The sequence below is a fragment of the Capra hircus genome (genome assembly GCF_001704415.2).
Source record: "Capra hircus breed San Clemente chromosome X unlocalized genomic scaffold, ASM170441v1, whole genome shotgun sequence".
NCBI classification, from domain to species: Eukaryota; Metazoa; Chordata; class Mammalia; order Artiodactyla; family Bovidae; genus Capra; species Capra hircus.
In genome coordinates this window covers 10,605,506-10,666,453 of record NW_017189517.1, presented here as the reverse complement: position 1 = coordinate 10,666,453, position 60,948 = coordinate 10,605,506, and the positions used below count along the sequence as shown (strand labels likewise).

At 39.6% G+C, this 60,948-nt stretch overlaps 2 protein-coding genes and 2 non-coding genes across 4 annotated transcripts in view; 2 read left to right on the top strand and 2 right to left on the bottom strand.

Moving 5' to 3' along the window:
* Positions 1–3,853: 3,853 nt before the first annotated feature.
* MOSPD1 (motile sperm domain containing 1) lies at positions 3,854–27,764 on the bottom strand. The gene is made up of 6 exons (XM_005700302.3): positions 27,622–27,764; positions 14,642–14,897; positions 14,456–14,531; positions 12,818–13,035; positions 8,062–8,223; positions 3,854–5,620 (listed from the first exon to the last, which is right to left on the bottom strand). The coding sequence occupies exons 2-6, from the start codon at positions 14,793–14,795 to the stop codon at positions 5,589–5,591; spliced, it is 642 nt and encodes a 213-aa protein (XP_005700359.1). The 5' UTR covers positions 14,796–14,897; positions 27,622–27,764; the 3' UTR covers positions 3,854–5,588.
* Positions 27,765–37,254: 9,490 nt separating this feature from the next.
* MAP7D3 (MAP7 domain containing 3) overlaps positions 37,255–60,948 on the bottom strand; it is a gene marked incomplete at its 3' end in the record, with an annotated part of 33,183 nt that continues 9,489 nt past the window's right edge. The window contains 13 exon segments of the mRNA XM_018044250.1: positions 37,255–37,526; positions 38,649–38,838; positions 40,150–40,252; positions 41,748–41,801; positions 42,806–42,910; positions 43,826–43,961; positions 45,548–45,677; positions 47,558–47,766; positions 48,025–48,155; positions 48,701–50,211; positions 55,417–55,512; positions 59,420–59,518; positions 60,064–60,175. Coding sequence (XP_017899739.1) covers positions 37,255–37,526; positions 38,649–38,838; positions 40,150–40,252; positions 41,748–41,801; positions 42,806–42,910; positions 43,826–43,961; positions 45,548–45,677; positions 47,558–47,766; positions 48,025–48,155; positions 48,701–50,211; positions 55,417–55,512; positions 59,420–59,518; positions 60,064–60,175 — 3,148 coding nt within the window.
* TRNAW-CCA lies at positions 39,837–39,908 on the top strand. The gene has a single exon. It is a non-coding gene; the product is annotated as a tRNA-Trp (tRNA).
* On the top strand, positions 54,843–54,915 carry TRNAW-CCA. The gene has a single exon. It is a non-coding gene; the product is annotated as a tRNA-Trp (tRNA).

Here is a 60,948-nt window from a genome sequence, read left to right as displayed (position 1 = left end):
CTCAGGGCAGGTACCACTTTAGATTTTTAGACATGTTTTGATAACCAGGTGACAGGGACAAATTAGAAACTAAATGAACAAAATAAAGGAACCAGCCAGCTTGAGTTTAGTCTATTTGCATTTCTTTGTCCTCTTAGTCACATGAAGCCTCTCCAAACCAGTGTCCTAATTGAATCTTCTTTTTTCTGCCTATGGCTTACTTAAAGGGTCTTTGATGTGGTAACTGGACAAGGTGTCATCCCAATGGCCCGAAGCTGAGTCAGTTCTTTGTTATTTTTGTTTGGTATTTAATCCTGGAGAGTAATGTTCTGCTCTGCTGTTTATCACTTCAAGATTATAGGTGTAGCAAATATTTTCCTAATGAAATAATCACTAACTTGACATTCTGGTGCTGGGACAATACGGTGAGTTTCCCTGCATTTGAATCTTCTCCATGCATGCAAGTATAGCTACGAGCTTCCCAGGTGGTGCTAGTAGTAAAGAACCCACCTGCCAATGCAGGAGACATAAGTGACGCCGGTTCTATCCCTGGGTCATGAAGATCCCCTGGAGAAGGAAATGGCAACCCACTCCAGTATTCTTGCCTGGAGAATTCATGTGCATGGTCTCAAGCCTGCCCTCAACTCCAATTTCCTTTAGGTCTATTTTAAATTGTTCCTTTTAGGCCTGTTCTCTCAAATGTCGGGGTTTTAGGTGCTACTTGAAAGTTTCTATAGCCTTCATAATAGCAAAACTTTGAAACCTCAGAGTTGTTTCCATGTTCTTGTCAAAACCCTGTAGGTGTCTCCTTGGCAGCTGTTATGTAGTCTTTTTAACTTAACTGTTCGTTGAATGAAAATATCAAGGAGATGCTCGTTTCCAGAATCCCTTCTTGAAACCTGGAGCTTTTCATGCTGACTTTGTATCGCTCCTTCTGAAGTGAATTCAGGTGGCAGAATTGTGAAGGCCTAACCATTTCAAGGTGGAAAACACCTACGGTGACAGATAATTACAACTATTGCCATGCTTCTTGCTGTGCATTTCCTGTTTGCTAACTGCCTTCATGATGAATCATACTCATTTTCACGATGACAACTTCTTTACCTTGTTCCTGATTAAAATTTGTAATTCCAGTGGCTCCTTGGCAAGCTTGGGTCTTTCCTCTCTAGTCTGTGATCAGCCTCTTTAATCACAGCAGAGAAAAAAGTTTTCTTCATAATAGACAGGAAGCAATGATACACACATCACAGTCTCAAATATCTCCATGGAAATTGTTTCAAAACAACTCGCCCCATCTCATGGCACACTCATCATTACCTTTTCTGGTGAACCCAAGCCCTTCTGTGCATCAATCAAGCCCATCATTTAAGGTCAGTTCAGGCCTCCTCAGCTCCGGCGGCATTTGTCGGGTATGCCATGCATTTCAGCACCCAATTTGATCAAAGGCTATTTGAGGCCCATTTTCTTTTCTACCCTTCCTCCCATGCCACCACACACTCAAATATGGACTGTAAATCCAGACAGTGCAGACACGCAGTGTATGATCACTTGCCAGTCACCCAGTTTTTGTTAATTACAGCCTGTCAAAATGCAGCAGATTTGAATTAAAAGGGAGAACTTAAGTGAGTTGAATCAAGTAATCTCTAAAAGGGAAAAATCCAAGTATTTTTATGATTCTGAGGATCTAACATTGAAAACTAGTTTAGGGGGGATGCTTGTACAAAACTGGGAAATTACACACTGAAGAGGGGAGGATAAATAACTACTGTCAAGGAGTGACATTGATCACCAATTTAGTCTTTGATATGAAATATTGTTACTGAATCATCAAGAATTAACCCATTCTGAGTCTAGGCAAGAATGGATATGTGTATATGTATGAGTCCCTCTGCTGTCCACCTGAAACTATCACATTATTAATTGGCTATACTCCAATATAAAATAAAAAGTTTAAAAAATAATAATTAACCCCTTCCAAGATTATAAAGAAATTAATTCTCCATACTGTTGCCTAGCACCTTGATGGTTTCATCTTTTTACATTTAAATTTTTTATTCATTTGGAGTTCATCCTGTTGGAATGCATCAATCCAATTTCATTTCTTTTTTCTAGATGGCTATCCAGTTCTCATGCCATTTATTGGCCAGTATATTATTTTCTCCACTGTTTGGAGATGACACCTAAATTCCTGGGTATATTTGGGTGTATTTCTGTACTTCCAGTTCTTTTCCTTTGGTCTGTTCAAGGACCAATGGCACATTATTGCAATTACTAGAGTTATATAAAAGCTTTAATTTCTGGAAAAATTTCTTCCTTTACTCAAGATTTCCTAGTTATGAGCATTTCTTCATATGAACTCTAGAATTAACCCATCTAGGTGGAAAAAAAAACACCAACACTTTGTGGTATTCTTTTTGGGATCATGTTAGATTTACACAACTTAGAAAGATAGGAAATGTTTATGATGTTAATACTACAATTTCAATTTGTTCAGGTCTAGTTTTGTGTTTCCCTGGATTGTTTTCTTTTCCCTTATAAAGGTTTTGGGACTTTAAGTTTAAACCTAGGTGGTTTTTTTTTTCCTGATATACTTAATTGAAGCATAATTACTATACAATATTGTGTTGGTTTCTGCCATACATCAACGTGAATCAGCCACAGGTATACATATGCCCCTTCCCTCTTGAACCTCCTGCCCACCCTTCTAAAACCTAGAGTTTTAAATTTTTTTGCTATTGTAAATGGATTCTTCATTATATATTCTAACTGCTGCTTGTATGCATGTGTATCTATGATTTGTTACCTTGGTGTGGGGTAGTGTTTTCTATGATTCAAAATCCAGAAGTCATAACAGATTCATAAATGCAACTAAGCCAGAATAAGTTTTGCATGGTAAGGACACCATAAGCAAAGTCAAAGAAAAATGATAAACTGAAAGGAAATATTTGCAACTCATATCACAAACAGCTCCTACAAGCCAATAAGGAAAAGAAACCCACCCACTCACCAGAAAGCAGGGGATGGCAAACCAAAAAGGTAAATAAATAGCTCTATGAAAAGATGGTCAATCTCACTTTTAAGTTAATAAAATTAATAAGAATGAGGATACTCTTTAACTACTGATATAGAAAGTTCTTCTGGGATATAGCATTAAGTGGAAAAATAGCTGGGTGCAGCATAGTATTGGGTTGGCCAAAAAGTTTATTTGGGTTTTTCTGTAACAGCTTATGGAAAACCTGAACGACCTTTTTGGCCAACCCAATATATAGCCCATGTTACCATTTATATATAAAGCACTAAAATAAGAATCTGTATTTGGAGAAACAAAGTATATTTAAACTAATAAAAGTGGTCACTTGTACAGGGCTGAGTGGATAGGCAATGGGGTGGGCAGGGATGGTGAGCAGGAAGTTTTCACTGTATACCTTTTTAGGTTTTTATTTTTGAAGCATGTAACTGTTACTTATTCCAAAATTTTAATAACAAATTAACTCCCTTGGTAAATTTAAAAACTTAAGACATTTTACTTTTACACTTTACATTTACATATTTCACTTCTCATTTTTGCTTATTTAACTCACAGAAACAGGACACACCTTTAGGATACAGGGCTTCCCCAATAGCTCAAGCAGTAAAGAATCTGCCTGCCAATGCAAGAGACACAGGAGACCTGGGTTCGATCCCTGGGTTGGGAAAATCCCCTGGAGAAGGAAATGGCTACCCACTCCAGTATTCTTGCCTGGAGAATCCCATGGATAGACAAGTCTGGCAGGCTATAGTCCATAGAGTTGCAAACAATTGAAAACGGAGGCAAAAATTTTGAATTCCTTAGAGACATACCCAAACAAAATGTGTAAATCAATGTGAAACTTCAGGTCTCCATTTTCTTTTATTTTTTAAAGTAATTTCTGTTCTTTACAATGTGTGATCACACGCACACAGGCACTCACACACATACACATGATTTGAGATGGACAGAGAAACAAGGATAACCTTCAAACACAGACTTCCCTGGTGGCTCAGATGGTAAAGTGTCTGCCTACAATGCGGGAGACCTGGGTTCAATCCCTGGGTTGGGAAGATCCCCTGGAGAAGGAAAATGGTAACCCACTCCAGTATTCTTGCCTGGGAGATCCCAGGGACAGAGGAGCCTGGCAGGCTACAGTCCATGGGGAAGCAAAGAGTCAGACACAACTGAGCGACTTCACTTCAAACACAAGGGTGATTTTTTTTTCTTACAAAGTTCAAAATAGATTACATTTATGTGCTTTTCAGTCATTACACAATGTACAGACATGATCCATTTAGTCATTTATGCTCCCCAAATGGTTAAACAATGAAGATTTTCTATGAAAAAGTATACATAAAAGCTTTGACTTTAGAAGCAAAGTACTGTTTCTTGCAAAAACCAACATCAGGCATATATCTTGTGTTTATCCTTGAGAATACTACAGTAGCAGTGCATAAATTCATTCTGTAAAAAGATCTGGAACATGATTTTCAAGAGACTCAATGCATTGTGCTCTCAGGTAAAAATCCTAAGTCAAAAGATCAATTACTACAACACTAACAGTTAAAACTGCATATATATGTTAGAGATCAGAAGAGGCTATAAAGAAATGTAAATAGTTGTGCTTTAGGGGACTTTTTTGGTAAAGTTGTTTTAATAATAAATACAAACTTATAAATACAACTTAAAAAATGTCTCAGTGACTGGTATAAAATAGACAGATATCAAGGATTTTTTATGTTGATACTTGGCTTAGAGTTTAAAGGTGAAAAATCATCTCCACATAAACCACCTGGCATTGGTAGCCCCAATCTGGGCTAGTACCTTACAGTCAGGCAGAGGGCTATGGAGAAAAGACAAGTGATTTTCCTCCCATTACCATAAAGCATTGTCCAGAGGTAAAGCTAGGGTGTACCAAGTAACTAAACAAATGTCTACCTTCCTTTAGAATTCTTAGACCAAATGGAATGGTCACCCTACTTGATGGCTGGACCACAACCTATTCTGCAGTTCATCAAATGAATTAAATATGTCTTCTGTAAGAGACTAAGATAAGCATGATCCCTCAGTACTTTATGCTTTTTATTACTCTCTACATATTAACTGTAAAACTCATATTTTAGAAACACCATGGCAACTGTTTATAATGATAGAGGACAAGGCATAGTTTACATAGGAACATTGATGTTCGTACCTAGGAAGTAAATGTACTTTTACTTTTAGGCTGGTCAGTTTGCTCTTTTAGGCCTTTAACTTTGAAGGACACATGACTGCAACAATAAAAGTGAATTAGAAAAAGGATGAGAAAATAACAAATGTCTTAATTAAGTCTTTTGCATGGGTGGCTTAGATGTAAAAAGAATTTCTTCAAACAATTTCCTAAGTGTCACTCAGAAGCCTCCTTGCTATCTGTAACATAATGTGCTGGAGTCCTTGGAATAAAATTATAGAGTAATTTAAAATATATATTATACATTTGAAATGATTGTAAATCATTCAATAGTTTGTAGCATGTTAATGGGGTGAAATAGAGATAAAAGGCAGTCCACATTCATATTTTCAAGATAAATGTACTTCAGAAGTCAACTGAGCTCCTTGTTCATGTTCTAAATATAGCCATTGTGATAAGACCTGAAAGAAAAAATTGGAGCACAGTTAAAGACATGCATTATACAAAATCTTTACAGCACAAAGCCAGGCACTCTACCAAGAACTCAAAATAAATTTGAATTTTGATACTATACAGATACTATAACGGAAGATATCCAATATATAGTATTGGCAGTCATTGGATAGATTTAAATAAATCACTAATGTCTGGCCATAGCTAATTTTTTAACCATTAAATATATCCATTTTCCAGTCACATCAGCTATAATAATAGCAGACATGGCAGTTTAAAGTGTCAGTAAACGCAGCCAACTTTATCAACAGAACAATGTTAAGCCTATTTGTATTCCAGTGTCCTAGAGCCACAAAGAGTCAAAAGCACAGTATTTCTGCTTAGCGTGTTTCTTTGGAAGAGACTCCATACATAGGAATTTTAATAATATAAGAATATACTTGGTCCTAAATGGTTCTTAAAAAGTGAGTGATAAAGTACAGAGAAGGAAAATAATCACATAGGACTTGGGGCAAAGATGCCCCAAAAGGTTAAGCTGAAGTAAGCCTAAAAGATGAACAGGAAAGACAGAAAACAGTAAGATGGGCAGGCATTTCAGGTGAGTGAATGGCAAGAACAAGGGCATGGAAGTAGGGCTCGGGCTCCAGATGAGCTTCGGGAGATCAATAGGGCTCTAACCAAGGATTTACATAGGGAAGTAGCTAGACAAGATTGACTCAGAGAGGACTCAGAGCATAGAGAGTCTTCAGTGTCAAACTATGGAGTTATACTTCATTCAATGGCTTATGGGCAATCATTGAAGGTTGTTGAGTAGAGAGTGGTGGTGGTGAAACCAACCCAGAATTGAAATCAACCTGACAGTAATGTGATGGATGATTTTGGTTGAGGGGGAAATAACGGGGATAAAAGGGGGAGGAATAGGAAGAGAAGGGACACAGAAGTTAGGGAGACAACTCAGAAGACAATTTTGAAGTTTAAAAAAAGTGAGCACACCAAGGAACTGAAAAGAGTTGGCATCTCCAAAGAGGTGAGAGGAGACAATGAGGAAAGAGTCATGCATCACCAGAATCCTAATCTTTGACACATGGTAGGTATTGAATAAATGTTTGCTCAGTTGAACTAATTAACTGTAAGATTTCAAGCCAGGATGACTGAAAGAAATGATTCAATAGCAGCCAAGGGAACTAGTTTAAAGAGAAAGGATCACAATATTAAACAAGGCTGCCTTGTTCATCTTTATCACTGTACGTGCTGTGTGTTTCCCTAAGGTCAATTCCTAGAAGTGGAAATGCTGTATAATGGAATGTATGCAGTTCACATTTTATACATGTTTTGTATGCATGCTAAATCACTTCAGCTGTATCTGAGTTTTTGTGACCCCATGGACTGTAGCCCACCAGGCTCTGCTGTCCATGGGATTTCCCAGGCAAGAACACTGGAGTGGGTGACCATTTCCTTCTCCAGGGGATTTTCCAGACCTAGGGATGAACCTGTGTCTCTTGAGTCTCCTGCATGGGCAGGGGGGTTCTTTACCACTAGCACCACCTGGGAATCCCATACAGTTGTAAATCAGCAAAAGGACAATAATGGAATAAATATAGTATTTGGTACTAGATAAATAAGTTCAAAAGAACCAAATGTAAGCCAATAATTAAATCTTAAAATACATTTTACCTCAACATGCTTCTGAAGCAATTTTTTGTTTGTTTTTCTTAAAAAAAAAATCAAGCCACCATCATCACCCCATATACACATAAACCACCACTACCATCTCCAGGCCATAAAAATTGCCTACATAGGGAGGGGCAACATAGGGGTAGAGGACTAGGAAGTACAAACTGTTGGGTATGAGGCTCAAGGATGTATTGTATAACACAGGGAATGTAGTCAATATTTGTAATAACTGTAAGTGGAAAGTAATCTTTAAAATTGTGTTAAAATTTTAAAAAATTAAAAAGAATCAATTATAATCAATAGACCTTAGGCGAGCCATTTAAAAATTCTGGGCCTTGATTCATGTTAGGAATGCTTGGTTTAGGTTTAATATTGAAGTGAAGTGAAGTCGCTCAGTCGTGTCCGACTCTTTGCGACCCCATAGACTGTAGCCTACCAGGCTCCTCTGTCCATGGGATTTTCCAGGCAATAGAACTGGAGTGGATTGCCATTTCTTTCTCCAGCGGATCTTCCCGACCCAGGGATCGAACCTAGGTCTCCCACATTGTAGACAGACGCTTTTACCGTCTGAGCCATGAGGGAAGGTTTAATATTAGTGTTTCTATAACTTTCATGTTTCTACAATGTATAGTTTAAGTGTTTAGGATACAATTTAGTCCAGAATAGATTTTTTTTTTAAGAAATAATGGGATAAATAAAGGAATAACGCATTATTCTTTTCAAGAAAAAAAAAAACTGCCTATGCTATGCGCCAATGCATCTTTAAAACACTTACCTAAGATATAAGCAGCCACTAATTTTTGATTCACACTTAAGTGGAGGTAGAGAGGCACCAGCGATTCCACATCCCCCAGCGTGGGAAGCATCAGAGCTGTAATACACACCACTGCCAGGAAGACAGTCAGTAAACTAGGTCCTGAGGAGACAGTTCTGTTTTCTGTAAAAAGACAAGAATCCTTGAGATTCTTTCTAAAAACAACTTAGATAAAAGTTCATTCATATAGACTGGCCACCACTCACCAGGATTCTCGTTTTGTCTAACTTCTCTGATACTTTCTCCATCATTCCCATCCCATGGGACCTTATCTGTTGGACTTATCTGGGAGCCCATTACAGGATGGAATGTTCTAGTGGCCATCATCCTTTCCCCACCACCCCACTGGAATTTGTAGAAAGTGTTTGAGCATGTATCATCTGCGTATGTTTACAAATTACAGGCATAAGTACTGTACTATTATATTTAATATAAAATATGCAAATAGAATTTTAATAGAATGGGCTAAAAACAGATAGAAATTGAAGTTCTAGCATTGTCTTCCTGTACCCCTCATGCACTACTTGTGTATACTCCACCTTGGAGCCCACTGCAGTAGAGCTACACGACCTTCTGGGAGTTTCTTTGGTAGACCTTGAGACAGGTTTGGTCCTAATAACTGCAGCATCCTGCTACCATTTTGGAAAATGTTAAGGCAGCAGACAAGGTTCAACTTTAATGTTATTAAAACTGCCTATGAAAATTCTTGCCCTCCACTCTACCTGCATTTATAGTATAGAAGAAAACAGCAGAGACAATATCCAACAAATAGTCTGCTAAATGAAATAACTCAGTCAGAAAAGGATAAATTCTACACGATTCCATTTGTATGAGAAATCTAAAATAGACAAACTCATAGAATCAGAGAGTAGAATGTTGGCTGCCAGGGGCCAGGATGCTAATCAATGAGCATAAAAATCTCAGTTATGCAAGATAAGTAAGTTCTAGAGATCTGCTGTACAGCATTGTACCTACAGTCCATGATACTATATTGTATACAAAAAGTAGTCAAAACAGTAAATATCATGTTGTGTTCTTACTATAATAATATAAAATTTAAAAACATTTATTATCAGGTCTGCCCTTCTACAGATCTAGCTGTACAGAACTATATAGTATTCATACCCATATTTTTAAGAAACCCACCAGCATTTTCTGTCTTACAGCTTTTCCCACTACCTTTCTTTTCATTAAAAGAAATAGCCAACAGCAACACAATCTTTGTGTTTTATTAATGAAAAACACTGTTTATTTTATTATTAGATGCAGCTTTTCTAAATTATTAATACCTTAGCTATTGTGTGAAGCTTAATTGAGCCTCACCAAAGCCAGATAGCTGAAAATAAATTAAAAGTTTAGTTTGCTTGAGATGGAACAATAGCATAAATGCCTAAAAACAAGTCTGTCTTTTGCTAATGAATATAGTACTTTTTGTACTTGTTGCAAAGGTAAGTTTTCAAGGCAAATATTTCTGACAACTACACTGCTCAATGCAAACCCACAGTAAAGATAATTTCAAGGAATTTTTACTGTTTAGAGAATTTCAAAAACATTCACATAGATGCTTGACATTTTTCAAAGTGGTGAGTTTTTCTGATACTACAGGGTTGTAAAAATTTTACAGATACAGAAAAAAATAAGAGTTCTTCTGTAATCCCATCCTCTTAAGAGATAACACTGTTAATAGCTTGGTATATAGATCCTTGCAGATTTTATAAATGCCCATATAAACATGTAAAATGATTTTTTACTTAAATGAGACCATATTATACATACTGTTCTTAAATTTTTCCTCTCACTTGGAAAAATATTTGAATCTCTTTTTATGTCAATATAGGACCATCTACCATTCTATTGTGTTGTTGTTTAGTCACTAAGTTGTGTCCAATTCTTTGCAACCCGATGGACTGAACCCCGCCAGGCTCCTCTGTCCATGGGATTTCCCAGGCAAGAATACTGGAATGGGTTGCCATTTCCTTTTCCACAGGATCTTCCCCACACTGAGCCACCAGGGAAGCCCATTCTACTAAATCCTTGTAAATGTCTGCATGACATTCCATCTTTTGAATATTTATAATTTAATCAATCCCCAATTTATTAACTTTTAGGTCATTTTCAATTCTTTATTATTATAATCAGTAATGAAGTAGTTTTCTTAAGCCAAAGAGCACTAGCTCAAACCTGGCATCAGACATAGCAGTTTTTTAGTAATGTAATTAAGATAAACCCACTAAGATTCAGATGAATCCTTTTAAAACACCTTTTTAATGACCTGGGCTTTGGTATTTTGTGAAAGTATGCTTTGTGGGTTTCTCTTCAATTTCTGTTAAATGAAATATATATATATACACACATATATAATTATACATACATATATACATATAATTATATTTATGCTCATAGACAAGGTCTAGAAAGTAACATGGAACACATAAAGGCAGATTTGTTAAGTGTGTGGGATTATAGGTATTGTTTCCTTCCTTTAATTTATTACTAAGATATCTTTTATACAATACATAAACTTGAGAAGAATTTCTCATTTTTACTGCCTTTCACTACATTTTAAGATCCAAATGTCGAGACATAGCCTCTAACCACTTTTCCAGCAAAACTCAAAGAGAGACCCTCACAATATTGTTGTGCCTATAACATACCTAATACAGCTAAAGACACGCAAAAATAATGACTCCCATAAAACAATCGCAATTTCTTTCAACATTTTGATTCAGAGAAACATAATGAAAAACCTAGAATTCCATATACTGGAAACCACACATAATTTACTATTAATTTAATAAACAAGAGAAGCTAAAAATATCACTTTGTGAGCCTAGATTGAATAAGTTACTGTTACACTCTATTACTTACTCAATTTCCTGCCATATTATTAGAAGCACTGGGGTAACTACCCACAAATGGGACTTGCTGGCCAAGACTGTGGGGAGTGAGGAGCTCTACTGTGGTATTGACCTTGCTCTACAAAGTAGCAGGAGCCTTGGAAACTTTGTAAGATAAAGAAAAACAATCTAACAGACAACCAGGTGAGAGGTCCAGCCTTTCTACTGAGGCCCATGCACATATTTCCTGTATAACTACTCTGTGCCGGGCACTGTGCTAGGTGCCAAGGACATAATGATGAATCAGACAAATAAGGTGCCTGCCTTCTTGAGCTTCCTGACAAGGATGGCTTAGAGTGGTGTTTTCCCCCCCAAAACAGAGACTACCATGTACTATGCCAATATCACCTATTCTATTCATCTACTTACTCCAATTTTACATTAGAACAATTCTCTAATGTGCCTGAGATACAAAGGTTTGTTATAAACATAAAATAAGAATAAAATGTTCAATTAATACGCATTTGTATTTTAGGATGATTTTCACTTGAATTCTAACAAATTTAAAAATAAAAGAAAAAAATATGTAAAACACTAAACCCTCTTGGGCATCACACAGTCTGTTAAACTGATCTCCAATGACCACTTTACTTTAAATTACAAAATTAACACCCAAAACCAAACACTCAGATGGCCTTTCTTCTTCTATAGGAGGCATTTTAAAAGAGGAATCTTGCATTTCACATCTATTTTAAGTCAACTTCACAGTACTGATTGGACATCAAAGTGTCCATTTGACATCATCAAATGTCATCAAAGTGACATTTGACAGAGATTCTCTTTCAGCTTCAAAACATGAAAAACTAGTTCTGTCAGTTAATAACAGTTGCTGAGAAGAAAACAATCTACTAACTACTACCTAATTCCTTGTCTTGGTATCACCAGCGAACCTGGGCACTCCCTGCATGGAATGAGAAGACACTTGCCTCCAGCGAATGCCTGTCTTGTCAAAATAAACATTCTAAGATGAACAAACTGATAGGGATTTATGAAGTAATGTAATGACAAGTATATGGTTTTTATTCTCTTATATATAGTGTTGCGATTTCAAGAACAGGTGCTATCACATTCATATATCACGATCAAAAAGTTACCATGCTTTTCTATGGAAAGTTTTTTCTTCCTCCCTTTATAATAGGGTTGAAGGGAGATAATGAAAAGATCAAAGGATGGGGGAATGATGTCCAAAGAGTTGAATTTGAGGATAGTGTCGATGTTGAAAGAATATATCACAACACTCCTGAATATTTAAGCTGGAAGGAAATGAGGAATGGAGAGGGATTCAATTAACAGCCCACAGGGGAAAGGGATATTATAATCTACTTAGTTTAATTAACTTCAACTTTAATGAGTTTTTTTTTCCAAAATAATATGAAAAGTACACTAAACTTGGCCTACTGCCAAGCACAATTTCTCTCCTTCGAATTAATTCAATGAGAAAGGATATAGGAAAGTCACAGAAACAAAAGTACAGAATTGCCAAATTGTGCTAGCATTGTAAAGTACAGTGCCTGCAGTCTCAAGTTTTATAGACTGAAAAGCTCTGGCAATGACTGCCCCTGCCTTACAGCCCTGTCTAATGGAGTTATTTTCTCCCCTAAAAGGCCAGCTCGAGGTCTCTTGTTCAATTCTAGGTACCTGATCTCTACATTCATTTTTGAAGTACTCAACTAGGTTTAGAGTGGCAGGTTATTGTTCTAGTAATTATTCTTTGCTCCCTGCTTCATTTAAAGTAAGAAACATGTAAGACCTCAAAAGGACTTTAAAAACAACCCAAAGTAAAACAAAACAAAACAAAACACCAACACAACGCAAAGTACCTGGTTGAAACGACTGCTCAAAAAATAAACTTTCAGTTAAATGTTCTTTTATTCTTTTTTCCTCCTCTTCCTTTTGTTGTTCTTTTGCGGACGGGAGAAGAGTAGCCACAACCTCTTTCCTTCCTAAAGCCTTCCTCTGGCTTTGCTCGGAAACTTGGAGACGGAATTTGTCTATTACGCCATAGTGACAGGATCGGACATCTCTATGACGAATTACACTGAAACATTGACAAAGAACAAATGCAGTTTAGGTTTTAAACAGAATTCAGCAAGAGATTTCATACATATTTACTGAGTGTAACTAAATACTCAAATATAGAAACTTGTTAATGATGTTTTTTTTTTTTTTTAATCACAGTATAACCCCAAAAGAAATGGGTAATTCTTAAATATTTGATGAATAGGAGTCTAAAATAAAAGGACAGGTAAAGGAAATTCCTTTTCACAATGACATTTTTTCCTGGATATCTCTGTGTAGCAATATTCACTAAAGAGGATATATATGAAATTGTTTCTTCCCCACAAAAGTCTCAAAAATTCCTATTGCCACTTATTTATTGTTCAAATAACAAAATAACAAACCTCACCCTAGACTCTAAATTGAAGTCCATGCACAAAGGCAAAAATAAGCAATCGAATAAGTAGGTAATCTAGTAAGACCAATGCAACAGAAGGCTAACAATACACTTCTGTATTTCTCTGAAAAGAGTATAGAGCAGTGTAATTTTTATGAAAGTTATCTTCAGTGCCATTCATTTTTACGTTATTCTTAATAGAGAACACAAAACAATTAGGTCAAAGGTTACACATTTATGGGGCAAGATACTATATTTCTTTGGAATAGTCCTTATCATGTACACAATGAAAATCAAAGAAATATGCAAAAAAACATATCATCAAAGATACATCATTTTATGGCTCTGAGATGATGAAAATATATGCCAGAGAAAGAACTGCTGCTTATTCTCATGGAAGATTTAAAGCAATACAGTTTACTTGGTAGCTTAAATTAAGGGCTGGTCATTAGATCCATCTGGTCACCTCTAGTTTTAAAGTGAAAGTTAAATATGAACAGCTTGAACAAACAATCATTTATCTGACACTTGAAGACCAAATTATCTGGAAGAGCTCAGCTAACCTTTTCCAGATGAGTAGTTTTACACTTGCTTCCTGTTGTATAGACTAACTTTCAGTTTTATTACTGAATCATTTCAGATGAATTTATATACTATTTTTCTCAGAGTGTAGCATTATTAGTCCCTCAATTGTCACTATAATAGCAAGGTGTTCCAAAGAAGGCTAAATTCCCTATTACAGCTAGAAAAATGTACAGAATTAAGTTAGAACTTTAATTCCATAAATCTCTCTGCTATGACTAAGAGCACAACCATGAGGAAATGTTCATGGAAATATTAACAGACACCTTGGCTCCAACATAATGAATTATTATGTGGCCAACCTGTTTAGAAGAATTTCTTAGAACTTCTTAAAAAGAATGTTGACAGACAAACTCTCAGCAAAAATACAAAATGTAATGAGTGCCAAGGTGAAGCAGCTTTAAGAAAAGATCTCTTGCAAGTTAAACACATAAATATCAACACACTGAAAACATGTTACCAGGAAGTGATTTTGACTTACATATCCATACAACACTGAGGCTTTACTGCACCTGCAGCGTCAACGACAACATACTTATTTGGAGTAGTACACAAAACTGAAAGAAAAAGTCACAATGGCCATTAGTGATTTTTAAAAAATTAGTTTCTACAAGTCAAAAATTAGTAGGGAGTAGTTCAATCCATACAATAGACCTAGGAGACTCACCTTTGAACTTCAAGGCAAACTCATAGGGATTATAGAGTGTCAACACTTGCTTATGTGTTGACTGGTCATCTGCATAAAATATTAGCTCTGTGGGAAACACAAAGACAGGAAGATTTCCTTCCACTAACTCTGGCTGTCTTTTTTGTTGATGCATTGGCACTAAATCCCCCTCGCTGAGGCGTCGGTTTTTACAGTCTCAAATTTATTTGGGGTTTTTCTTAAAAATCAGTTAAAAACTCCAAAGCATTTTGGCAATCTGGAAAGAGAAGAGACAAAGCAAGCTGAGTGATAACTGTTTTTCATGAGCTAGCTGTGACTAGCATGGTTAGCATACATTAAAACAGTCCCCAAATCATTTAAACATGCCTTTGACTTTTCCTCTTGGCTTACTTCTACAGGTTCTGCTTAACTCTGCAAAGAAACTTACACATGCTCCTTTCACATTCAGGATATCAACCTATGATAAGTTACTTACAAACTTGAATGCAGGAATAAAGAAGGCTTCCTATTTAATCACCCTCAAAGAGGTGCGACCAAAGGGTTGTCAGTATTTTAAAACCTCAGATTTAAAAAAAAAATACATTTTGTTATAACATATTTTATGTGAGCCAATCAGAATTCTTAAAAAGAAGAAAAAAAAATAAAGTAAGCTTCCATGATTTACAGGAGAAAAACACAAGACTCACTTTTTTAACACTCATTATTCAGTCACTAAGTCATGTTTGACTCTTAGTGACACCATGAACTATAGCATGCGAGGCTTCCCTGTCACTATCTCCTGGAGTTTGCTCAAATTCATGTCCATTGAGTCAGTGATGCCATCCAACCATCTCATTCTCTTGTCACCTACTTCTCATTCTGCCCTCAATCTTTCCCAGAATCAGGGTCTTTTCCAGTGAGTTGGCTCTTTGAATCAGGTGGCCAAAACATTGGAGCTTCATCATCAGTCCTTCCAATGAATATTCAAGGTTGATTTCCTTTAGGATTGACTGGTTTGATCTCCTTGCTGTCCAAGGGACTCTCAAAAGTCTTCTCCAGCACCACAATTTGAAAGCATCAATTCTTCGGCGCTCAGCCTTCTTTATGGGCCAACTCTCACATCCATATAAGACTACTGGAAAAACCATAGCTTTGACTATATGAACCTTTGTCAGCAAAGTGATTTCTCTGCCTTTTAATACATTGTCTAGGGTTTTCACAGTTTTTCTTCCAATAAGCAAGCTCTTTTAATTTTGTGGCTGGAGTCACTGTCTGCAGTGATTTTAGAGCCCCAAAATATAAAATCTGCCACTGCTTCCACTTTTTCCCCATCTATTTGGCATGAAGTAATGGGACCGGATGCCATGATCTTAATTTTTTGAATGTTGAGTTTTAAGCCAGCTTTGTCACTCTCCTCTTTTACCTTCATCAAGAGGCTTTTTAGTTCCTCTTCCCTTTCTGCCATAAGGGTGGTGTCATCTGCATATCTGAGGCTGCTGATCTTTCTCCTGGCAATCTTGATTCCAGCTTGTGCTTCTTCCAGGCCAGCGTTTCTCATGATGTACTCTGCATATACGTTAAGTAAGCAGGGTGACAATATACAGCCTTGCTGTACTCCTTTCCCAATTTTGAACCAGTCTATTGTTCCATGTCTGGTTCTAACTGTCGCTTCTTGTTGTGCATACAGGTTTCTCAGGAGACAGGTAAAGTAGTCTGGTATTCCCATCTCTTTAAGAATTTTCCACAGTTTATTGTGATCCACACAAAGGCTTTAGCATAGTCAATGAAGCAGAAGTATATGTATTTCTGGAATTCTCTTGTTTTTTTCTATGATCCAACAGATAGCAATTTGATCTCTGGTTCCTCTACCTTTTCTAAATCCAGTTTGTACATCTGGAAGTTCTCAGTTCACATACTGGAGAACAGTTAATACCAAAGAAGTTCTCGCATTATTGCAGATGTTCTTAGATTTCCCAACCTGGGGATCCAGCAAAGGGACTGGAACTCTCCAGGGAATCTGACTTTGGAGGTCAGCGGGATTTGATTACAGAGCTTCCACAGGACTTGGGGAAACAGACTCTTGGAGGGCACAAACAAACCTTGTGCACACAGGCTGCAGGGGAGGAGCACTGACCGCACGAGAGACTGAGCCAGACATGTCCGTGAGTGTTTGAAAGTCTCCTGCAGAGGAGTGGGTTGGCAGTGGCCTATCGCAAGGACAGGGGCACTGGCAGCAGCAGTCCTGGGAGGCACATGTTGGTATAAGTCCTTCTGGAGGTCGCCTCTAGCCCTACCACAGAGCCTGTAGACTCCAGAACTGGGCCTCCCCAGGTCAAACAACTAATAGGGAGGGAGCACAGCCCCACCTATCAGCAGACAATTGGATTAAAGATTTTTTGAGTATTGGCTCTGCCCACCAAAGCAAGACCCAGTTTTCCCCATAGCTAGTGGCTCAGAGGTTAAAGCGTCTGCCTGGAATGCGGGAGACCTGGGTTCAATCCCTGGGTTGGGAAGATCCCCTGGAGAAGGAAGTGGCAACCCACTCCAGTACTCTTGCCTGGAGAATCCCATGGAGGGAGGAGCCTGGTAGGCTACAGTCCATGGGGTCACAAAGAATCGGACACGATTGAGCAATAAACTACTACTAGTCCCTCCCATCAGGAAGCTTCCACAAGCCTCTCATCCTCATCCATCAGAGGGCAGACAAAGGAGTCAAGAACTACAATCCCACAGCCTCCAGAGCAAAACCACAATCACAGAAAGCTAACCAAAATGATCACATGGATCACAGCCTTGTGTAACTCAACGAAGCTATGAGCCATGCTGCGCAGGGCCACCCAAGAAGGACAGGTCATGGTGTAGAGTTCTGACAAAATGTGGTCCACTGGAGAAGAGAATGCCAAGCCACTCCAGTATTCTTGCCTCAAGAACCCCATGAACAGCATGAAAAGGCAAAAAAAAAAAAAAAAAAAAAAAAAACATCATTACAACAATGCTTTAGTTAGTGCCTCTGGCAGCATGGGTGGGACAGTTCTCTTAATTATTTTTCTATTGAAACCCACAAACAAAAACGTCTTGAAAAGAAGGTGAATATCCAAACTTACTGAGTTTTCTATGAAAATTCAAGTCAGTAAGCAAGCCTTGACATGCAAGTGGCACCATGCCTCCCCTCCTACATCAGTACACAAGCTTTGTGAGAGCTATTTTCTTCCAACTTCAGAGACCTTTTTGGATTCCTTCTGGGCCTCTTGAATATGTTCCAGAACGTTGTAGCTGGCAGAAGTCTGCCTGTCTGATAAGTAATGTTTCTGCATTTATTTCCTAATCTAATTTTGATCAACATTCTTATTTAGTTAGCACCCCAAATATGGCTTTGTAAAATAAAATGTGAAAACAAAAACATACAATCACAGAAAATGTCTGAGTTTCACCCTGTAGATCACAGCTTTGGAATAGGACACAAACCATTTAATACTTTGCACTCAGGTTCTCATACACTCAAAGAGAAATATTAACAAATGATTACATTGTTTGGTTTCTACCAGCTATCAGGGCTGTGATTCTGACTGGGGCTTTGTCCACTTTTATCAAATAGGATACTGTATAATCATGTATGCACATTTTTATTCTTTTTTCCCAGCTGAACATTGTTGTTGTTCAGTCGCTAACTCATGTCTGACTCTTTGTGACCCCATGGGCTGTCCTTCAACATCTCCCAGAGCTTGCTCAAACTCGATGTCCATTGAGTTGGTGATCCCGTGCAACCATCTCATTCTGTCATCCCTGTCTCCTCCTGCCCTCAATCTTTTAGGTGAGGAACTATTTCAAGAGCTGCACAGAGATACAAAAATGAATAATGCACTGACCTTGCTCTCCGGAGACTCTAGTCTAACTGAAGAGACAAAACAAATATTTAAGCTACTTTTATTATAATGCATGCTGCTGTATATAAAGTGCTAGGGAATTAGAAGGCTGCCTGGATAACTCTACCTGGAAGAGAGGCCAGGAGATAATATTTGGGGTGGCCCTTAAAGAAAAGAAAGGCTTCTGTGTTGGGGGGAGTAAGCAGGGAAGTCATTCATTCCTGGGGATCAGCATAAGCAAAGACACAAGAATGTGAAAGTAAGGAAGAAGCTTGGTAAGGTCAGCATCCACAGGCTGCCCCAGACCCCACTTTCTATCTGTACACTTACAGCATGCCTATAGCTCATATGTGTTAGCTTGTTGTTACTGTTTTGACTAAGCTCAAAGCACTCGACATTTTTATTAATAATAATATTTTACATCTGTTTAATTTACAACAGATTACAAACTTCTTATTAATTATATATGCCGAATGAATTGATATATGTAAAGCCTTTAGCACTTGCTATAGGCAAGGTGCTACTCTAAGTATTCGTTGCTATTACTAAATTAGGAAAAGACCAGACAGATAAAAAAATGCCAGAAGGCCTCTCTTTGTCCAGTATTCTTTCCACTATACCAAACTAACTGTCCATTTCAATAAAAGAAAACTAAAGTTTTCTGAAAAGCATCTGATAAAATTATTTTACTTCTGAGTTTTCATTTGCCATGAATTTCATTCTTTTGTTAAGAGCTATAGACATTTCTATTTGGATAATGTACTCCTGGAAGTTTGGGATACTTTTTTGAATAGAAAATGATAAGCTCTACAATTACTTTCTTAATAAGCTTAGCTATCAGGAATAAAACAACCAAATTTGGCATCACTAAATAGTATTCAACATCTTACTCTAAAATTCAAGGTGAGAATTTAGCTTATGATAAAAGGTAGCATCTCTAATTTGTGGAACATAGTTCAGTCAAATGTTGATAAAATCAGGCATCCACCTAGAAAAAAGTTGATTTTATGCCTCACTCCTTATAAAATTCCAAAATTTAATTGTAATAAATCCCAAATGGAACAAAGCTTTAAATGTATTTAAAAAAAAATAAAAGCACTAGAAACCATGGGAAATCTGTTTTTTATATAATCTTAGGCTCTCTAACAACCAGAAACCAAAAAATAATAAATTCAACTATATAAAAATTTTTAAAGTTCTGCATGGAAAATAAATTTTATAAGTAAAGCTGAAAGAACATTTTCAATTCATAGCACAGGCAGTGTGTAATTCCCCTACTATATATATAGGACCCACAAATCATTAAAAAAAAGATAATACAATATAAAAATGAGCAAAAACTGTAATATTTTATAGAAAAGGACATACAAATTGTAAGTTACAAAAGTATGTGTAACTTCACTCACAAGAGAAATACAAACTAAATCTATACCAAAATACATGTTTTTACCTGTCAAATTGGCAAAAATAAAAATGTTTGACAGTACATAGTGGGAGCAATCAGGCATGTTCTTATATTGCTTGCAAGGATATAAATATAAATTGGCACATCCACTATACCTGCTAAAATTAAATGTACATAACCCTCAGATCTAGAGATTCTACTTCTAGGAATGTGTTGGGCATAAATATTCCCAAGCATTCCCCTTGTGTGAAATCCTGTATGAGAAAGGTACGTGGGATTTTTTTGGGGGGGGGGTGGTTTTTCTTGCAGCACTGAGTATTAATAAAGTAATTTATGTGAGGCACATAGAATGAAGCTTGGCATGCAAGAAGGGCTAGTTGTTGCAACAGCAAAAGACTGGAAACAGCCTAACTGGTCATTAATAAGAGAGTCATTAAATTAAGTATGATATAGTCATTTGTTGGGATACCAGCTATCTATCAAGAAGAAAGGGGAAGCTCTTTGGCAGGGTGCAATGCAGACTGTAGGGTATGCTACTATTGGTGTGGAAAGGGGAGATAAAAGACTATGTAAACCTATTTTCTTGGATATGGGTAAAATATCTTTGGAAGGACAGCCAGGGCTACCCCTGGAAAGACAAACTGAATGGCTGAGGACAGGGGTGAGAGGGAGTTTTCTCTGAATACTGTTTTATATCTTTTGAATTCTGAACCACATGAAGATCTAATTTAAAAGAAAAAAAAAGTTGAATCAAACAATAACTCTACTAGAGGCTAATTTGAGAAAAGTGCCAGTTTTGAAACATAAGGAATTTAGAAACCATGTGTGAAAAATCTGTTAACTGCTCTTTCCAATTTATGATCTTTTAATAACATTGAAAACCTTAACCTATGTGTTAAATAGAATGATTTTAATTATTTAAGATATGTTAATATGAAAAGAAACTCAATACAGTGAGAAAAAGTAAGATTTATTTAAGATGACTTGCAAACCTAGGAAAATGTAAAACTTTGTCACAAAGGAATATGAGGCGGTTTATAAATCTGACTGAGAAGTCAAAATTAAACACATAGAACAAGTGCTAAACTCATGTTTCTAACCTCAAGAAGTTAGTTGGCACAGGTCAGAGCAGATTATTAACTTTAAATGATGGCTTAGTAGAAATTCTTATTTTTGAATTTTGAAACTTTCTCTTTATGAGTTAAATATTTTCTCATGTATCATGAATAGGCTGTCTGACCCCTGGTCACCATTTTCAGCAGTTTACTATTTCTTTTCAGATTTCTGTTGCCATTTTTCACTTATCTTGGCTAAGATATAAATCTCCTCCCAAACTCCAACCAGTGGAGATTAGGGAGGAATTAGCACCAGGTCACCAGTGCAATATTGTAGACTCTGCCAACAAACACAATGGAGTGTGACACCTGCCTTTAATTAATGGTTTTCCGGAGACTAACACTTTTTTTTGCTCTAGTCAACATTGCAAAATGATAAAATGCAAAAATTCTGGGGACAGATTATACATTAAGCTGGCGAAACCTCACGGCAAATCAGTTAATAAGGTTGCTTTCCGAAAGTCAAGTACACACAGAATCAAAGAATGTCAGCTCCTAACCCTTCTCATTTTACCAATAAGAAAAGCAGGCCCAGAGTGGTTAAGGGTCTTACCCAAGGTTGCACAGGATATTGGTGGCAGAACTCTGGTTTTCAGACTCACACTTCCCTATACAATAATCATCTCCTCTGTGTCTCAGTTCAAAAATCCTGCTTCCCTGATGCTGATGGCCATTCATGCCCTCATCTCTAGAAAATTCCCCTGCTTTTCCATAAAAGAATTCTCAAAGGATGACCCAAAATTCAAGTCTTGATGCATGTGTTTCCTTTTCAGTTTTATCAAGGGAAAAAACACAAACAGAGAGACAATTTCACTTACTAAGTTGCACATACTTTCTTTTCCTGATTGTGAAAGCAGAACTATGGCTGTCAGTAACCAAAGTCTGAGCTTCCTTTGTGGCTCAGGTGGTAAAGAAACTGCTTGTAATGTGGGAGACCTGGGTTCAATCTCTGGGTTGGAAAGATCCCCTGGAAGAGGCCATGGCAATCCACTCCAGTATTCTTGCCTAGAGAATCCCCATGGACAGAGGAGCCTAGCACACTACAGTTCATGGGGTCTAAGTCAGACACGATTGAGCAACTAAGCACAGCACAACCAAACTTTACTTTATTCTTCCTCTCTGGACACCAATATTTTACACATTCTTCAAAGCCTACTTCAAATGTCCCCTCTTTGTTGACTTCATCTACTGCTCTAATCTACAAGGATCTCAGTAATTTTATTGCATTATTTTTTTAATGTACTTATTGCATAGAGTGAATAATTTGACATTATGACTCTCCAGATTTCAGGCATAATGCTATATTGTTTTTCTCTGGGGTTGTGTTTGTTTTGTTTTGCTGTTTTGTTTTTTGCATCTGAAGACTAGAGATCAGTGTTAGGCATTAGAAGATACTGAACTCAGCAGTTAACCTACAGGTGTCCACTAATAACTGGCTCCTCCATCAGCTCCCTTTCCCCATAGCTGAACACCCTTCATCCGCAAAAGACAGGCAACTGATCCCAATTAGAGGAACAGTAAATCTATGGTGGCTACTTGCCATGGGCTGGGATAAGAGAAGAAGGGAGACCATCAGCACTCCCAGCTGCCTCTCCCCTCCTCCCTCCTTCCCACTTCCCTCTCCTCATCATCCCTGCCTCCTTCCTCCATGCCCAACTAGGCCAGCAGGGTTTAGAAATCTGAGGCTCTAATATACCCCCGACCTTACAGAGACGATACCACTCAGAGCTCTTGGTACCGGAAACTGCCTCATCCTTTTCCTCTGTATCCAAAGCACAGAAATGCAAACATTAATGAAATTTGAAAGAAAACCTTATGTGTGCACACCACCTTGTAACCAGTTTGCAAACTACTCTCCCTCTAAAAAAAAAAAAGAGCGAGCGAGCCTCAACACACTGAAATCGGCACCTATACTTTCTACCCTCAGTTCTGGGAGGAGACTGATACTCCAAAGTGTGACCATTTTCTGTCCCTGTCACTTAGGATGGACCAGAGGAAGGGCAAGACAAGGCTCTGAGATACACAGGGACGTTTGCCCTCCCCACCACCTACCCTTTTTGCCAGGGATAGGAGGCTGCAAGAAAAATGAAAAAAGTAATTCTTGGGGATTCTTGTATCAAACTGGTTCAAAGTTTGAAACAGTTAAGCATGATTCGAAGTACAGGCTGCCCCAGAAACTAGTAACCCATCTGCATGGCTACAGTGTACCACTACTTACTACCTGTCCCTGGCTCTTGTGTCTACTGATTAGGGCATCCAGCTCCACCTTCAGGCCAGTTCCCTTTTATCTGGGCATAGGGGCTATCTCTTTCTTCCATACATGGTGCAGTCTCTGCCAGTGGCCAACTAAATAGTATATAGTGAAGAGCAATATGTTCTTTTGCTTTACTCTCACTGGTATTAAAACCTCTCTTTCCTTCCCATTTCATAAAGTCAGCCTTCCTCATCTCTGAGCTTCTAGTATTATCTGTTAGGCTTTTTAATGGCTGGTCTGTTCCTAAAATTGACTCTTTCACAAGCAATGTTCTAATGTTCACGCTGTATTAGATGGTTCACTGCTCAATATTAGGCAATTTTGTTTTTATAAACTTTCTAGTTTTTTTTTGTATAATTTGATATCTTACAAGATTGACTGCTATAAATGATATGTATTGCTAGGCTATTACATATTTAAGATGTAAAAGTTAAGTAGTGTACGTTTTAAGGTTTAAAAGAAATAAGGATGGGGAATTCCCTGGTGGTCCAGTGATGAGGCCTCTGTGCAGGGGGCATGGGTTTGCTCTCTTGTCAGGGAACTAAGATCCTGCATGCTGTGTGGCATGGCTAATAAATAAATAAATAAAAGAACTAAGGATGCCCTCCAATAATGTCTTTCTAAAAACATTTCTTTCTAACTAGTTATTTGCAACCTTTGTTTTACAAAATCCCAATATGTCTTCAGTTATTTCAAGATGTATGTACAATTCTCAAAGTCCATATTAATTAACTATATGAAATACACATGTTGCTATGTAGAGCACTCTCAGAAGTTTGAGGATCACAAATTATTTCAACAAACATTTACTGAGCACTTATTATATACCAGGCACTGTGCTAAGGAATACGGAGAAAAGATGAAATCATGGTCTCAGCCCTCCAAAAACTCAGTCTAGTACGAAAAATGGATATACACAGTAATTAGGATATGATGTGAGAAGAATTAAAATGCTGATAGATACAAAATGCTCTGGGATCATAAAGAAAGTGACAGTCTGCCTTAAATAGGGGTTTGCAGTAGGAGTGGAGGGAGATGGGGGTGAATTCCAAGGAAGAGTATTTGTGGAGGCATGAAAGGGACTCTTAAAATGAGCTTTAGCATTGCCTATGGTTAAAAAATAGCATGTGTGGGGGAGCAGCAAAAGAGAAGTCTGGAAAGGTAAGCTGGAGGCAGATGGTGAAAATCTTCTAAGTCAAGTTTGAGAGGTTTAGACTTGATCCTGGATGCCAGCATTTCTCAAAATGTGGTACCAGACCACCAGCAGCAGCTTCACCTAGGAACTTGCTAGAAATGCAAATACTTGGGTCCCACCTTAGACCTATTGAATCAGAAATTCTAGGGTTGGGGCCCAGCTCTCTGGTTTTAATAAGCCCTCCAAATGATTCTGAAGCACACAATGCTTTGAGAACCACTGCTGCAGGCCAAGGGAACCTTGGAAGGATTTAGAACAAGGAACTGACTGGATATGATCAGAAGTAGGAGACTGGTTGCCACTTACCACTCAAGCACAGGGCTTGACTCCAAAGTAGCTACCATAAAAAAAAATATTAAATGAATGTGGCATGGAGAGGTGAGGGGCTACACTAAGGCAGGAGTAATGGAGAAGAAACAGATTTTAAAGATGTTTTTCAGGCAGCTCAAGTTGAATCAGGTGACTAGGATATATCCATATAAGTGTGACCAAAATGGTTTTTATATAAAAAGCAAGCTATAATCTTGTCCACTGGTATCAATTACTGACTGTTTTAAGAAGTAAGCCACACAGACTAGAAAAAAGGGGAAGTCAAGAGCAATTTCTATGTGTTCCCACAGGGTCAAGAGCAAAGCGTGCCCTGGCATGTACATGAATCTTCTGATCTGCTTGGCCGTTCTACATCTCCCTTGAAGTTAATAAACTGGTATTCATATTAACATAGAAATCTTTTGTGAGTTTGGTTAGTATGAATCAATCCCTGAGACTGACTGATAGTTTCTGAATGTGCTGGCAAAAGGCAATTTTGAAAACCTGATACTTGTTCTGATGATCTAATCAAGGTACTGCCAAGATGAAAACCTGCTATAGCCTTTTTATTCTAATTTCATCACTGATCACATAGCCCGTTTAATTCAGGTAGAAGCTGGAATGAGTAAAAGAATCAGACTTTGTACTATGCCCTGAAGGTCAAGAAAGTCAGGTGGAACTGTTATTTCTAATTTTGGAGGCAGGATTTAGCTGAAGCAATCTTCAATTTCCTGACAGAGAGGAGGGAGAGAAAGGTACAGGTCAACCTACATGGTTAACTTACCAAATTACCTAATGAGAATTTTGCAGAATGCGATTCCTATTTCTATTAGGACTCTGGGTACTTCTTGTTATGTACTGTATGTTCCTTTTAGTTGATATCAACATCTTGGCTTATTTAACCAGCTTATTTTATCCAAGAATACTGCCCAATCAAAAACTGCCCTATTTTGTGGAATTTGGGCGCTATAAGGGGCTCTGGGAATTAAAACAAAACTTTCACATTACAGATGAAGAAATGGAGGGCCTCAAAGAATAAATCACTTAATCTGTTTATTGTAGGGCAAGGTTCTCCAGAATGCTACAAAGTGGCAAAACAAGATTCAGAACACTAATAATCTGTTTCAGACAAGATTTAAAATTTCTCTTTCATTTTAAACTTTTTAAAATCAGAAAAAAGAATGAATTACTTTATTGAGCTATTAGAGACATGGGAAGCTTTTCTTGCAGTTTCTTGTTTTCTGCTTTTCAGAAATTCGAGTTAAATGTAAAAGATCCATTAAAAAAAATTGAAAGCAAAAAATTTAGGAAGAAAATGTGCAAGAACAATTTAAGGGGAGAAAAATGCATTATGTTACAAGCTATTTGTTCTATTTCCTATCTTTGCCTATAACATGGTAATTTTGTACTGAATACTGTCCATTACATTTAAATATATTTTATAAATAAAAAGAATTGAAGAATTTCAAAGATCCTGGTATGTGAGTAAACGTCTTATTCTGAGAGTTCTAGAAATGCTTCAGAAACTAGCTTAATCTTGAATCCTGTTTGGATAAGAAGACATGAACAACTTGAAAGGAACATTTGGCCCTGTTTCCTGTTTTCCAAACTTCCCACTGCTTTATAAGCAAATATACGTGTAATCTAAAAGCTGGTGTCTATCCCCTATTCAATATCCTGTATGTGATATTTTCTCCGCAGAGATTTCCCAGCACTTAGAGGAAACAAGTGGACAAGAATTTCATCATCAAGAATGTATTACTCCCGTGTGTGCCCTGCCTGAAGAAGTAGATTTTCCCCTTCTGTCTGGAATTCACATTAACACAATGCATTCTGAAAGTACACTACTGTTTTTTAGGCAAGATCCAAAGGACCCAATTTTTCAGGTTTCTGTCCTCTTTAGCGCCCTCAAAGATTAAAAAAAAAATCCGGACTTTTTTCCCCCAAGTTAGGTCTCCTCGATTCTACTGGGACAGAAATGCTACTTCAGTCCAGAGAGGAGAGATGTCAGCTACTTTATCCAGGGGGGACACCACAGAGCATTGACGAAGGGTTGGAAGGCTGAGCAGGGAGATCAAACGGTCCATCTTAGGACTTCAGCTCCACCAGGTTGGGGCCCTGCCTTTCCAGCCCTCGTCCCCACACTGGCCGGCTCCATGTGAAACCGGTCATGTGAGCCTGTTTACAGCCGAGCAGCTGGTGCAACCATCAGGATTCGTGCGGAGGTCCAGGAAAGGAAAAGATACAGGCCACGTACCCCTTACCAACCCCCCCCCATTATTGATATTTCAAGAAGGCGTTTCCTGTCACTCTCAGCCTCTCCGCCCCACTTTCATCGCCCTCCAGCGATCCCGGGACTCCTCGCTCCAGCCCAGCCGATTTCCTTCCAATTGCTCGCCGCGGGGACGGGCTGGGCTGGGAGGAAGGGCGAGGACGATGACAGCCCGAAGAAGGTGTCGACCTCCCTCCCCTAGCCCTCCTCGAAACATCCGCTAAAGAGTTGTCCCTGGAGTCTCATCCCCGGGGCAACCGAACTCTGTCTGGCAGGCACCGGGAGGATCCCGAGCCAGCTGCCTCCGCCCGGGCAAAAGCGAAACACACACAAGCCGGCCCGACCCTGGGGCGGAGATCCGCGATCGGCGAGGCAATTGACAGTCAGAGATGGGGCAGCAAAGACTCCATCTGCCTTCCCCCCACCTCCCACCCGCGTCCCGGAGCCGCGGAGCCCGGCTGTCAGTCACAGAGCCAAGCTCCGGGTTTGGGTACGGCTCATTCTTTCCGCCGGGTCTCTCGGCAACGTAACTTCCACGTCTTCGCGAAGTCGGAGAAAGTGGGTGACGGGACGGTAGGGGACTCTCACCTCGGCAACACCGGCTCCTCGGAAAGCAGCTGCGATTGCTCCCTCCGGTCCTTTGTCAGCATCTCTAAGCTGCACTGCCTGCTGGGATACCGGAGGACTCAAATACCACCTCTCTCCGCCCTCGAGGATGAGCTGCAGTTGCGGGGTGGGTCGGAAGAAGGAGAAGAGGTGGAGTCGGGGGCGGGGCCGGATCCAGGGGCGGGGCTTCCTTGCTTGCCACCTGGTCTCTGGGTTTCTCCCTGCTCTCTCTGATCTGCCCCTCCTCTCTTTCCTGCTACCCCTTGAGGAGAATGTGAACTCTTACAGAAGACAGTCTCTCGTTGCACTTGTTAGGCAGTGATCCTTGACTTATTCCCCTACGCACACACACACACACACACTCTGAGGACAGAAGCTAGTTAATTCTACCTCTGAGGCGTCTTGTTAACTACCTCTTTCTCCAAGCTATCCTCAGTGCTATAGGCTCTGTTTCAGCCCCATGATTTTTTGCTTGAACCATTGCAGTAGCCTCCTGATTAGACTCTCTCCTTCCACTCTTGTCTTTGTCTAAACCACCTCCCAGACAGCAACCAGAGGGATTTAAGATATATATGCAACATATTACTCTTCTGCTTAAAACCTTTCTTTTTTTAATATAAATTTATTTATTTTAATTGGTGGTTAATTACTTTACAATATTGTATTGGTTTTGCCATACATCAACATGAATCTGCCACAGGTATACACGTGTTCCCCATCCTGAACCCCTCTCCCTCCTCCCTCCCCGTACCATCCCTCTGGGTCGTCTCTAAAACCCCTTAGCATTTTATATGAGGTCCTCTGCAATCCTTTTCTGATAACTCAATATTTGAGCCCATCAACTGCCATTCATGGAAGATAGTAGGGCCTGGGACAACTCAACCAGCACCGGCTGCCCCAAATATTCCCCACTGAGAGGCCACACTATCAGTAATGCTCATAGGCCCCTTTTGTTATTGTTCAGTTGCTAAGTCGTGTCCGACCCTTTGCAATCCCATGGACTGCTGCACACCAGGCTTCCCTGTCCTTTACTATCTCCTGGAGTTTGCTCAACCTCATATCCACTGAGTCAGTGATACCATCAAACCATCTCTCCTTGGAGTATCATTAAAGAGAGAATTTTCAAAATTAAATTTTAATGATGTCCATTAAGGAGAATAAGGTACAGCCACTCTGGGTCCCCTCCTTACAAGTAGAAGGCCTAAAGGATTTCTTCCAATTGTCCTATCCAAGCAATGGGCTGCCAGTAGATTTCCCTTGGGCTCAGGCTTCGGATACCTTTACTCCAAGATTCCCACAATTAAAATGCCCTTCTGTCTTTGCAGTACCTATCTATCTTTCAATACCCAGTGAAAATGTCACTTCCTCCAGTAAACCCTCCAGGATTGGCCATGATCACAATTAACTCCTGCCCCACCACCATGTAATGTTACTTATTCTGCTTTGGAATTCTTCCTGCCTTAGGTAATCACTGGTCATGTATATGTCTTCCTTTCTCTCCTGCCTAGACTAGGAATTTCTCAAACCCCACCCGTAGCTGGCAGCAGAATGCCTGATCCAGAAAAGACATGATACAATTGGATGAAATCCTTCAACTTTACTGAATCTGAAGCCCTAGGTAGGCCTAGTAAGGATCCCAGGCAAAACCTCATATAACCACCACCCTCCCTTTACTAGGATATCTCCATCTTGACCAGATCACGTGCCATTTTGCAAACACAAACTGGTTAGGCAGCAGAGCATTGCAAAAGGACCAAAGCTTATACTTCCCTTGCAGGTCAGACTGGTTTGTGGTACAATATGTAGTTGTGGAACATGTAACTGGTATAGTTCACATGACAATGCAGTGTAGAAAAACTTCATGGTGCCATAGAAAATAACCGAGTTTCCAAACACATATCTGTATCTCCTACTCTTGGGAAGCTTCAGACTCCTATCTGCTTCAGTCTACTGTTGGTTTCCATCCACATCCCTTCAGACGTTGTAAACCGTGTTACAAAGTATCCTTTTACAAAAGCAAGTATCTTACTTTGTGTTGTCCTTGCATCATTTAATGCATGTTTGTTTTCTCTCCAGTTACATTACAAGCTATACTCTGGTGTGGTTTCCTCATCCCTAAAATCGGGACAAGAATCCTTGGCCTACCCAGTTTACCAGGGTGCTAGAAGGTTCTCATGTGCTAATATTTATAGTATATGTGATAATGTAATTATGGGATGTTCTTCCAGAGTACTGTCTATTTTATTATTATGTTTTAAAACCTTTATACTCTATCACTCAGATATGTGTGTTTGATATTCCACATTAGGAATCAAAGCCTTTATTGTGAATTCCTGGAGACAATGCTTTTAATCATGGTTTCCCAAATTTGCCTAAAGAATTACCTGAAACTTTTTTTTTTAACCTGAAGCTCTTGACTTAAAGAAAAACATACAACATAAGAGTCGTGAGTTTAAATTTTATTTGTTGTCTTGCCTGAGGACTATAGTCAGGGAAACAACCATTCACTTGAGGAAAATGCTCCAAAGTGGTAGGGGTGAAACCAGTTTATCCACAACTTTCAGCTAGGAGACATGAGCAGTCAAGCATACATTCTTGGTAAAAGATTATTGTTATTCACAAAGAATGGATATCTCAAGTTAATGATTTTAAGTATGCTTTCTTATATATGAGAGATGGAAGAATCTGGAGTCATTGACATTCTTCCTGAGACATGCATCTAAATATCCACAGTGTCTGCTTGTCCGAAGCAAAGAGTGCCTCATTCTGTTCTAATCCTGATTTCATCTCAGGGTACACTGTCCATCAGCAAATGCAGTTGGTTATGACTTAACACTTGTAAAACTGAGTGGTGAGCAATGCTCTTTCTTCTACTTTGTTCACAAAGCCCTTGATAAAAAATGAATTTGCAGAGTCATACAGAAATTTCCCATTGGCTATTTTACATATGGTAGTGTATATGTTTCCATGTTACTCTCTCCATTTGTCCCACTCTCTCCTTCCTTCCCCCCCTCACCTCCCATGTCCATAAGTCTGTTATCTATGTCTGCTTCTCCATTGATGCCCTGCAAATAGGTCCTTCAATTAAAAATAAATTTTAAAAAATCTCTAGGAAAATACACACACACAAAACAAAAAAAAACCCAGACTTCCAGAATGTACCCAGACTTACTGAATAAGAATTTCCAGGTAAGATTCTGCTCCAAAAATTCTCAAGTGTGGGCTTTTCCATGCCACTGACCAATTGCCTGACACCAGCTGGGTGTCCTATAATTCAATCCCACTCTGACACTGTCTACTCACAATTCAACTCAACTCTGACACTACCCACCCAGAGATTGTGTCAGATGCCACAGGTTAAGAGATCAGTCCCATAAGACCACACTCCACTTCAGATATCAAACACAAGTCCAGGTTATCACCTGTACTTTTTACCAATTTTCTATAAAATAGAGGTTTCAATGACCCCCTCCTTTGGGTTCAATTAATTTGCTAAAACAGCTCACAGAATTCAGAAAATCAGTTTAGTCACTAGATTACAGATTTATTACAAAGTATACTAGAGAATATGAACCAATGGCCAGATGAAGAGATACATAGGGCAAGGTCCTGAACAAAAAAGAGCTCCTGTCCTCATGCAGTTTGGGACCCAGAATGGTGGCACATGGAAATGTTCTGGTTCACCAACCTGAGAGTCCTCTGAACCCTGTCCTTTTGGGTCTTCATAGAGGTTTCATTAAATAATCCTGATAGACTAAATTATTGGCCACTCGTGATTGACTCAACCTCCAGCCCCTCTTGCCTCTGGAGGTCCCCATCCTTATGAGTTTTCCAAAAGTGACCACATTAACATAAACTCAGATGGGTTGAAAGGGGTTTGTTATGAATATCCAGACACTTTTATTGCTCTCATCACTTAGGATATTTCAAGAGTTTTAGGAACTCTGAGATCAAATTGCCAACATCTGTTGAATATTCAAAAAGCAAGGGAATTCTAGAAAAGCATCTACTTGTGCTTCATTGACTGCTCTAAAGCCTTTGACTATGTAGATCATAACAAACTGGAAAATTCTTAAAGAAATGGGAATACCAGACCACCTGACCTGTCTCCTGAGAAACCTGTATGCACAACAAGAAGCAACAGTTAGAACCGGACATGGAACAATGGACTGGTTCCAAATTGGGAAAGGCATACATTAAGGCTGTATATTGTCTCCCTGCTTATTTAACTTATATGCAGAGTACATCATTTGAAATGCCAGGCTGGATGAAGCACAAGCTGGAATCAAGATTGCCAGGAGAAATATCAATAACCTCAGATATGCAGATGATACCACTCTAATGGCAGAAAGCAAAGAGGAACTAAAGACCCTCTTAATGAAGGTGAAAGAGAAGAGTGCAGAGGCTGACTTAAAACTCAACATTCAAAAAACTAGGATCATAGCATCTGGTCCCATCACTTCATGGCAAACAGAAGGAGGAAAACTGGAAACAGTGACAGACTTTATTCTCTTGAGCTCCAAAATTACTGCAGATAGTGACTGCAGCCACGAAATTAAAAGAATTTGCTCATTGGTAGAAAAGCTATGACAAACCTAGACAATGTATTAAAAAGCAGAGAAATCACTTTGCTGACAAAGGCTCATATAGTCAAAGCTATGGTTTTTCCAGTAGTCATGTATGGATGTGAGAGTTGGACCATAAAGAAGGCTGAGCACCAAAGAATTAATGCTTTCAAACTGTGGTGCTGGAGAAGCCTCTTGAGAGTCCCTTGGACAGAAAGGAGATCAAACCAGTCAATCCTAAAGGAAATCAACCCTAAATATTCACTGGAAGGGCTGGTGTTGAAGCTCCAATGCTTTGGCCACCTGATGCAAAGAGCTGACTCACTGGAAAGGACTCTGATGCTGGGAAAGATTGAGGGCAGGAGAAGAAGAGGGTGAAAGAAAATGAAATGGCCGGATGGCTTCACTGACTCAATGGACATGAGTTTGAGCAAACTCTGGGAGATAGTGCAGGACAGGGAAGCCTGGTGTGCTGCAGTCCATGGGGTCACCAAGAGTTGGACATGACTTAGTGACTGAACAACAACAACCAGAAATGGGGAGGAAGACCAAATATATATTTCTTATAAGTCACAATATCACAGCACGAGAAAAACAAGATCAAAAATACAATTTGGAATGACACCAGATGATTCTTATTCTCAGACAATCTGGGAGGCACTGCTCTTACCAGTTGTTCACATAGAATGGATTTATCTAAGCTTCTTTCTGGAAAAGGCCTTTCAGATAAGGAGAAATTGCAACTGGAACAGATCCTGGGAGGAGGCTCAGGAAGGGCAGATAAACTAGTTTGCGTCACAATTGTGCCTGCAACTAGAAAAGCAAAAGCTTCTCCTGAGTTTCCTTGTCCTTGCTCCAAGCACCCAGAAACTGGCCTGAGGCTCTGTGGCTGGCAGCTAATCTGATTTCTCAGTGGAAGCACAGAACAGGGATCTTTACTGCCTCCATCCAATTGGTGATTTTCCAGGACTTTCTCAGTGTGTTGTGACCAACACTTCCTTTAGACCCCTCTCTTCAGAGTTCCCCTAGCTCCCCAAGCAGATCTCTTTCCCAGTAGTTAAAGCCATTACTGTTACTGTTTTCCTGTGTGTCTGTGAGGCGGTGAGTGCTGGACAGGGTCTTATCCACCTTCTCACCCCTGTGCCTGATGTATTGTTGGGGCCTCTGTTGCACTGACCTATGGCATTGTTTAGTGTCTGCTTGACCTACTTGACTGGGAGCTCACTGAGGACAGCCACAGTTCAACCCCATATCTTCATGTCCTAGCCTTGTGACATGCACAGAGTCATGGGTCAGCAAATGGTCTCTCTTTTGGTAGAGCCTACGTGAGCGACTTCAGGAGAGAGGCTGTCAGCAAGGTACTGGCACTGGTAGTCTTGGGATTAGGATTTGGGCACATAGCCTTGATGCACACTTGCTCCTTCTGACCTGAGCTGCGCTTGAGAAGGACCTTTTTCAAAATAATTTTTAAAATATTTATTTGGCTGCCCTAGGTCTTAATTGCGGCACATGGGATTTTTAGTTGAGGCATGCAGTGAACTCTTACTTGTGGCATTTGGGCTCTAGTTCCCTGACCAGGGATGGAACCTGTGCCCCCTGCACTGGGGGCATGGAGTCTTAGCCACTGGATCACCAGAGAAGTCTTTTGAAAGGAGTGGGGAATATGGCCTAGTTCTCCCAACACCCTGAGGCAAGCACTGAGACTGGAAAATGTGGCTAAAACAGGACTGAACACGAACAAGGTTTCAGCAGTATTCTCATTCACTGACAGTCGAGACACCTGTCAAATCCAGGCATGCTGCTGCTGCTGCTAAGTCACTTCAGTCGTGTCCGACTCTATGTGACCCCATAGACAGCAGCCCACCAGGTTCCCCTGTCCTTGGGATTCTCCAGGCAAGAACACTGGAGTGCGTTGCCATTTCATACAAAGGTATTGAAGGCCAGACCGTTCATCCTAGATTGTTCAGCCATGTTCAGCTATGTTGTATTGCTTAATTTTGGAAGCCTTTGCCCAGAGCTCCCCTCCTGTTCTTACCATAGCTCATTTTGGAAAAAAATTAAGCAATAGGAATCATAATTGCAGGCATTTGGTCGCGGAGCAGAGACAGAGTTTTAATCGCCTAGAGCACTGTTTGCAAAAGAAGGAACTGTCCCACTAACTAGCTCTATGACCTCAGGCCAATCCTTTCTTCAGCCTGGGCCTCAAAACTCACCCATTTGTACAATGAGGTTGCTGGACTATGACGAGTCTGTGGCAGGCCTAGCAGGCCTGGCCAGAAATCTTTGTTCAAAGCCCAGGAAATAGATCTTCTCCTGCCCTGATTCCCCACATAAACTTACAGAATCAACCACAGAAAAATTGTCCTATATTTCTCCTCCACTCCACCCCACAACCCACATTATAAAAATAAAAATTACTAAATTACCTATTAGTCAAGACCACCCACTCCAGTATTCTTGCCTGGAGAATCCCATGAACAGAGGAGTCTGTGGCTGCCATCCTTGGGGTCACACAGAGTCGGACACGACTGAGCAACTAAGCACACACACGCACACAAGACCACTTAGTAAACTACCTGCTAGATGTCAATACTATGTATGAATGAGTTTGTTTTATTCTTTCAATAGCAGGAGCATTTTCCATGCTCCAGAAGCTTGAGATGGCCTCGGTGATACCAAGAGGAACCTATGACTTAGTGAGTCTGTGGGCAGAGGTAAGGGTAGTTCGTAGCTTCTGTCTTGGCAACCAGGGTACCTGTATTCTTTGTACCTGTTGGGTTACAACAGTTGACAAGGGTCTCTATTCACGATGCTAGAAAAAAATTGACCAAGATAAGGAGATGATGTTAGGCAGAGTGTTAAGGGGAAAGAAGCAAAAGTCAGCAATTCCTTTTGAAAATAGAAGACAGCTGTGGAATGAGACATGTGAGGCAGTGTACTTTAATAGAAGAAGCATGGAGTCATGAGCTATGGAAACTGGGGTAAGTTGCTTATTAATAACTTCTCTGAGCTCAGATCCTTCAGCTATACAGCCTTTTTTCAGATGTTGGCCTGAATAGAGGAAATAATGCATGGTTGTAAACAGCCTAGAACATAGAAGGAAGGCACTCAGTACACGTTAGCTGTCATTGTGAAGAATCTGAGATCTGATAAAGAAAGAAAGGCCACTGCCTAGTCGACTTTGTTTCACAGATTCAAAGGGAGTCCATACTGTCTAACGAAGGCATAGCCCAGATATGGGCTTGCTGTACCCGCAATTCCAGCCCATGCCTCTGCACTCTGCAGAGGATTTCTGTGCTTTCACATCTGCATACTTCAGTGCCTCCATGCTCTTGGATACTTGTGCCTGCCATTTTGGTTGTCCTGGGTCCAACCCAGAGAAGTTTTGCCATTTCCCACAAGAAATCCAGATACTCAGCATTTTCTAAATTTGGTGACTTAGACTGAAATTGTTCAAGGTTGTCAGGGAGGTCCTACCTCATGTCCTGGGTAGCTCTCTGCTTTCTTGTCTCTACCCTTTCACTCTGTTCCATTCCAAAGCCTATACTCCCCACAACCCTACCCTTCATGCTTAGCTCTTTGGCTTGTCTCATAAGTGGTAGAGCGAGCTGAGATTTTGTATCTAGTAATCTTGTAGGTGCTCAATAAAAATATATTTATATTTAAAGCTTAAAACTGCACTAAAACTTCCAGGACACCCCGTTGAGGGACTATACCAATGTTGTTAAGTCACTAAGTCGTATGACTCTTTGCAACCCCATGGGCTGCAGCACACCAGACTCCTCTGTCTTTCACTATCTCCTAGAGTTTGCTCAAACTCATGTCCGTTGAGTCAGTGATGCTATCTAACCATCTCATCCTCTCCCTCCCCCTTCTACTTTTGCCTTCAATGTTTCCCATGGGCAGCACTAAAATTTCATCAAGCATCCAAGATGTATAACTTGTCACACTCACCTACTTATCTACTCATTTCATGGGCTAACTTGGAAAGCAGACTGAACTCATATACCTGAAAACAATGTTGAGGTAAGTATGCATGCCACAACACATCTGAGCATATTTCATCATGGAAGCATAGATGATTTCAGTAACTAGTATGAGTAAGCCATGGCAGGGAGATCCTGAAATAACACATACTTAAAATGTAGCTTGTATATAATCATACTTCACATCAGCCCATGNCCCACACTGAGGCCAGCCTGGGACCCTCAGCAGCAGGCCCTCCACCCCAAGTTGCTGCCATACTGGTGCTCTTATAAATGCTCCCCAACCTCCAAATGGGTCGAAGCTGCCTCTCAATTTCAAACAGAGCTTCTCAAGGAAAGAAAAACTTAGGCCTTTTGGTTTTGGATACACAAATTGAGGGACTAATTCCAAAAAATTCACCAACCCTCTGTCCTAAATTGGAGAAGGCAATAGCAAAGCACTGCAGTATCCTTGCCTGGAGAATTCCATGTACAGAGGAGCCTGGCGGGGTACAGTCCATGGGGTTGCAAGAGTTGAACATGACTTGCAATAGAACCCCACTCCAGCACTCTTGCCTGGAAAATCCCACGGACTGAGGAGCCCGGTGGGCCACCGTCCATGGGGTCTCTAAGAGTTGAACACGACTGAGCGACTTTGACTTTTCACTTTCATGCATTGCAGAAGGAAATGGCAACCCACTCCAGTGTTCTTGCCTGGAGAATCCCAGGGACGGGGGAGCCTCGTGGGCTGCCATCTACGGGGTCGCACAGAGTCGGACACGACTGAAGTGACTTAGCAGCAGCAGCAGCAACTATACCACCGCCACCGCCGCCCTAAATGACCTGAGCGCTGAAGAGCAGCCAGTGGATCAGGAGTGCAGAGGAGTCCACTGTTTGAAACGAACCTACTCTGTATATTAACAATTGGTCATGTCATGAATGTTCTCGAAACTAACTAATAGGGGGCTCTTCAACCTAGCTTTAGACCCACCACTGTCTTCTCCCTCGCCTCCAAAGTTACATGGTGCCAAGCTCTGGCACAGCTGGAAACAGAGGAGGGTTGTGGAAATGGGTGAAGGCCTTACCTGATGGAGCAGGCACAGACTGGCTTCTGTTTTTGTTGTCTACAGGTGGCCGGTGATTCAGGCAGGATGTCATGGAGCCTCTCGGCTGGAGTTTTGGGCTCTCAGGAGGGAAACTGGACCCAGGTGGTTTTGCCTCTCTTGAGAAGTCAATAATTTGGTCGCATACCCACTTCTGTACCTCTGAACGGGAACTCTTGGTAGGTCCCACAGTGCTGCTGATTTCCACCTTTCCAGTTTTTGCTGCTCGGTTGGTTGGTCTTTTGGTGGAGGATCTGGAAAGAGATATTTGGTTATAATCCTGACTGTCCCCAAACCAAGGCTTTGCCTGACAGAAGCTTTATTATTTTAATACACTAAAACTCATATTCAGAGGATAACTGTGGTCCACAAAATTGATGATAGAAATAACTGAAGTTTAGAAGAGTTTAACCTTCAAATCAAATTTAGCTAGATCATGAATTATCTGAGTTGTTTGGTCTCTGGGATTTAAAAAAAAAATCAGTTTCCCCTTCTGAAATGGTGGTATTTATAGCAGAAATTGTAATGTCACTTTCAAGGTTACACTATAAAATGGCTCCCAGATATCTTTCCTCAGTGGCAAGTAACACTCTTTTTCAGGCAATCACCCAATGAGCCTTCCTTTCTAAGAATTTGGTCCTGTTCTTCTGACCTTACCTCTGACCCTCAGTTTCCCAAATGTACAATGACGACTTTAACATCATGCCCAGAGTTGCAATGGGAATTTAGACAGATAAAATGTCTGTTACACTGCAGTCACTCAACGTCCCCTTCCCTGATTGTATGAGACAACACTAACCAGTGTGAATAAAAACTCAGAATGGAATCAGGTATTTCTGGGTTGAATTTACGTTCTGCCCTTGAACTGTGGGATGCTGGGTTGAATAAGGCTCATAATCTCTCCATTTCTGTTTTCTTTCATTAAAAAATAATTGTTTTTTTTTTAGATGTGCTGGAATCTGTTGCTACACGGGCTTTTCTCTAGTTGCGGGGAGCAAGGGCCACACCCTAGTAGTTGTGGCAAGTGGGGCTCATTAGTTGTGGCTTCCAGGCTCTAGAGCACAGGTTCAATAATTGCGGTGCCTGGGCTTCGTTGTTGCAGGGTAAGGGGGATCTGCCAGATCAAGGATCAAACCTACGTCTCCTGTACTGGCAGGTGGATTCTTCACCACTGAGCCACCAGGGAAGCCCATGCCTCAGTCTTCAAAGTCTGTAAGGAGGGGGATGCTCATCCTTACTGAGTTTGTTCCTATAGAGCACTTGACATAGTGTTTGGGACAAACTAAGAGTGCAGTCAGTAATCTTGTGCATCATTCTAAGGATGCCAATCATAACCCCTCCCAGGTGTATTCTGATAAACTCATTGAGTGACTCACCTGGTACTCTTTGTCTGATTCAAAGGGTCTTTCACTCCTTTTGGTCCAAAGGTTTTCATGTCAGTATTTAAAAATGCTTTTGTCTCTTTATGGATGTGGCTAGAAGTCACATCTAAAAACTTGCTAGTGTTCTTCACATGTTTAAAGTGTGTTTTTGGTTTTGTGGATGAATCCATGCCATTTATAGTAGCTAGAGGTAAAAAAAAAAAAGGCAGCAAGATTAAAATTGGAGTTTCAACAATAAAGACAAGCAAAGTGAAGGCTGTGAGCCTGCCAGTCTGGGCAAGGGATGTCTACCTGAAGACAGGAGTTGTCTGGAGGCAGGACTCTGGGGAGGCAGGGTCAGAGCAAAAGCCCACTGTGCTCTGAAAGCACCAAGGGCCACCTTGAAGGAACATGCCCTCTCTCCTCTGCCAGCAAGTAATGATGGCTAGAGGGCAGGACAGCTCCGTGTTTCTTGTCCCTCTTTCTGGTGACCCTCTCATTTTAGTCTCACCTCTGATCTTAACCTTTCTCAATGGCCTAAGGCCCAGCCTACCCCTCTGCTGCTCCTGCTCCTGTTCTAGTGACATTCTGGCCTAACTCCTTTTAGTGCAACCAGCATGTGGCAGCACCACCATCTGCTCATGTCTGGCTCCCCATTGGCTGAGGTTCCTCGAGGCCCCAGTAGCTAGCAGGGTTCCCATGTGCCTGATACCCGCTAAGGCATAAAGGGTGGACCAACTGTGTTTTCTCAAATGCCATTACTATGGTTCACACTCACCAGGGAATGAGACTCAACACCTCATTTTCTCTGAGGTGAGGCAGGGAGTGGCATTCTACCTGTGGTCAGTCATGAATGCCACACAGGGTCCTAAACTGTAAGATGCTAGTAAGCCTCACACTGAGCTGAGAAAGAGCTGCCATCTACAGTCTCTTAGCACAAAACAAAAGAACAGTTGTTGTAGCAGCTAATATTTATTGAGAGTTTACTATGTGTCAAGCACCATTCTTAGGACTTCGGGATCTCACTGCAATCTCATGCCCACCCCAGGAGAACAATATTAGCTTCCCCCTTTTCAGATAGGAAAACTGAACACAGAGAGGTTAAGTAACTTGCTCAAAGTCAAACAGCTCACAAGCAGAGGAAGTCTGGATGAACCTAGACAGTCTAGCTCCTAAATGGTGACGAACAGAACTCAAAGGGAAGGCCTTGTGGCACAATGGTAGCGTGTCTGACTCCAGATCAGAAGGTTGCGTGTTCAAATCACGTCGGGGTCACAGTGTTATTTTGAACTCCCCTGGTGGCTCAGAGGGTAAAGAGTCCGCTTGCAATGCGGGAGACCTGGGTTCGATCCCTGGGTCAGGAAGATCCCCTGGAGAAGGAAATGGCAACCCACTCCAGTACTCTTGCCTGGAAAATCCCATGGACAGAGAAGCCTGGTAGGCTACAGTCCATGGGGTCGCAAAGAGTCAGACACGACTAAGTGACTTTACTTCAGAACTCAAAAGGCAAGCAAACCTGATGGACGCATGTCATCAAAGGAATCACTGTCACTTTCTGACTCGTCCTCATCATCTGCCTCGTCCTCCTCATATGCATCACCGCTCAATGTTTCTGTAGCCTACAACGAGAGAAGAAAGTCAAGATTGCATCTACCATTCAATCATCCTGACAGTTATTTCAGAGAAGACAGATTTCATGCCTGGATTGATTGCTAACTTTTGTCATTTCAATTAAAAGGTAAAAAAGGAATTTAACCTCTTTAGCCCCAAGAATCTACGAAAGGACAGGTGACCCAAGTTGTGTCTTTCAGCTAAGGAAAGACAGCCAAAAATGGTAGACTTCCCTGAATGAGAGCCAAGGGACAACAGCTCTGGGATGGTGTAAAGGCTCTGCCTCCTTGGAGCCCTAAGCTCAGGTGGTACCATGGCTAAAATGTTCTTGGCTGCTGCTTGAGGCAGGACTTCTCAAGTCAATGTGCTACCTGCTCTCTGAGAGGGTAACTGCCATCACTTTTCAGAAATGACGTTTCTATTCTAAATTTTCATAATGATATGGAATGACCACAACTAGGCAATTTTAAACAGGCAAAATATCAGTTTTGTAGCTCAGATGGTGAAGAACAAAGAATCTGGGGATAAAAAGACCTGTTGTTTAGTTTTAAGTTGTATCTGACTCTTTCACAAGCCCAGGACTGTAGCCTGCCAGGCTCCTCTGTCTTTGGGATTCTCCAGGCATGAATACTGGAGTGGGTTGCCATTTCCTCCAGGAGATCTTCCTCACCCAGGGGCTGAACCCATATCCTGCATTGGCAGGCAGATTCTTATCACTGAGCCACCAGGGAAGCCCCCCAAAAGATCTGAGAAGAATGCAAACCATCAAAAGACAAGACATTGGGGGAGGGATAAACAAATACTTATGAGAGACCCTGAAAGCAATAACCATAAAAGAAAAAACAATGCTAAATCTGAGTTCATTAAAATAAGCTTCAGTTCATCAAAGGACATTATGAGAGTGTGAGGCAAACTATAGCCTGGGGGCTGATACCTGCAGTACAGATACCCAAGGGGCTCAGAAGCAGACCTTGTAAATTCTCCCACAGATCAGCAGGAAAAATGCGAGTGACTGAATAGAAACAGGGGCAAAGGACTTGAAAAGACACTTCACCAAAGTGAATCCCCAAATGGCCAATATGGGACTCAACTCCATTAGTCATTCAAAAATATTGATAAAATTCCACGATGTGAAATATCAAGAACATCTATGTAGCAGCAAACAGCAATAAGAAAAGATAAGCCACAAACTGAGAGAAGGTATCTGCAACACATACAAGCAAGAAAGGAGAAGTATCTAGAACATTTAAAGAACTACCAATGAGTAAGAAAAAGATAAGTCAGCTAGAAAGTTTTGGGCAAAAGACTAAACAAAGGATTCCACACAAGAAAAAACATGAAAGCTAACTAAAGATGGGAAAAAACATGCTCAATCTTTTTAATAATCAGGGAAATGTGAAATGTTATTTCATTAGCACCAGAGACTGGCAAAAATTAAAAAGTTGGGAAGAATGTAAAACAACAGGAATTCTTATACACTGCTGGTAGGAACACACAGACTACCTTTGAGGCATTCGAATCTGGCTTTCTCGTCCGCTTCATAATTTCCTCAATTCTCTATTTTTTAAAAAAATAAAATTCAAACATGAAAACATTAAAAACAAAACACTGGTCCTGAAGAAGTTGATTATTTCTGTGTTCCAGAAGCAGACAATACTGCTGTCTGTGCCAAAGTCAATGCAAGATGTTGGGCCAGCAGCTGGGTGGGCACTTTCCTCCAAGCCCAGTTTCACGGTCGGTCATCTAGAAAACACTCTGAATGGTGACAAGTGTGCTTGTTACCCTAACGCAGAAATCCAAATGACTTCTCACTTCTGATTTTGCCAGTGTGGAAATTTATTACTAGACCAAGCACATATCATCGCAAACCAATCAGAACTTGTGAACATGATTTTTGTCTCAACAGATCATGAGTGAAGCTGATGTTAATGAAAAGAATGCATCTCAACAATGCAATGCTGTCACGGGTTGTGTTACTAGAAAGAGCACACGCAGGAAGGCTAAGAGTTCCCTTCTTCCCTGAAGGTAAGGAGAGCTCTAGCTCTCTGGCCTCCTCAAGGTGACTGATCTCCTGACAGAGAGGCTGGGAAGTCCCTCACCCTGGTCTGAGGTGTTCCTTACTCCCAGATGAGACACATGGGTTACACAAATTGCAGTCCAACCTTACAAAGAGCCTGCATCTTGGCCTCTCTGAGAAGCCCCCACCTTCTGCTTCTTCAAGCTCAGTTATTGCAATTTCCAGTCCAGTTTAGAAAAAACTCAAACTTCTACCAACCCCTACCATGACCCAAGGGATTCTGTTCAAAGGAACTTTGTTCCCAGCGGTTTGCTGTACAGAGCCATCCCTGTGATGGTCATCAGTGGTCCACAAGGAAGAGCTATGGTTATTAAGAGGAGCCCATTCTAGGGAGAAGGGATCAGATCCTAAGATGAGAGAGTATAGAGGAAAAACAACCCCAGCCAGCGTATCACTTGTCATTTTTAAAAACATAGTTTGGAATCATGTGTCCAACATTGTTTTAAACAAAGAATCAAATCCCCCCAACAGAGAGTAGGCATACCTTTTTTCTTTCTAATCTCTCCTGCAGATTCTGTAACATAATCCTCTCATGCTCCTTCTTGCGTTTGTCAGCCTCCTCCTGAGCTTTTATTTTGGCGTCACTTTTCTAGGAAATTTGTATAAAAATATCATTGACTGTCAATATATCTGAATGACAACAGTGCAACAGTAAGATGTTACCCAAAATAAAATGTAACCTTTGGATTGAGAGTACTCATATATATAACATTCATGGATCATCAGTTTTCAAAGTGTTAGCAAAAATGTACAGAACTAGGCTAACTATTATGGCTAGAGATTTAGAAGGCATGTTAATCCCCTTCAGGACCTCAAGGTTGTCAGACCACTATCATTTTGAAATATGTGACTGTGTAGTCTTCCACTGACACAGGTACCAGGAGCCAAGTCTTATACTTCAAAAGCACCAAGAGGATTCTTACAGATACTTTCTCAAGGAATGCAAATGCACAGTCATTTATGAAACATATAGCTGATTTTGATAAGTGATACACTAAAACTGTTATATAAATTAGGCTATAATAATAATTTATGCTGAATATTGTCTGAGCTCAGTTTTGGGATTTATTTACTAGGTGGTTTAACTTACACTAGTGAGACATTCTAATTGGTGAATTGCTGAGGCATTCATAATTTTCAACTGATCTGTTAGGGGGGTGGTGCAGGTATGTCACCAAATGCAGGATTAGGAAATATCACACAGGATATTTAATCTCTGTGAGCAATGTGGATTTCTTGATGCCAACCTGTAATATTATTTATGTAGATAAACTAGAGGACTGCTAATCTGTAATTTGCTGCTTTCGTTTCACCTGGAAAACATTCCAGGATTCTGCTAATGGTAATGGAGGACTGACAGCAACACTGGGTAAAAGCTAGACTGTAAGGTAAAAATGCAACCAGAGCATGCAGCATCTGGTCATTTTCTTTCTTGGATAAACAGACTTTTGCTTTGGGTTTTTATTGAATTTTACAATCTGGTTCTCAAGGAGAGCCAGCAAACCTGGAGTTCGACTTTTTGGTCTTCTTGTTCCTGACTTTCTTTCTTCTTCATCTCCTTTGGTTGTTGCCCATCTCCAAATTTTGAAAACTCGTCTTCTTGACCTTCATCCACTTTCTTTGCTACATCTTTTATTTTCCTGATGAAAATGAAATTAAAGAATAATTCTTTTTATGTGCAGTTTTATAGTGAAGCTGCTTGTGTATAGTAATACAATTTATATTTACACCAGATTCCCTACATTTTGTTATTCCACAGGATGTGCATAATTTCACCTATTTAAATAGGGGGAACTAGCCCTTAGGAGAAGAAAAAGATTTTTATCAAGTAGTGGGCTACTTTGCATCTTAAAATACAAATGCGCACATACGCACACACATATAACCACTCCTTAACTGTGCTAGATGTATGCTCACACCTGATCTCACATGGGGGTGTGAGAGAGGGAATTTACAGAAGGGTCTGGTGGTGCTCAGAGGAGGAAAGTTCAATCAAAATGACTGGTATTCAGGGCTTTTAAAATGTGAAACTAGCTCTGTTTACATGAACTCATAAATAATATTCTTTAAGTTATAGGGTTTTTTGCTATTCAAAATGTCTCTTCCTTTCTCCCAAACCCATATAAGGTACATGGAAAGGATATGATTGTGATTCAAAAATAATAGTTAAAAACAACGTCAGTTATTATTCTTTGCAGGTTGTGGACAGAGGTTTACATTACAGGGACCCAAATCAAATGGACTTCAAGATCAAAGATCAAGAAACCTTTAGACTGAAGTAGCCCACAACTGTATATGACATTTGCAGCCCACAGGTCATTGGAAACCCAGTAAAACATAAGGAAGTATCTTTTCCAAGTTTACAAACTTTGGGGGATAACTTTTTCATTTCAAACTTACAAAAAAGTTTCAAGCAAAGTTGCTTTACCAGTTACTATCTCTATGTGTGTGTATATGTTATTTTTTATGAACTGTTTAAGGACTGAATTCTGAACTGAAAAGATTATGTAAAGAATGTCACTGGCAGAAGGACACATCAAAAGGTAAACTGCTTGTGATTATGGATGACTTTGTTTTTTGCTTCTTGTGTTTTTTAGTTTCCTATTACACACACATGTTAACTTTTAAGAAAGAATTGTCATTTAAAAAACCTTTAAAAAGAAGACTGTCACTGGGACAAACAGCAAACTGAATTGTATGTTGACCCTGGATTAGAAAATAAAATAATAAATTTCCTGATTTTAGTTATTAATACCCTGGTTACATCAGAGAATGCTTTTCTTCTTAGAAAGTATACAGGGAAGTATTTAGGAGGAAAGGGTCATGATGCATGCAACTTATTCATAAACAGGTTTACAAATTCTAAAGTTATAAAGGACGTTTGAAATAAAGAAAGGGGCTGACACCAGTGAATGCCAATAGAAAGTCTTGGGTGATCACTCAGGTGCTACTCTGAGAGCGAGGCCCTTAACGTGAAGGCAGATCTCTTTCTGCATCTTTACAGCACACCTCAAGAGCACGTGACACATGGAGACTAAAAAGGAACACATACTCATCTACACTAGCGTCCTGTCTGCTTGAAACGTTCCCCACGTTGATTCACATTGAAGAAAAAGTCAGCTCTCCTTGAGAATTTATATACATCTAACTTAAAGATAAAGTATGACTTTCAGAATTGGGGTCCCAACCAAGATTTACTGTATAGAAAGGATGATTCTGTGCCAACCTTTGTTCCATCTCTTTTTGTAGTCTTTCTTCTTTTTCTTTTTGCTCACGAGCAAGGCGTCGTTTTTCTGCCAAAATTTTTGTTGCCTCCTCAGCATTCTTAGGTCCTGGTGTGCCTTTATTACCAGACTCTAGTTTAAATTAACATGCAAAACAGTTAAGTTTAGGGAACTTACTGCCTCTATGTCCAACAAAGAGGTGCAAGACAATGTACAATGTTTTAAAAAAAACCCAACAACAGTATGTCCATGATATAAAATGTATAAATAAACTATAAGTGATTTATGTAACAGCTTTTGTTCAAAAGCCCAATTCCTATGCCCTCATGGCCAACCCAAGCCACCAACAGAAGTACCATTTTGTTAACTTTTAACAACTACTTGTCCCCAAAAGAAATAATGTGTTCCTGTTTTGGTTTAGCTGTTTTGAGATACCTGACTAAATTACCTCTATGGAAAAAAAGATTAAGATATACTGAATATGGAGGAAGATAAGCTTATACTCAGTCCAAATGAGGTATAAATCTTCTTTTTTTTCTTTTTTGGCCATGGTACACAGCTTGGGGGATCTTAGTTCCCCAACCAGGGGATGAACCCAGCAGTGAAAGCACCGAGTCTTTAAGCACTAGACTGCCAGGGAATTCCCTAAAGTGTACAAATCTTAAGTCAATTAAACAAAAATATATTCAGCATACATTCTGAAAATTGTGCATCATTTTTATTAAATAAATATTATTTCACTAAGTGTTGATAACAATATGTTAATATATTTGGTTGATCATAAAGTGGCTAACTGTGGATAACCAAAGAAACCAAGACTATCAGTAAAATAAGGCGACCACATGGAGTTCATGTGACAAATTTGTTTTAAATAAACTATATATGAAAATGAGGATTTTAAGAAATCAGGAATAAATAAACCGTAATAAAAAGACTGTTTCTGTTACAAAGAATTCACTGTGTAATTCCTTCAAAAAGCAAAATTCATGAGTGTATTTAAAATTAAGCAATGCAGGTGGATCATAGAAAAAGCAAGGAAATTCCAGAAAAACACCTACTTCTGCTTCATTGACCATGCTAAAACCTTTGACTGTCTGGATCACAACAAACTGTGGAAAATTCTTATAAATCAATTATATTTCAATTAAAAAAAGAAACAGAAACAGACTCCCAGACATAGAAAACAAACTTATGGTTACCAAAGGGGAAGGCAGAGGGGAAGGGATAAATTAGGAGTTCGGGATTAGCAGATACACCCTACTACATACAAAATAAACAGTAAGGTCCTACTTGACTGCTTGCTTTCACTGCTGGGTTCACTCTCTGGTTGGGGAACTAAGATCCCCCAAGCTGTGCAGCATGGCCAAAAAAGAAAAATAAAAGTTTTATACCTCATTTGGACTGAGCATAAGCATAGGGAATTATATTTAGTATCTTATAATAACCTATAATAGAAAAGAATATGAAAAAGAATATCTATATATGTGTATCTGAATCTTTTTGCTGTTCACCATAAAGTAACATAAAATTTTAAATCGACTACACTTCAATTAAAAAAAAAGAATGCATGTGATGGTCAAAAAACCAGTATGGTATTTTTTGTAACCCACATACTGACCTGACACATGTTATGCTCTATGCATAAGAACTACCCTACAGCTCCTGATGGAAACCTGCTCAGCCACAAATGGCTGGATGCGCTGTCTCCAAGGATGGAAAATACCTAAGGGCCATCCACTGTCAGAGCTGGAAGGAACTGCAGGGACCACCTAGACCATGACATTCATCCAACCCATCTGTATACACTAAACATCAGTTCCAAAAATGGGGCTAAATCAGAAGTTGCGGCAAGAAAAAACAAGCATTGTGCCAGTGTGACTGGTGCAATGCTCTTTAATGAAAGTTTGCTTCCTATAGTTCTTTGCACTGGGGAATAAAATAACAATGACAGTTCCCAAACTACCTTGAGATTTTCTGGTTGCTGAAATGAACTTGTTAGTGAAGGAACTCACCTTCACAGATCATATCCTTTTGGCTTGCAGCCTCAGAGTTGTTAATGGTGTTAGAAACGGCTTTGCTTTTCATTCCCATAGTACCTAATGCATTTTGTGCAAATACGGTACGCTGCGTAGGAATTACTTTATAGGAAAAACAAAACTGTGTCGATTGTTTTGACGTGCCAGGTGAAGGTGATGAGGGGCAATTCTTTTGAATTTGCCTACTGGGAAAAAAAACAGTTAATGGAGGAAGTCTGGTATGACTTTATAACATATGTGTTGATTTTTACTGTACCATTTCACACACTATAATGTCTTGACATCATGATATGATATTTTATAATAGAGAAAAGGTAAATTCATTTTTAAAGGCTTTTCCCTTTATATTTGTTACCATGTATACTACATTATTTATGAAACACTGATGCGAGGTTTATCCTGGTAAAACATATATCAGGAATAGCTGCAAATAAGCTACTTACCTAGCACTGGTGGGAGATGGTGGACACCACCTTCTTGTAGGAGATGACGACCATCTATAACACGGTATCTGCGATGGTGGTACACGCTTCTTGGTAATAGGGTTTGAGGGCTGTTCGTCCATTTCTGATTTCTGAACAAATCAATACGATCATATAAAAAAGTTACTAGTATTACCTTTTGCGGCTGCCCTTTTGAAAGAAAAAAATTCTGAATAAAATGCTCCTAAAAATCCCAATTCTCCTTTCATGCATGAGACTTAGGTACAGACATTCATTCTTCCAGACTAACATTTTATATTGTACAATTCAAACAGGTCATAGAAATAATTTAAAAGGATTCTTTTACTTCAAAACTTAATTTTATTTGTAAATCCTAATTGAGCTCTGCGATAGTTCTCAAAACATTCTTTCAGAGTTTAGAAACATAATTCATATAAACCACTATATTTTATCCCTTCTATTAAAAATTATCTATTATTCCAGCTTTAGGGGGAAACTCTGAGACAATGAGTATCAGATAATTTTAAATCATTAAAGTGAATATATTTTATCATAGAATGCTGTATGTTGTGAACTCTGACCCATCATCATCTATACAACAAAAAATAATAGATTTTAATAGAAAATCTGTCAATGAAAGGCACTTGTCGAACCTGTGGAAAATCTTTCACTTTACCTTGGAAGATATTTCCACGGTCACCTCGGGGGAGGTCTCCAGGGGCACCTCCACACTTGCCTCAGAAGGCCCTTTCGTGGTCTCCTTGGGGAGCACCTCCACATTCTCCTCTGGGAGTGCATCCATGCTTGCCTCTGAGAATGCTTCTACACTCTCCTCGGGGGATGTTTCCACACTCTCCTCAGGGAGTGTTTCCATGCTCGCCTCGGGAGATATGTCCACACTAGCCTCAGATGATGCTTCCGTGCTCACCTCCTGGGACGAGTCCATGCTCACTTCAGGAGATGGGTTCACACTCACATCTGGGGATGAGTCCATGCTCACCTCCAGGGATGGATCCACATGTGCTTCAAAGGATAAGTCCTCACTTGTCTCAGGTGATGTTTCCACATTTGCAGAGGGTCCTTCCATATTCACTTCTGGTAATGCTTCCACACTCACCTTGGGGGGTGCTTCCATGCTCTCCTCTGGGAGAGCACCCACGCTCACCTTGGGGGGTTCTTTCATGCTCTCCTCCGCGAGTACGTCCACGCTCACCTTGGAGGGTGCTTTCATGCTCTCCTCCGCGAGTACGTCCACGCTCACCTTGGAGGGTGCTTTCATGCTCTCCTCCGGGAGTGCATCCACGCTCACCTTGGGGTGTTCTTTCATGCTCTCCTCTGCGAGTGCACCCACGCTCACCTTGGGGGGTTCTTTCATGCTCTCCTCCGCGAGTGCTTCCACGCTCACCTTGGGGGATTCTTCCATGCTCTCCTCCGCGAGTACATCCACGCTCACCTTGGGGTGTTCTTTCATGCTCTCCTCCGGGAGTGCATCCACGCTCACCTTGGGGTGTTCTTTCATGCTCGCCTCCGGGAGTGCATCCACACTCACCTTGGGGTGGTCTTTCATGCTCGCCTCCGGGAGTGCATCCACATTCACGGCAGGGTGTTCTTTCATGCTCTCCTCCGCGAGTGCACCCACACTCACCTTGGGGGGTTCTTCCACGCTCTCCTCCGCAAGTGCTTCCACGCTCACCTTGGGGGATTCTTCCATGCTCTCCTCCGTGAGTGCACCCACGTTCACCTTGGGGGGTTCTTCCATGCTCTCCTCCGCGAGTGCACCCATGCCCACCTTGGGGGGTTCTTTCATGCTCGCCTCCGGGAGTGCATCCACATTCACGGCAGGGTGTTCTTTCATGCTTGCCTCCAGGAGTGTTTCCACACTCACCTTGGGGTGTTTTTTCATGCTCTCCTCCGGGAACGCTTCCACACTCACTTCAGGGGGTGCTTCCACGTTCACCTGGGGGGATTCATCCAAGCTTGCCTTGGTGAGTGCTTCAACGCTCACCTCAGGGGGCACTTCCACACTTGCCTTGGGGGCGACTCCCACACTAGTCTTGGAAGGTATTTCTACCTTCTCCTGGAAAGGCATCACCGCTGTTGACTGGGGAGGCACTATGGCACTCTTCAATTCATCACTGCTAGGCCTAAGCAGGGGCATGTTTACATACTGGATTACACTGTGGATGCCTGTGGATAAATGAGAACAGAGAGTGAAATTCCCCACAGGTAGAAATTTGACAAGATGGAAATGTACCATTAGCAGTATAAAAACAAAATCAGTCATTTATTAGGAAATCACAGGGATTACACACCATACAGAAATGTTTAGTGAAATGGATCACAGACACAAGACAGAAACATCTCAGAGTTGGTACTTCAGAGGCACCACCACTAAAAGAGAGGCGTTGTGAAAGCAACAGAGCTCTCTAGATGAAAATAAGATGCTTCTCCAAAGCTGATGTCTGCAATAAGCATTTCTATTTTAACCACACTATAGTTCAGAATGATTTTCATAGGCAATTACAAAACCTTGGACACTTATAAAAAGTAATCTAAACAAAGTCACCAGGGCCAGAGATTTTGCCATTACAGGTGATTACATAAGACACTCTATACATGATTATTTTAAGATAAGAGTATAAACAAGAGCATTTTCTCACCCATACTAAAAACTGTAGTAAGACAGTAATCAGAATTGGAGGAGGAAATGGCAACCCACTCCAGTATTCTTGCCTGGAAAATTCCATGGACAGAGGAGCCCCATGGGCTACAGTCTATGGGTTGCAAAGGGTCAGACATGACTGAGCAACTAACACACAGTAATCAGAATGGGCTGGATCTCCAAGGTCTCTTCCAGTTTTAACAATCTAAATATTTTTAGCCTAAGAAATATATATTTTGAATCTAAACAAAAGCAGGTTATGATTATACTTTATTAAAAATATCTAAATGCAAATATTCAGTTATCAGTGAGTACTGGGATAATAGGAAATTACACTAAAGTTTTTTAAACTAAATATTTATTGGTTTAAATATTTATTACTTTAAAATAAACTTTTTTTTTGTGGGCCTAACCATGCAGCTTGTGGGATCTTGGTTCCCTGAACACAGATTAAACCCACAGCCTGGGCAGTGAGAGTGCAGTATCCCAACCACTGGACTGCCAGGGAAGTCCCTAAATATTTTTAAAAAGGTATTTGATGGTGGCTTTTTAAAGACTTGGTAAATATACCAAAAAGACTCAGCTATTTTTCAGTTCCTCACTTCTGGCAGAGAAAGCATTTTACTTACATACCTATGTGCCTACTCACTTTTTTAACACTGACAGTTTGTACTACAGAAAATAAAAGTATAATAACTAGATTTCTAATAGCTAAAGAAATTTAAGACAAACCATTGAGATTTTTGATGGGAGTAACATATTTTTTAAAATAATTAGAATTCTAATTAGAAAAGGCAGAGGAACCAGAGATCAAACTGCCAACACTCACCAGATCACAGAAAAAGCAAGAGAATTCCAGAAAAAACACCTACTTCTGCTTCAGTGACTACACTAAAACCTTTGACTGTGTGGATCACAACAAACTATGGAAAACTCTTAAAGAGATAGGAATACTAGACCACCTTACCTGCCTCCTGAGAAACCTGTATGCAGGTCAAGAATCAGCAGTTAGAACCAGACATGGAACAATGGACTGGTTCCAAATTGGGAAAGGAGTATGTCAAGGCTGTATATTGTCATCCTGCTTATTTAATTTCTATGCAGAGTACATCAGGCTAAAGGCTAGGCTGAATGAAGCACAAGCTGGAATTAAGACTGCAGGCAGAAATATCAATAACCTCAGATATGCAGATGATATCACTCTTATGGCAGAAAGTAAAGAGGAACTAAAGAGCTTCTGGATGAAAGTGAAAGAGAAGAGCGAAAATGCTGGCTTAAAACATTCAAAAAACAAAGATCATGGCATCTGCTCCCATCACTTCATGGCAAACAGATGGGGAAACAATGCAAACGGTGACACATTTTATTTTCTTGGGCTCCAAAATCACTGCAGATGGTGACTGAAGCCACAAAATTAAGACACTTGCTCTTTGGAAGAAAAGCTATGACAAACCTAGACAGCATATTAAAAAGCAGAGACATTTACTTTGCCGACAAAAGTCCATATAGTCAAAGTTAGTTTTTCTCGTAGTCATGTATGGATGTGAGAGTTGGACCATAAAGAAAGCATCAGTCTGACTGATGTCCAAAAAGGACACTTTTGTTGGGATGAGCACACAACCGATTAAATAAATAAAATTGATGCTTTTGAACTGTGGTGTCAGAGAAGATTCTTGAGAGACCCTTGGACTGCAAGGAAATCAAATCAGTCAATCCTAAAGGAAATCAATCCTGAATATTCATTGGAAGGACTGATGCCGAAACTGAAGTTCCAATACTTTGGCCACCTGATGTGAAGAACTGACTCATTAGAAAAGACCCTGATGCTGGGGAAGACTGAAGGCAGGAGAAGGGGATGACAGAGGATGAGATAGTTGGATGGCATCACCAACTCGATGAACATGAGTTTGAGCCAGCTCTGGGAGTTGGTGATGGACAGGGAACCCTGGCGTGCTGCAGTTCATGGGGTTGCAAAAAGTCAGACATGACTAAGCAACTAAACTGAACTGAACCGAATTAGAATACCTCACAATACATTGGGGAGAGATGGGCAGAAAATAATTTGACACACATACAACTAGGCAGAAGCAAAGTCAGGAATTCGAATCAGGAGAAATAAAGCTGCACTACAACAAAGTCTATGATAGCACTTTGGTTCACTAATCATATGGATGTTGACCGAAAAACAAGCAAAGGGGGCGGGATATATTCTGGAAAGGAAAAAGTGGAGGAAAAAAGGAGAAAAAGGATGGGAACAATGCATTAGAGATCTATGACTGAGGACTTACTACCCAGAGGCATATTTAACATGATATGTGACCCATAACCCTGAAAATCTGTTTTACCAACAATCTTCTTTTAAACATTTTTTTTTTACATGGACCATGTTTAAAGTCTTTACTGAATTTGTTACAATATTCCTTCTGTTTTACGTTTTGGTTTTTTAGCCACAAGGCATGTGGGATTTTTAGCTCCCTGAACAGGGATCAAACCTGGACCCCCTGCATTGGAAGGCAAAGTGTTAAACACTGGACTACCAGGGAAGTCCCTATTTTACTAACAATCTTTATGTTCTTAATTAAAAGCTAAAGAGCCACTCAATGTTATTCTTCCACATTTTAAGAAAAAAAGAAGGTTGGCTTTCTCTCTTGATATTATTTAGGTTTTCCTATGTACTTTAAATCCAGCCCTTTTTATAATACTGTGATATATTTAAGCACAGGTCAAGAAACCCACAGTTTTAAAATTTAAAAAAACCATCTCATCCTACAAATTACCCTGATAACTACTCCACCATGCTTGCCATCATAAAATAAATATACAACATAAAATGTTGTGCAGACTCACTCATTTGCAAAGTATTGATTCAAATTATTTTTATGCCTTTCTGTAAAAACTTAAGTAATACAACCTAACTTTTTAAGCACAAATGCTAACATTTTCAGGCACTCTATCCTATGCTTATTACCTGGATTATTGCTATTAAACTACTAATGAAGCAGTACTTTTGTTCCTGGCTACTGACACTTTTGTTGGGATGAGCGTGCAACCAATTAAAGTATTCTCCCAAAGAGAGGTACATAGCTAACAAACTAAATGATCAGAACAAACAGAAAGGACTCAGTTTGAGGTCTCACAAATATCACAAATAAATGAAGAAAGCAAGAAAGAGCAATGTGAACTGCTCTAAATGATAAGTATCCCAACCTAAAAGCAGAGGCAATTGAGAACCACACATACATAACAGGACCAAACACTGCCACCTGATGGGACTGCACTGTTAGGGAAGATAAGACCTGAATAGACAGGCAAAGGCCCAGCATACCACAATAATCCCAATGCGGGGATCCAGGTAATGTATCTATTACCATACCCAATGTATGGAGTCTCTATGGAGAAACTCACATGTGGAGAAAAAAGTTGTAAATGACAAAAACACTCTGACATGGATTCCTCCAGATATATGTCACTGACAGTCACATTTGTGAAGTCCATTGCCACTAGCTCCCAGGGACTGAGTGAATTAAGTAAATCTTGCTGTAAATAGGAAAGGAAAGTCGCTTAGTCATGTCCGACTCTTTGCGACCCCATGGACTGAGAAGCCTGGTAGGCTACAGTCCATGGGATTTTCCAGGCAAGAGTACTGGAGTGGGTTGCCATTTCCTTCTCCAAAAGTGAAAGTCGCTCAGTCACGTCTGACTCTTTGCAACCCTATGGACTATACAGTCCATGGAATTCTCCAGGCCAGAATACTGGAGTGGGTGCCTTTTCCTTCTCCAGGGGATCTTCCCAACCCAGGGATCAAACCCAGGTCTCCCTCATTGCAGGCGGATTCTTTACTGGCTGAGCGCTTGCTCCAATAAACTTTTAAGTTCATGAAGATCCCTGCCACAATGACATTTGTTTTAACAGGATGTGACCTGAATCCTCCATAAGTGAACAGTTTGTTATGAAACAAAAAGGAACAATCATGTTTAATACGGAAAACTTAAGGGAAAGGTGTCAGAAAAAACTTTAAACAAACAAGTAGTTCAGTAATAATTTTGAAATCTTGTGTGTAATGATCAGCAGTGAATACACCCCCAAAGGATAGACATGGATTATGCTGTGAAGCAGCAAAGCTCTGAAGTTCAAAATGCGGCCAGTAATTTAGAGCTTCCCGGTGGCTCAGAGGTTAAAGCATCTGCCTCCAATGCAGGAGACCCAGGTTCGATCCCTGGGTCGGGAAGATCCTCTGGAGAAGGAAGTGGTAACCCACTCCAGTATTCTTGCGTGGAGAATCCCATGGACAGAGAAGCCTGGTAGGCTACAGTCCATGGGGTCGCAAAGAGTCGGACACAACTGAGCGACTTCACTTTCCTTTTATTTCCTATATACGAACTAATGAAATGTTCGAAGGAATGAAGTGCTTCAGGACAAATCTATCTATACCAGCATTCTATGGTCTGGTTCTCTGCTTCATGGCAGAATTATATATTTTATTGTTGTATGACACTTAATGAGAACTAGACCTTCCAATAAAATTCAGTTTTGGGAAAAAGAAAAAAATAATAATAAAGAGATTCTTCTAGCTTCAGCCAAATAAGCATGTCACCAAAGTATATTTTTTAGTTAAAGAAGGGATATTTTGGCTTCCAATGTTTTGGAATGGCTTCTCAAGCAGCTGAATGTTGACATAAATAGAACACATTTAAACCACCAGTTAAGACTGGCACTTAGAAATAACTAACCAGGTCGTTTTTCTTCCACTTGTTCTGTTTCTGTAGATGAATGCAGTCCGCTACATCTTCTATTCAAAGATGAACTTCGTCTCTTTTCTGGTGTTTCTGGAGATCAAAGGCAAAGAAATAATACTCTTTAAGAAAATTAGGAAAACATTTTGGCCATGCCACATAGTATGTGGAATCTTAGTTCCCCAACCAGAGATTGAACCCGCACCCCCTGCATTAGGAGCATGGAGTCTTAACCAGTGGACTGCCAGAGAAGTCCAGGAACGTTACTATTTACAAGCTGTTTAAACAGCTTCCTTCAGGAGTGAGCCACTCCTTTTTTCCCAACATTTTTTTTTAATCTTCTCTACTCTTCCTTGTAAGAATTTTTTTTAATTTCAAGTATTATGAAGAGATTCTACATGCCCAAAGTTAAAACCAGGTTACTCTTTAAGTCATCCAAAGAGAAATAAAATTATCTAGGAAATAATAAAAAGAGAGAAAATGTCTCATACTGACTGACAATATCAAAGTTCCCAAATTAGGAATACACAATGTATAATTTCAGACACAGTCCATGACATCTATTTTTTTAATAAATTTATTTTAATTGGCTGCATGACATCTATCACTAAACTAATTTATACACTTTAGTTTTAATGAGTTTTACTTTTTTGGCTACACTGCATGGCTTGCAGGATCTTAGTTCCCCAAAGATTGAGCCCCAGGCCAAAGAGGTGAAAGCACCGGGTCCTAACCACCAGACTGCCAAGGAATTCTCTCAACTAGTATTTTTAAAATAAAAATAATAATTCATATTTGGCACAGATGTCTCAATGTTAGCAACCCAAACTAGTCATATGGGAAAATAATCCCTTTTGTGTAGACACTTCCACTTCACTTTAAATATTCCAGCTCAGAATACTGATGGAAGTCTGTTTAAAGAAGAACCCTTTGGGGAATTCCCTGGCAGTTCATGAGTTAGGACTCTGTGCTATCACTGCCAAGAGTTCAATCCCTGGTCAGGGAACAAAGATCCCACAAGCCGAGTGGCCAAAAGAAGAAAACAAGAATTCTTTTGGGGAGCTATAGATTAAAGTAAATGCTGATAATGTAGCATCATTTGAAAATTCTAGAACTGATACTGTAATTGCATAGCACAATCCACAGAAATGTAATCAATTCGATCATATGATGAGATCACCTATCCCTTACTATCAACATTGCAAGAAATGACAAAATAGTGTGAAGTTATGGTAAGTCAGCACTGAGTAGAAGAAAAACAGATTATTTGAATCAGTTACGATTTAAAGAAAGGTTATTTAGGAACTTCCCTGGTGATTAAGGCTGTATTTTCACTACAGAGGGCGTGGGTTTGATCCTCAGTCAGGGAACTAAGATCCTGCATGCTGAACACACAGCAGAGCCAAACATATTTTTTTTAATTAAAATATAAAGCAAGCTATTTAAAATATCACAGGTTAGATTATGAACTTCATTTGAGTTTGAAATGTTCATCTCTCTGGATTGAACAGGTTTTATTTCAGTTTGAAGGGATTTTACAAAGGTAAGCCAGTGAAAATATTGATTTTATTTTCTGTGGAATCATTAATTACAGCATTAATCATTTCAGAGTGTGTAATATACTATAAAGCAAGTTATTTCATAAAGTATCTTCCACACATACCTTCTTGGATTAAAAACAAGTGAAGGTATCATTTAAAAAATTACTTGGAATTGTTTCTTCAGTGCAATTTAACTCATTACTAACTTGACAGTCATCACCTGTCCCTTTTCTTTACATGTTTCACTAATACAGCACATACACATATTAATGAAAACACATTAGCGTTGGCTCACTATAATAAAAATGTAACAAATGTCTGTGGAGAAATCTTTGCTAATTCCTCTAATCAGTTAGATAGTAAAACAGGGTCAACACTTGTGAAACAATTAAAATAAAATGAAAGTATACAAATATGACATTGCAATGAATGTTATCTAATTTTTCTAAAGGATTGAATTTGTGAATAATAAATTAATTTTATTATATGATAAGCAAGGTGCTAGAGAAAATCTTCCCTTATTGATCTATGAATGAACCTGGGCTATATGTAAAAGTGCTCTGGAAAAGCATACTAAGGTTAATGATGGAAAGTGGATCAACTTCTGTTGGACTATTTATTATAAGAGAAAATGAGATGCGTCAAAACTGACAAAGAACGAAAGATCTCTCAAGTTCATTGTTGAAAATTTTAAGAGTTCTAAAAGTACAAATGATGTAATTTAAGTATAAACAAAACAAAAAATCCTTTTTCAACATATATTTAGACAAAAATGGAAATCTTTCCCACTAAGTTAACCACTGCTACAATTAACCAATTATATGCTTTAAATGATATCCAGAATCTTTTTCCACACTGGAATTTTAGAGCAATCAGCATGCTCAAAAAATGCTCAGACACCTAATAACACAAAAGAAACATTTTTAATTCAAACTATAATTATGCCTTTGTTTCAATTCACAAGGTACAAAAATTGTATATCTTTTCTACAGCCAAGTTTGAGGGAATGAAGTGGAATATGTTTGCCATGTCTTTTTCCTGCAAAGATCATGTCTTGTTTTTTTCTCTGGAAAGAAAAAGGATTTTTTTTGATGGGTATAGTTATCTAATCCATCTCAACTACCAGCGAGAAACACCATGTAGTATAAGCCAGATATGGTCACTAACACACTCAGGTAAAGATTTTTAAAAAAAAAAATAAGGAATGCTAGGGAATTCCCTGGTGCTCCAGTCGTTAGAACTCCACACTTTCACTGCCAAGGATGCATGTTCAATTCCTGGTCAAGAAACTAAGGAGTGCTAATTAAAAGGGCAAACACCAGGAGCAAAATGTATTTTAAGTATCTGCAGTAGATAAGTTTTATTTTATTTTAAAGAGCGCTGCATTACCTCTACAAAGAGTTGTCAAGTACAGCTTAGAAATACTCTCTCATTAACACTGTTAAAAACCATTTTATTTGCTTTGGGGAAAAACACAGACTTGTTAGTGGAATGTACAGTTTAAAACCGTTTAAAACCATGATCGAATGACCAAAAAATTATGATCAGATGATGAAAATATAAACCACAGAAGAGCAGGGTGGAATGGAAATCACTGAATTTCTTGGGGTCTTAATTATAAAATAGGAAGGTAACTTGCTTGTCAACTTTACATATATTGAAGCAGATCAACCTGTCCACTGCATACTATTATTTTTCTTAAATTAACTAATATTCATGAAACTTAATGGAAATTGAATGGACTACTCTAGTTTCTGGAAAAATGGATTTCAGTTTTAGGTAAGACAGAATATGGATTAATTCTAAAATAAATTATTCTGTCACTTAATGTCAATGTCTTTGGGTCAAAATATATTTCATAGCTGTTGGGCTACCTGAGCCCAACAAACCCATCTGATACCATTAGTACACAAACCAAGAAACAAGGGGCTTCTCTGGCGGCACAGTGGTGGAGAGCCTGCCTGCCAATGCAGGGGACATGGATTGGATTCCTGATCTGGAAGGATCCCACATGCTTTGGAGCAACTAAGTACGTGTGCCACAATTACTGAGCCCGTGCTCTGGAGCCTGGGGAACTACAACTACCGAGCCCATGTGCCACAGCTACTGAAGCCCGTGCGCCTAGGGCTCATGCTCCACAACAAGGGAAGCCACCACAATGAGGGGCCTATGCACTGCAACGAGAGCGTAGCCTCTACTCACTGAAACTAGAGAAAAGCCCAAGAAGCAACAAAGACCCAGCCAAAAATTTTTTTTAATTTAAAAAAAGAAACAGATTTATACTGATGAAAATACAAAAAAGTAATCACCATCTCTACTGCGAAACAACACGGTGGTGCTCTTCTAAAATAAATCTAAATATCCTATGATCTAAAGAGTAAGTGGTACTGTAGGAATACATATAAAGACTTGATGTCACTGGTTTGAAACTCAGTAAAATACATGAAATAAATACTTACTCTTGGCAACAGAATTTTGAAGACCAGTAGATGACATTTGTCTATGTAATCCACAAGTCCCCTGCTCAAGCTTTTCAGTAGATGTAGAATGTTTGTTGACTGAGAAAAGATACAAGATTTACTGTACTCATATTTAAAAAAATATCATTAGCTGAAACAAGATGAGCTCATGATGTACTTATACAGAGCATAAACATGTATTAATTAGGTACGCAATGCTCACTGTCGATCATTCCTTATAAATTATGGAAATTTAACTTACGTTTTATGCAATTGCTTAGAATTATATCCACACATAGGAAAAATTATAGTACATCATTAGTAAACAGGGCAATTTATTTTTAAAATATGCACTGGACAAAGGTGTGCAAAGCTTATCAATTATTATTCATTTTTACACAGATTACAAGTTTAAATGGTAAGATTTTGGATATACTATATAAAATAAAGTTATTATAAAATTTCACCTGTTTCTTTGGCAATCTCACACGACACAAATTTAAATGTATGGCAAAGAATACATGGCAGTGTTTTCACTTAGGATACAAAGCTGAAAACCCATTGTAAATGCAACCGTATACTAACAGCTAATATTTACATGTGAAAATGAATAAACTTAAAAGTTTAGCAGTTGTATTAATTACCAGTCTTATTTTGGGAATTTACTGTTGTATAGCCTCCCCATGACCATCTTTTTTGACGGTCAACGCGGCTGCTCCTTTCCAGTGTACGATGAAGGACGGCTTTGAATTTCTCCTATTTAAAATAAAAGCCAACAAATGTTTACGTATGTATTATATTCACTAGTACAATTCTGATCTATCAGTTATAAAATACCCCTACCACCGAATTTTTTAATCAGGCAAAATTTTTTTTATAAAGGAGAAAAGTTAAAATTGGAAACATCTCAGGTATGAATCCATACTTTCCCAACTAAGTAGGTTTTAATATTATGGATATGAATCGAGAAACTGACCATGCTTCCCTCTTTGCTTGTATCATTAGGAAATTTAGAAATAAAGGTGTAGCCTATTCCAGCAACTGTACAAGGACTGAGTAGTACGCTTTGATGTATGCTAATCATGCCTTATGTTTTATTATTTTCTTACTTTAATTCCCCCTTCTGCTTGATTCCCTCAAACATTTATTTTCTCATCTGGTTGTGGTATATAGTTTTTAAAATATACCTTAAATTCTTTGTAGAATGAGGCAGGATAAAAAAATCAACTAATACATATAAGTGAAACTATGCCAGATCATCTATTATATCCACATTTCTAACTTCTTAAATCCTGGTGTTAACTAATCAAATTTTTAAAAAGAGGTGTGTCTTGACCTCAGCTTTAGTCTAAACGGCGCAGAATAACAGGTCTGCGAATGCAAATGCTACACAATGGCAAAACAGCACCACTGTCAGAAATGAGATGCAGTTTTCTATTCCTCATCTCTGTGCTGTGATGTACCATGGACTACACTCGCGTAAGCAAATCAACCTCAGGGCCAGAAAGTTTTCTATTCTTCCCTGACAA

What these genes read in the sequence shown, in the direction of transcription:
- MOSPD1 (XM_005700302.3), bottom strand. Translation starts at nt 14,795, where the DNA reads ATGCATCAACAAAAAAGACAGCCAGAGTTAGTGGAAGGAAATCTTCCT. An exon ending in CCTCAGTGTTGTATGGATAT is followed by an intron (nt 13,036 to 14,455) that starts GTAAGTCAAAAT and finishes TCAATGTTTCAG; the next exon opens with TGTAATTCGTCATAGAGATG. An exon ending in AGTGGCTGCTTATATCTTAG is followed by an intron (nt 5,621 to 8,061) that starts GTAAGTGTTTTA and finishes TTTTTCTTTCAG; the next exon opens with GTCTTATCACAATGGCTATA.